This window comes from Centruroides vittatus, unplaced genomic scaffold (genome assembly GCF_030686945.1).
Source record: "Centruroides vittatus isolate TY-2023 unplaced genomic scaffold, ASM3068694v2 contig_341, whole genome shotgun sequence".
Lineage (NCBI taxonomy): Eukaryota > Metazoa > Arthropoda > Arachnida > Scorpiones > Buthidae > Centruroides > Centruroides vittatus.
Genome location: NW_027122166.1, coordinates 709238 through 781326, shown reverse-complemented (window position 1 = coordinate 781326; position 72089 = coordinate 709238). Strand labels below are relative to the sequence as shown.

General features: G+C 33.8%; 4 protein-coding genes across 5 annotated transcripts; 2 read left to right on the top strand and 2 right to left on the bottom strand.

The window, feature by feature from the left end:
- Positions 1-406: 406 nt before the first annotated feature.
- LOC136974067 (short-chain dehydrogenase/reductase family 16C member 6-like) lies at positions 407-3207 on the bottom strand. The gene is made up of 4 exons (XM_067268834.1): positions 2704-3207; positions 1070-1314; positions 701-817; positions 407-614 (listed from the first exon to the last, which is right to left on the bottom strand). The coding sequence occupies exons 1-4, from the start codon at positions 3157-3159 to the stop codon at positions 515-517; spliced, it is 918 nt and encodes a 305-aa protein (XP_067124935.1). The 5' UTR covers positions 3160-3207; the 3' UTR covers positions 407-514.
- A 19407-nt stretch (positions 3208-22614) lies between these two features.
- On the top strand, positions 22615-23866 carry LOC136974113 (short-chain dehydrogenase/reductase family 16C member 6-like). Its single transcript, XM_067268924.1, has 4 exons — positions 22615-23143; positions 23216-23457; positions 23544-23660; positions 23768-23866. Exons 1-4 carry the CDS (start codon positions 22670-22672, stop codon positions 23850-23852), a joined length of 918 nt encoding a protein of 305 aa, XP_067125025.1. The 5' UTR covers positions 22615-22669; the 3' UTR covers positions 23853-23866.
- Positions 23867-31190: 7324 nt separating this feature from the next.
- LOC136974075 (epidermal retinol dehydrogenase 2-like) lies at positions 31191-41018 on the bottom strand. The gene is made up of 4 exons (XM_067268852.1): positions 40464-41018; positions 31853-32097; positions 31649-31765; positions 31191-31572 (listed from the first exon to the last, which is right to left on the bottom strand). Exons 1-4 carry the CDS (start codon positions 40917-40919, stop codon positions 31476-31478), a joined length of 915 nt encoding a protein of 304 aa, XP_067124953.1. The 5' UTR covers positions 40920-41018; the 3' UTR covers positions 31191-31475.
- A 10610-nt stretch (positions 41019-51628) lies between these two features.
- LOC136974078 (SUMO-specific isopeptidase USPL1-like) lies at positions 51629-68724 on the top strand. Of its 2 annotated transcripts, XM_067268857.1 has the most exons (4): positions 51629-51643; positions 51745-51856; positions 57568-57678; positions 67971-68724. In XM_067268857.1, the coding sequence occupies exons 2-4, from the start codon at positions 51827-51829 to the stop codon at positions 68502-68504; spliced, it is 675 nt and encodes a 224-aa protein (XP_067124958.1). In that variant the 5' UTR covers positions 51629-51643; positions 51745-51826; the 3' UTR covers positions 68505-68724. The 2 variants fall into 2 exon arrangements, with proteins under 2 accessions (XP_067124958.1, XP_067124959.1); XM_067268858.1 differs by lacking the exon at positions 51629-51643 and having other exon boundaries at positions 51730-51856.
- Positions 68725-72089: the final 3365 nt, after the last annotated feature.

The window sequence follows — 72089 nt, the reverse complement described above, 5'->3', positions numbered from 1 at the left end:
TTAAATTATTTACACTCGTAAAATTTATTTTTATATATTAAAACGTTAGAAAATTTTCATATTTCTAGAGTTTAACTAAGTTTAAGAACAAAAACTGTACGAGAGAGAGAAAGCTGGGGATTTTTCTTCGAGCCAATACGAAACAATAGTGGTTCCTAAACATAAATTAATGTCATTTTCACTTTTAAAAAAGGCTTCTACGTACTTCATTTGTTCAAAAATATACGGCAAAAAGACCCCACTAAAAGGTAAAAGGGATCGCTCTAATACAGGCCCCCGACCATGTGATTCTAGAATCTGAATGGGTAATTTTACTTTAAAAGTCGCACTAAATCAATGATTTAAGGCAGTTTTAATTGCAAAACTGCCATAAAAAACAGACAGTGACATAATTAAACAACTGGCAAAACAAATAAAACTTTTATTTTTCATTATAACTGGATTATAAACCATTATTCGGCATATATAAAATAATAACTGAACAAAAAATATATATTATATGACCTGAATATATTCATTTCTCTTTCTTTTCCGTTCTTCCAACGAAACATTTCATGGCATTAAATCCTTTTAATAAGTCATAAAATACGGTGTAGGCTCTTAATGGCATTAAGCTAAATATGTTTAAAAATTAGAGAAAATTTAATTTTATATAGGCTATTAGTAAAAACATAATTAGATTTTGAATCAATAAACTTACGCTTTCATCATTGTAATGGCATTGAAATACGATGGAATTATGGCGACTTCTTGATTAGATCTCACCGACGATATTATGTTATCTGCAACATATTCGGAATCCAACAATGGAAAATACCTGAAATTATAATTTTTATATTGTTTAGAATTGTTCTAAAAATATTTTCGATAAAACATTATAACTGTGAAGTATTTTATGCCAGAATAAATGGCGCGTATAGTGGCATAAAAAGTCAAAAATACAAAAGATAAATAATATTTAGGCTAATAAAATGAGGAAATTGTCTACTAGGCTAACAGAGGGACATAATAAACAAATTATAATAGAAATTTATAGAAAATAAGTGAAAAAGCCAAGGAAAAAGCATACCCTCCATCAGCTCCTTCGAACAACCCTGTATTGATGAAGAACGGGGCAATCAATGTCATCTTAATATTTTCACGATTTTCATCTTTCAATTCCAAGTACAGGGATTCATGAGCCGTGATAGCAGCTGCTTTACTGGCGCAATAATCAGATAAACAGTTTATTCCCGAAAATCCTGCCAAACTAGAAATCGTCACGATGTGACCATAATTGGCACTTATCATATCCGGTAGGAAGGCTTTAAATGTCTGAAAATTTACATGAATTATTTATTAATTTACAAAAGTTATTGAACTATAAAATATATTTTTAACAGATTAGTGTTTGCTGTATGATTTAGAAGAATACAAGAATGATAGCGCCAAATATAAAATGATTACATAATTTTAGTCATTTTTAACATTTATAATAACTTACAATTATGATTCTAAGTTATTCCCCATAAACGTAAATAGCGTGTAAAATTTAGATAGGATATTTATTTTCAAAAATAAATGGTTTAATTGAGGTGCTATGCATTAGCAGAACGAATGATGTGGTTTCTTAACGAGAGAATTTACTTGTGGTTATGCAAAAAATTTACTTGTGGTTATGCAATAAAATTTAAATAAGTTTATTTTTGTTTATTTACTGTATTAAATATAAATTTATAATTTTTCTCGGTGATATAAGGAAAAAAATAGCTTAAATATTAGTAAGTAAAATATTTACGCAATTTCCTATTTTAATTTCTCAGAACATATTTACGTTTCGATTTCTAAACAGGTAAAATTGATTTTGTTCAGAATTTAAACTTAGGGCTCGATATTATTGAACGTAGATGAAGTAATTTTCTAATTTTAAAATATTTTTATGTCGATCATATGCATAGAGCAATTTTTATAGATTTTCAAGTGCTGCAGAGCCTAGTGGTACCCATGGGTACAATTAGGCTCTATATCACTCGGAGCAAATTAAGATCTCCGACTGCCCTTCCTTGTTGACGACACATGATCAGTCCACGCCACTGCTAGTCCGCCTTCCCCCCTTTCCACTCGGTACCCTCTTGCATGGCGCCGATAAATAATCCCCTTACGTGGCACACAAGACATATGCTCGTCCTTGTTGCATCTCCTTTTGTTGCATCACTAATACATTTTATTAAAGGATATAAATTCTCAATGGATCAAATTTTCATAAATAATTAAATATTTTTCACATTTTAAAGCTTTCCCATTTAATTTCTCGTTTAAAAACTGCTAGAAACGATTGCTTAATACAAACCTCTGAACAACGACCACTGACGAGAACGTAAAAAAATAGCTATTGTTCGGAGATTATTTCGTATTTATTTGCGTTTGTTTAAATCTCCTAAAAATTGGCCGCTGTTTAGAAGTGGCCGTTGTCTAGAGGTTCGACTGTATTATATTAATTTTAAGATTTTACAATCCAATTCAGGAACACATTCCTTTTTTCGTCATTAATTACTTCACTAAAGCTATTAAAATTAAATTTTTTAACTTACAGTTTAATATTTTTTTTGTATACAAATAACGTTATGACAGAACAAGCAACCTTTAGATGTAGGCGAACGTGACCTAAATCCAAACCGTTACGCGTTACGATCAATTCGAACGAATAATCCTACTAAAACTCACCCAAAAATGCGCTATTACATTAACTTGAAAGGTCTTCTCGATAAGGTGATCGGGTGTATCTAAAAGCTTCTTCCCCGTTACGATGCCAGCATTGTTGACAAGTATAGTGACTGGACCCACTTCTTCCTTCACTTTACGCGCCACAGCGTAGACTTTCTCTCTATCGGTGACATCACACACATACGAATAACATTCACCTCCTTGGCTCTTCACCTGTTGCTGTGTTTCGCGATTACCTTCCTCGTTAACGTCCCAAATTACCACACGACAACCCAGACGTGAGAGTTTCAACGCTAGTAGACGGCCGATACCGCTTCCACCTCCTGTAATCAATACTACTTCGCCATTTAAGTCTTTATAGAAGAAACGTTTCGGTATGAACACCAGTATCATTCCTTCGATCCATAAATACAACATATACAACACATTCAAAGCAATTCTAACGGCCTCGTTCATTCTGCTTCGTTCTCCAGTTCAACTGCATGGGCTGTGCCGTTAATACGTTAGATAACACGAGGGTCATGTGACGTGGAAAAACAAATGAGACTTGAGGAAATTCTGTGTGACGACACAGTACACGTGTAGCTTAAAAAATTGGTTATTGAACCATTGCAGCAATTAATGCGTACGCTTAGCATACTCTTGGATGTTTTTAATTAATTTAGTTATTTTAAAAAATTAAAACAAATGTATTTTAAGGCTGTATATTTTTAATACACGTACACGCTTGTGTTTATCTGCTAAATAAATTAATCACAATTTAAGGAAAATTTTACTTAAATAAATTATAATTTATTCTGATTTTTCTGGCAATTTTTGAACTTTATAGTTAAGCTTTATTTCCTTAAGTTTAAAATATTTAAAACCTATAATTTAACGTAATAAATTATCAAAATCTCCAGGAAATTTTCTCGTGTTTTTTCACGTTTTCGGTGTCTTTACACATCACATCTTTAAATTTATCTTCTATCAATTTTTCCTGATTTAGATTAATTACATATTTATTTTTATAAAATAATAATTATGAAGAATATATTATTCTCGCGTCTTCGCTGCAGTTTTTAACCATATTTTAATTTAAAAAGTCACGTGACTTCCGGTCCCTACCAAACTTTGCTATATAGTTAATCAGGGCATCTGGCCGATAAGCTTTCTATATTTGATCTCGGTTTTTACCTGTCTCGAGATAGGAAGGACGGACGAATGACCAGACGAACGAGAGTGGGAATTTACAGGTATGTAATTTCTTACTTGTAGGGGTGCTGGATGTATAAACTGTCCTAAAAACAGAGAGATGCCCTAAATGCGAGGCCCCAAGCTATAGCTTGTTTAGCTTATACGTAATACTGTAGCATCAAATTAAAACTACACGCGTCATTACGTCGTCGCGCGTAGTTTATAGCTTAAACAGCGAATAAACTTAAAGAGTAATCCTTATTTAAATGCTATTTTAAAACAGCATTTTGGTAATTAACTTTTTCTACAATTAGCACTACTTAGATTACAGTTTGTTGCAAAAATTCATTTAGAATAGAGCTTTTTAGAAGAGTGACGCGATATCGCTTTTATCGAAGCGTCATTTATTTAAATACAAAATATTATAATTATTTCCGTATATAATTCTTACTTATTTGTTAGTTTTAATTAAAACGTATCTAAATCTTAAGATTTTAATAATTATAAAGCTTCGCAATTTATTTTAATTAAGCTTTTACGAATGACGCGTCGCTTATTGCTTAACGACTTACAAGCTTTGCTTATTTCAGAATATCACTTAAACCCCAAATTATATTCTAGTGAACAGTTTAGCTCTTAAACCAAAATCTTAATAGCAATACTTTCTAATAATAAACGTGTTTTTCCCACAGAGCGTTACAGACAAACGACGACTGTGCGATAACGAGTAGCAGGCATCAAGTACGCGGGCCAATGACATAGTTCGTTACATATAAAAAACGAAGTGCGTCATTGGCTTTCATACTTAGCTGCTTGTAACCTTGATGTCACCAGCAATTCTTGTTTTTATATTTTCCCGTAGAGAATTAATTAAAAATAATAATATTACACTTATCAAAACACTACCTTAACAAGAAAGTAATGTAAACACTCATTAAAACACATCAAGGGGGATAGAAAATAAAAATACTGTACCAAGAAAATTTAATTTAATGACTGGAAACATCAACGAAATTTTATAATAAAATATTTTTGTAATTTCTGAATATTTCAATGTGGAAGGTGTAATGTAAGTCACGTGCTGAGAATGCTTTGTATTGAATTTCATTTCCTTGACAAAATATATTCTATGGCCAATTTTCCTGCATAACTTTATCCATATTTTTTATGTAGCAATGAAGCAACATACGTTAAATTATATAATACAGTAGAGACTCGTTAATCGGAACCCCGGTAATCGGAATCGCCGGTAATCGGAACGATTTTCAGTCGGACTGTGTCGTGCTGAATCGAACGTTTTTGATACTAAATTTACTTCTAAAGTATAATTTTCATGTTTTTATATTCTTCAATATATTTATTTTGTTTGTACAAAATGCAGAAATAATTTTTAACGATACGATAGCCTCGATTATTATTATAAAAATTTTCGTTAGGCTTAAAATCGACGAAAATTCAACACGAAGCGACACGCAACGGAGAAAAATTCAACAGGAAGCGATACGCAACGGAGAAAAATTTGAACATCGGACAGGTTAATATATTTGTTCGTACATAATTGGTAATCGGAACAAATCACTAATCTGAACAATCCCAGTCCCCAATTTATTCCGATTTTCGGTTCTCTACTGTACTAGCAAATAAACCCGGCGATGCCAGGGGAAAAAATAACAACAACAAAGATTAAGATCAGAAGTGCGAAGTAATCTAATAGATTATTTAGTACTTCTAATCTTTCTATTATATTACATTATAGTACTTGATTTACATAACTGCAAAAGTTTACGTAAGAGTTTATCATACCGAGTGACCAATCTAACATATTTTAAAAATTCTTTAAATTGTGTACAGTAGAGAAAGAAACTTTTTAAATGTGTTAGATTGGTCACTTGGTGTGATAAACCCTTACTTAAGATAACCATAGTAGTTGTATAAATCAAATAAAATAATATAATAAACATTAAAACAAAACCATATAAAGGGTTTAGTTATTTCAGCCTACCATTGTCACGTTTATCGCGATACTCGAACGGTATGAAATGGCACAATTCTATGGATCAAGTAGACACCAATTGAAAATAACACATTTTTTTCCTAATGTTAACTCTAAGAAACTGTACCATTCACAGCCGAATATCAAACGGTAATCTGCTAATGAATCAAATTTCGAAAAAAACGGATCAAATATTTAAACTCGACACCCTCGAAAACCACTTAAAACATATTTTGTGCTCACCGGTAACCTTGTATTACGTAATTTTCCTATTCGAATGCCAACATACCTCTTATACCGCTGGCCCCATAGAAAGAAGGGGCTGTTGCGGAAGAGGATTGAAGTTAATTCTACCAAAAGTAGTCGTGGACCATCCTCTCTTCTGGAGGAGAAGATGGTCTACTATTACTACTACTCATTAATACCGGTCTACTATTGATATTTGAAAAGTGATTTGTGTTGAATGGGTTGTGATAGCCCCGCATCTGATCGAAGTTGCTAACCTTAAACAAGTCAAACGAAATCTTTCGGACGTCCGAAATACTTCGTATCACTTGTTTAAAAAATTTTGTAAAAATGCTAGAATAATTGATTTTATATAATAATAAATTTATAAAAATTTGGCAACAGACTGTATAAATTATGCGGGAAGTGTGTTCTCATAAATAATGCGTTCGTGGAAAAATTATTGGGCTGCAATTTGAAAAAGTTGTAGACCTATATATTTTCACTGCCGTCACTTATCTGTCCTTCCTTAATATTGAAAATGGAGGTAGATAAATGAAAGTCGAGTCCAGACATGGAAATCGTAAGAGAAAAGGACCAGATTGCCTATATATGAACTTCCGATTTGTACCGCGAGTCAAGTCATTTCAATACAAAAATTTCCCCCGAACGGAGTTAAATACATAACTGGAACGACTGTATTGCTAACAGAAAGAGTATGATGTACAGGGACAAAACACTACTACACTCCATGCAGGCAAGTGCTACCTGTCGCAGTAATTTAGCGAATACAATACAAGATATAATTTAAAAAACATGTATTTTTTTAAGAATTATATTTAGTTATTTTGTTAAATTTTTCCAATAGATGGCGCTACGTGTAAGCCAGCAATCGAACGTAGACAGAAATTAATCGATATGTAGAAACCTAATCGATAATTTTTGATGAGCTGTACGGCATGATCTACGTTAGAGATATTTGAACATAGCTACAGAGTTTCGTAGCAATTGGTCGATTGGCCTACATGTTTATAGCGAACAAACAAACAAACATCCTTATTTCTATACATAGATTCACTTCTGTGGGCGAATGGATACAAAATAGCATCCAGTTAATGTATCAAAAATGCTAATTTTACTCTAACTTTTAATTTAATTATGATATTAAAAATTGCATATTCTAAAAATAAATCATTTCTAGATTAAAACAAGTAGATAATTATACTCTTTACATCCGACTTCGAGAAATTTACTCGCATAGACAAACGAAAAACAAAGAAATATTAAACCTTTATTCTTATTAACAGTTCCATTCTCAAAAAGTTCCTACAATTCAAATGCATTTCGCCTTTACAATCAGGCCCCATCAGTGGATACAATTAACTGCCGGTTGCTGTTCATTTTTATGTCTGGTGATCTTTTTCCAGCATTCATCTACCTTCATTCCCGTATTCAGATTTATTATATTTGCATGTGCATACGTTATAATACAAAAATGTTCTACAATTCTTCTTTTAAACAGTTTTTTACTTTATATAATATTTTAGCGCATCGTCTCGTTACGCGGAAACCCTCTTGGCCGATCTCAGGACTGAGACTGCCCCTCTACATGATTTTCTCTTCACACGGGGTCTGCGCGATTCGCCGGCTTTCCCCACCATCGGTTAAGTAGTCAGTTTTCTGTGGTTCCGGCCGACTTACATAGGCATTAATGTTAAAAAACTCCGGTTTACTCGACACCGTTAACTCGTCACTACTGGATAAGTCGATATACTTTTGCTGTCCTACACTATGATGAGTCGTTATCCCCTCCTGAAAAAATGAATTCACTCCGCACGTGTGGTGCAAACTCATCTTTTTTTATGAGGGGAGTCGATTTATTTATTAATATATAATTAATATATTTAATAATATAATAATATATTATTATTATTAATATATATACATATATACATATTAATAAAAATGCCTTAACATTTTACGTATTTTTATGTATAAAATAATAACAGATAAACAAAAAGAAAATGTACAATTTACATCAACGTCACACCGGAATCCAATTTTGCATTTTCTCATGCCAGAGGCATTAAGAATCCTTAGACGTTACTTGCCAACAATTGACAATTACGAAGATGATGTTTTAAAGGCGTTCGTGATCGTTGAAAAAGAAAGTCGAGACAGTTAAGTGCTCAAAACAAACAACACTAAACGAATTTTTCAGTTTTTCATCTACAGAATAATTGTAAATGGAGCTTACTGTATACTATACTACTGTATAAGCTTACAATACAATGTAAGATAAGCTTACAATACATTGTAAGCCTATACTACTGTATAACGCACTACTGTATTTTCCTACTGTAGTTTTGTGGTTTTTTTCCAACTTTGCTTTAGTCGTCACACCAGATAACTCGACACATTTCCACTTCCCCTTGGGGTATCGACTTATGCGGACTCGATTGTATGAGTCACTAGCAGTTTTATCAAAAGAAATTGAAGAGTATGCAAATAAGCTAAATAAAAACTTACAATTTATGAGTGAAGAAGAATTAAATCAAGAAATGAATGTTTTGGATGTTACTATTAAAAGAGAAGAAACAAGATTATTGTTCCGTAAGTATGAAAAACAATGTAATACAAGAAAAACTCTTTACTATAATGCTTATTGTCGTATAGAAATAAAGTATTTTTAAACTATTTTTAATGGAATTAAAGAGAACATTAAATAGGAAGACAAAGAAACAGAGATAAGGAAGTTATTCAAAAAATATTTATTAAATGATTACCCAAAGAATAATTTAAGTAAGTGGTGTAACAGTTACATAATAAAGTTAAAAATCAAACAACAGACAATTTATATGTTAAATTTCCATATATAAATAATTTATTCGAGAAATATAAACCAGTTTTTAAAAAATTTTCTACATGTATAGTGGCAAAACAGAAAAAAAAGCTGATGAATATAGCCTAATTAATGTTATAAATAGTGAAGATCAAAATACACTTAAAGGACAACTAGAAACTGCTGGAATCATTTATAGGTTGTCGTGTACATGTCCATGTCCAAAATATTATATTGGAGAAACTGGAAAAAAATTAGAAATACGGTTAAAAGAACATGAAGCCGCTATTAGGTTAAAAAGACAAGAATCTCCGTGGTATTCACATTGTAATAATTATAATTGTAAAATAGATAGAAATAATGTCAAAATATTATATAAAGTAGAAAACTGTTTAAAAAAAATTGTAGAACACTTTTGTATTATAACGTATGCACATGCAAATGTAATAAATCTGAATACGGGAATGAAGGTAGATGCATGCTGGAAAGAGATCGCCAGACAAAAATGAACAGCAACCGGCAGTTAATTGTATCCACTGATGGGGCTGTTAAGAATAAAGGTTTAGTATTTCTTCGTTTTAGCAACTGTCTGTGCGAGTAAATTTCTCGAAGTCGGATGTAAAGAGTATATCTACTTGTTTTAATCTAGAAATGATTTATTTTTAGAGTATGCAATTTTTAATAATATTGTTACCGATCCCATTGGTTTTAATTTCATGAATATTTAAATTATGATAAATTGATGCAAAAATGGCATTAAATTATCTTCCTATTGAAATAATGTTCGCCCCTTTCTATATTCTTTATATTACGTACAACCTTTGTTCTCGATTATATTGTTTTTATTTGCTCAATAATTATTACTTTCCCGGTTGTTATCTATATATATAATCAAGACGAGTTGATGATGATGATGATGATAATAATAATAATAATAATAATAATAATATAATAATAATAATACAAATGGAATTTGGCCTAGATAAATGCAAAACAGTTCACATAGAAAAAGGAATCCTGAAGAAAGAAGATTTTGCACTTGGAAATGGAGACATTATTGAATCCATGGAAGAGGGCGAGTTCTACAAGTATTTAGGATTCCAACAGGCCAAACTAACAGAACATACACAAATAAAGCAAAGATTAATTAAAGAATACCAAAGTAGGCTAAATGCTATTCTCAGAACACAGTTAAATGCAAAACACACAGTTAAAGCAATAAACACATATGTCATCCCAGTACTCACATATTCTTTTGGAGTTATACATTGGACTCACACAGATCTTGAGCAACTCCAAAGGAAAACAAGAACAACACTTACTAAGCATAAACAACATCATCCTAAATCCGCCACAGAAAGATTAACCCTTCCACGTAAAGATGGCGGACGTGGCCTGATTGACATAGTTAACCTTCACTACAAACAAATACAGTCACTGCGAGAGTTTTTCTACAAAAAACAAGAAACATCACAATTACATAAAGCAGTAACTCTAGCAGACTCGAATAACACACCATTAAACTTACACTCACATCATATGGACACAACACAACATATAAAAAGCATAGACACCATTAAGCAATCGTGGGCTCGAAAGGCACTCCATGGCAGGCATCCTTATGATCTGGCCCAGGATTTTGTTGACAAAACTGCGTCAAACAGCTGGTTAGCTCGGGGATGCCTCTTTGGGGAGACGGAAGGATTCATGATTGCCATACAGGATCAGGTCATAAATACTAAAAACTACAGAAAACACATACTCAAAGATGCAACAGTCACAAATGACACATGCAGAAAATGTCACATCATGCCAGAAACTATACAACACATCACCTCTGGTTGCAAGCTCTTGGCACAGACAGATTATTTACACAGACATAATCAAGTAGCAAATATAATACACCAAGAGCTTGCAAAGAAACACAAATTAGCAGACATCCACGAACCATACTACAAATACATTCCACAGACAGTATTGGAAAACAACACGCACAAAATGTACTACGACAGAGCCATAATCACAGATAAAACAATTTACCACAACAGACCAGACATCACACTCATTGACAAACACAATAAAATCACATACATTATAGACATATCCATTCCAAACACTCACAATATACAAAACGCATGCACTGAAAAAATTAGCAAGTACACAGAACTCGCCCAGGAAATAAGGCATCTGTGGAGGATGGATAGGGTGCTTATTGTACCTGTTGTTCTCTCCTCTACAGGTGTCATACCACACACACTACACAAAAGCCTGGGCACATTACAATTGAATAGAAACACATACATCACACTACAGAAGGCCACTATATTGAATACATGTCATATTGTGAGAAAATTCCTGAATACAGACACACACACTGATACACTTCTTTAATTTCTGTTTTGGTTACTATGCCTTGACTTTGGTCCGGCATAGTACACAGCCACCGGTGTTAACCGAGTATATCTCACTTAACCCAACATAATAATATAATAATAATAATCAGCGCAGAGCCCAAACCGTTAGGAGTTGAAAGTTGAAATTTGGTACACAGTTAGGGTACGTCACTAGAACGCACGCTAAGAAGGGATTTTTCGAAATTCTCTCCCCACGGGGGAGTGGACAGGATTAAGTCTTAACACTTCCATCAACAATTGAAGTGTTACGTAACAATGGATGTGTTAAGAGAAAGCGACGTGCAAGACGCAGATGCAGTTTTTTTCGTTTTTGCGGGAAATCGAAATATTTTTAAACCCACCTAAAAATTTTCTAATTAGTCTGGAAACAGGGGAACCCAATTATTGCATTCTGTGAAAAGGTTGACTATAACATAATAATCTTAATCCTCGCTATCGTTACTTTTGCCCGAGCAACGCCGGGCCTATCTGCTAGTATAAGTTATAAAGTAATGGCGATCGGTCAAAAACGACCCGCTAAGATTTTACATTTTTGGATTCAAAACACCTTGAAACATCAAGTGAAAACAATAATAATGAGGATTTTTCGCCATGTGTGAATGTTAGATTGTATGGGTGAGGATTTCGTTCACCCACGTGATGCTTAATAACTTCTGTGTTTTAGTCGAAAATTTCTGAAATTTTGCAGGGAGGTTTGTGTATTAGGAAAATTGGTGATGATAAATTTTGGTGGTTAAAGGTAGAGAGATAGAGGGGGATCACTTGCCATATCTCCAGTAGGGTCGGATTTAATGAAGATTTTACTGGTCATTAGTATTTACAATTTTTTATGAACTTGTCTCTACTCTGAAAATTAAACTTTTTGCCACTTTATAATAATAAATAGTATAAAAAGTTTTTAAATAAAACATCGTAATCACCCGATTACAAATTCATGGAGCCGTTTTGTGGCGTGAGCGAAAAATTTCAAAAAATAAAAATTTTAGACAATTTGAGAGGAATTTTTTTTCATAACATTTTTGTGCGATTTAAAATGTTAGATATTGAAGAGGTCAGTAAATCAGTTACTCATAGTCTAATCAAAACAAAGAAAAGGATATTACGATGCTTAAATTGTTGACTACGGAGGATAATCCTCTTATCAGATGCGGGTTTTATAGGCTTCGACTTAATACCCCATTCGCACCGAATATTTCATTCCAGATTGTGACCAAGGTCGACTACTGTGCCGTGGTGCGACCTCTTTCGACCGTTTCAATCTCGACTGAAACGACGTTCAATCGCGATCGACTCAAAAGAGTTCTTGAAACTAGATCCAGCCATAAGAGAGTTCACACAATCCCACGCACGCAAGAAAATACAAGATGGCTGCAGAACACGTGTCGGGCTATCAACACAGAAATAAAAAAGGTATTTGGAGAGACGATGACGTCTGGCTATTTCAGTAGTGCCTCATACTTAATCTGTTTCAGGTGCACGTCCGTTATACGAAACGTATTTTCCCATAGAAATACATGTTAAAACATCTAATTCGTTCCGCAGCATAAAATAACCGTACTGTACCATAAAAAAAAAATGAAAATGGAGCAGTCACCAATTATGCTGGGTAATCAGATGTTGTGAGGAGGAGGTGGAGGAACACTTTCTTCACTCATTCATACAGACACACACCTTTTACACATTGCAGCAGGTCTCTTTTTATTGTTTTTAATGGAGTCAGATTCAGGAGAGGCTACTGGGGCTTGCAGGGTCAACTCCTCTTGTTCCATTCTTTGTTTTTTGGCAGCTGGCTTCTTAAAAAACATGTCCAAGGTGGTATGCTTCTCTCTCTTCTTCAACACCTGTCAGAAATGACAGGCAAGGATGTCATTGTAGAGATCATTGATCCTGTTGGCCTCAGCTGTGTTTGGATAGTGAGTGTTGGTAAACTCCTGAACCTCTCCTCATTTGACAAGGAAGTCCTTGATGACAGCAGTTGAAATTGGTTGATTTTATTGCTCCTCCTCCTCATCAGATGAAGCTTTCCTTTGAGCTTCATCATGTTCCTGGGCCAGAAATGCTTGGAGCTCTTCAGTTTTCAGCTCTTTTTGGTGTTCTTCAATGAGCTCCTCCACTCCTTCACCTCCACCTCCACCTCCAATTCCAACTCTCGGGCGGTCGAGATGATCTCCTGCACCACTTGTGTATCTCAGCTGGTTCTTCCTGGGTTCATTCAGGAACAAGACTCTTCCAGGCTGAATTGAGGGTCTTCTGCGTGACTTCTCCCCAGGTCTTCTGGACGAGTCTGATTGTCACAAGAACAACAAACTTCTGTAGTGCTACGCAACTATGTATTATTGTTATTATTATTATTATTAATTATTTTCTCGGTTTCCTTTTTGTATGTATCGGGTTTTCTTGGTTTGTACCGTGTCGCGTGGAATTTTCTTATGATGTCACCTTAGGATACGTGAGAAGCTTTCTGATTGGTCCAGAGTGGGACAATAAGTGAAGCGGACTTCCGGAGAGCGGGAAATATAAATTGAGGGACTCTCACGATTGAGGACACTTTTTGGCTGCTTTTGGATTCGTCGAGGAAGGTTGCCGAGGAAGGGTCAGCAAGGACGTCGGAGTTAGACCGGGAGAACAGGAGTCTAGAAAGGGCGACCACTTTCAGTCGGGAAGCACAATCCGTTTCCATCGTAGTGTAATTGAGAAGTATCAACGAGGGACGTACTTCTGGTGACGTAAATTACGTTCAGGTATCGGAAAGAACTATTAGTTTTGTGAATTAACGTAAAGAAAAGGAACGCTTGGAACTCGAGATCGTGTTGCATTTACTTAACATAATACCGTGATTCGTCGAAGGCTAATATATGCAATTATTGTATAGAAGGAAAATGTGTATGTATATATGTATATAGAGTATTGTAAATTTCGTTAGTTTTAAGTCGTGTATCGTGTAAACTTGAGGGTTAGGAAGCATCTCGCGGTTATTGTACTGTTAGAATAAATTACTGTTGTTTCGCCAAATTCGTGCACGTGTAATTGGTCATTACTTGAGTCCTTAACATACATCCTTATTACATCCGTGGACTTAGATCCATCGGATAATCAACATTGGCGTCCGCGACAGGATATTGATCGGGTTGTTTGTTGTAAAAGGACCGACCAAACGTGCATCTTGTATTAACCCCTCATCCTACTGCCGCTTATATCTGTAATTATAGCCATTGGAATTGTAAATTATATTATTGTAAAACCAAAAGGTTTCGGTAAACTATGGATGAACAAATTACCAGCGGATCTTCAGGGGCAGGGGAATTGGGCAATGTGCCTATTGTAACGGGATTTATGGGCATGATCCCATGTTTTTCGAACCTGCCCGGAGATATTTTAGATGTGAGTAGGTTTTTCCAAACCGTCGAGAACGTCGCGTCGTTGGCAAGCTGGGATGAGACTGTGAAGGTCACCGTAGTTCAAGCCCGCCTAAAAGGTGAGCCCTTGTCTTTATTTTTCGATTTAAGGGACCAGGGCGTCATGAGCTATGATGAAATAAGGAGGGCTCTTATAAAGTGCTTTGGTCGTAAAGAAAAAGAACAGGACCCGTTTGATCAGGTATTAAAGATCTCCCAGAGAAGAGGGGAGAGGGTTTGCGAATACGGGATTAGGATTAAGTCGTTGTTTTCACGAGCGGTGACGCGCAATTCTAATTTAGCGACGCTTCGCGACAATGCTGTTAAGGAATGCTTTATAAAAGGACTACTAGCGGAGATTAGGAGGCAGGTGATGCAGAGGCGGCCGGACACCTTGGATGAGGCGATAGTAAAGGCCGAAGAAGAAGAGGAAATCGAATCGGCCTGCAACAAACGAGGTGGGATAAGTGAGGTATGCGCAAATGTTGAGCATGAAAGGGGGTTGGAGAGAAGGGAAGTACAATTGGGTAAGCGTGTAGAGGAGTTGGAGACTCAAATAAGGAGTTTGACCGAGTCCATGGCATCTTTACTCGAGCACATGAAGGGGAACAATAACCGCGAGAGGTGGGGAAAAGAGCGCCGTTGTTACACGTGTGGTGAAATAGGCCATATTTCGAGAAAATGCAACAAGAGAAGAGGTTTAAACTAGTCAGAGGTCATTTGAAAGGTCAGGCGAATGACCGGTTAGTTAAATTAGAACTGACCAGAAAGATCCACTTGTCAGACCGGGGGTTACCGATTGTAAGAGGTGTAATCCTAGGACGTGAAATTGCTGGTCTAGTAGATACAGGTGCAGAAAGGACCGTAATTAAGAATGAATTGACTGAATATATCAGGCGTGAAAATAGGAATTGGGTGGTCCCAAACAATTCATGTATTAGTGGGATGTCGGGAGCACTCATAAACAGTGATGAGGCCGTAGCAATCGAGTGCTGTTTCCACGATGGGAAAAAGGTATGCACGACAACACCAAGTGTTGGGTTTCCTGAAAGGGCAGGTTACGAGATGATCATCGGGATGGACATTATTTGCCAGCACCCTGGGCTGTTGGTGGGGATCGAATCAGTGGTTAAGGCAGATAAGCAAGGTCGTGAAGGGAGATTTTGTATTAATATAAATAGTGAGGTAGGGGTGGCAGAGGTAGAAAGAGAGGTGTGGAGATTGGATCACCTAGATGAACCGGTTAAGAGGAAAATAATAAATATTTTGAGAAAGTATCCGGACGCTATTGCTAGCGAAATTGCCGAGTTATCTGGCACTAGCAGACATATGCACTCTGTTAGCCTGACGTCGGAACGTCCGGTCAACGTTAGACAGTACCGAATTCCGTACAGTTACTTACCTGGCCTTAAGAAGCAAGTTAGTGAGCTGATAAAAGCAGGTATATGTGAGGAGAGCTCATCGGAGTGGAACTCTCCTATACATGTTGTTCCTAAAAGCTCTGGTGAGATTCGTATCACTTTGGACCTGCGAAAAATTAATGATATAACAGAACCCCAAATATTCCCGATGGCTCGAATAGACGACATCTTATCCCAACTTAATGGGAACAGATATTTCTCGGTATTGGACTTAAAAGCAGGGTATTTCCAGATTCCTCTAGATCCCAAGGTAAGACACATATTTGCGTTCTCCACACCATGGGGAAAATACCAACTTTGTAGGATGCCTCAGGGTGGGAAGAATAGTGGGAGGTTTTTCCAATACATTATGACGAAGATCTTAGCAAAATTTGTCGGAAATAGCTGCTTTGTGTTTCAAGATGATATTGTATTATTTTCACAAAGTTTGGAGGATCATCTTGAGCTTGTCGATCGAGTAATTAGTACATTAAGGGATGAGGGCCTAAAATTAAATCCGAGTAAATGCCAAATATTAGCAAAGGAGGTGAGATATTTAGGACATATTATTAATAGCGAGGGTGTGCGACCTGATCCCAACAATGTTGAGTCGATCAAGAAAGTGGAAACACCTCGTAGTGTAAAAGAGGTCCGCAGTTTTCTCGGTGTGGTTGGTTTTTTTCGGAATTTTATCCCGTCGTTTTCCGATATCGCTGCTCCATTAACAGAACTCACCAAGAAAGGGAAGAGATTTTTATGGAGCCCAGAATGTCAGAGAGGTTTTGAAAAGTTAAAAGAGGCAATAGCAAGCCCACCAATTCTAGCTCACCCGGATTTTGATAGACCATTCTATTTGCACACTGACGCATCTGACAACGCGGCAGCTGCGGTGCTCGAACAACGGCACGAAAAGGGACTGGCTCCGATAGGCTATTTTAGTAGGAGATTTCAAGGGGCAGAAATCAATTATTCCACAATTGAGAAAGAATGTCTAGCAATTGTTTTAGCCTTAAGACACTTCAAATTTTTAATTCTAGGCCAAAAAACGATAATACTCTCTGACCATAAACCCCTTGTGTTCCTTAGCAACATTCAAAATGGGAGCAAGCGTCTGACTCGTTGGATAATGGAGATTATGGACTACCATATAGAAGTCCAACATGTGAAAGGCGTTGACAATAAAGTAGCGGACTTCCTTTCGAGGAACGTTAACGGGGTTCATCACTTCGATGTTGAATCTACAAGGGCTGTAATCCCTAATAGATACGAGATTGGTTTATCACAGGATCGCGATGAAACTTTTGGCCCCATAAAAAGGGATTTACTGAGAAGCCCCGGGAATAGAAATATTGGGAGCTATATGCACCAGTATGTAGTAATAAGCGAATGCCTGTATAGAAGAAGCCTCTTGAAGTCCCGTGACAAGTATGTTAGCCAATTATGCGTAGGGGAGGATCTTGCTAGGGAAGTGATTAAGGCTGTTCACGAAAACAATCTGTCGGGGCATTGGGGCGTGCGAAAAACTATAATTAACATTGAGAAACACTATTATATTCGGAATTTGAGAGAGAAGGTCGAAGGTGTCATTAAGACGTGTGAAAGGTGCCAGAGGCATAATGTACACAAAGGAAAGGCTCCTTTCCAAGAAAACGAGACGGCTGAGGCACCTTTCCAAAAGATTGCTGTGGATATAGTAGGACCTATCCGCACATCGAGCAGCGGTAACCGATTCATCCTTGTAATAGTAGATATTTTCACTCGTTTCGTCGAAGCACACCCTTTGAAGGACCAAACTGCATGGTCTGTGAGTAATACAATATTTAATGAAATCGTTTGTAGGTACGGTGCCCCAGAAGTAATTATTTCCGATAGAGGTACCAACTTTCTATCATCTTTATTCTCGGACTGTTGCAAGTGGTTAGGAATTAGGAGGAACATTACTACCGCTTATCGACCTTGTGCGAATGGCACGTGCGAACGGGTGAACAGATCGTTAGTCGAAATGATAACTAAATCCTCTGACGATGGGAGAGTCGAATGGGATGAAATGATACCTTCTGCATGTTTTGCCTATAACAATTCGCACCACACTGCCATAAATGAGTCACCTGCCTTCCTCTTGTATGGTGTTGATCCCCGTACCCCTAATATCGAATACCTGCCTGATGATATGTCTACCGATGAGCGTAGGGCATTCCTGGTCACGAAACTCCGTGCATTACGGGAAAATGCGAGTATCCATGCGCGAAATTACAACAAGAAAGGAAGGGATTATCGAAGCAAAGGGAGAACATTAGTAAGTTTTTCGGAAGGGCAGAGGGTTTGGGTGAGAAAGAAAGGTGTTAAAGGGAATAAGTTTTCTTATAATTATAAAGGACCCTTTCGGATCACCAAGGTGATAAACCCAACTACGTATCGTGTGGAGGGTTGCAATATGAAGGATCAGGAGACTGTCCATGTCGATCGCCTAAAACCTTGCTATGGCTATCCGATTTGTAATAAGAAAAAAAAGAGGGAGGATAGAGGAATTGTACTGGAGGATGATGATGAAGTCCTGGATGATCGGTTGGTGAGGAGACGTGGGGTGGTCACTAACACGCAAGGTGTTGACACAAGTGGTGTGCAGAAGTGCACTGACCTTGAGGTGCGTAAGAAACCTTATAACCTACGTGAACGCAAAATTGATTTCCGTAGTTTGCACTACGGGAAGTGAGTCGCTTGGGGGGGAGATATGTAGTGCTACGCAACTATGTATTATTGTTATTATTATTATTATTAATTATTTTCTCGGTTTCCTTTTTGTATGTATCGGGTTTTCTTGGTTTGTACCGTGTCGCGTGGAATTTTCTTATGATGTCACCTTAGGATACGTGAGAAGCTTTCTGATTGGTCCAGAGTGGGACAATAAGTGAAGCGGACTTCCGGAGAGCGGGAAATATAAATTGAGGGACTCTCACGATTGAGGACACTTTTTGGCTGCTTTTGGATTCGTCGAGGAAGGTTGCCGAGGAAGGGTCAGCAAGGACGTCGGAGTTAGACCGGGAGAACAGGAGTCTAGAAAGGGCGACCACTTTCAGTCGGGAAGCACAATCCGTTTCCATCGTAGTGTAATTGAGAAGTATCAACGAGGGACGTACTTCTGGTGACGTAAATTACGTTCAGGTATCGGAAAGAACTATTAGTTTTGTGAATTAACGTAAAGAAAAGGAACGCTTGGAACTCGAGATCGTGTTGCATTTACTTAACATAATACCGTGATTCGTCGAAGGCTAATATATGCAATTATTGTATAGAAGGAAAATGTGTATGTATATATGTATATAGAGTATTGTAAATTTCGTTAGTTTTAAGTCGTGTATCGTGTAAACTTGAGGGTTAGGAAGCATCTCGCGGTTATTGTACTGTTAGAATAAATTACTGTTGTTTCGCCAAATTCGTGCACGTGTAATTGGTCATTACTTGAGTCCTTAACATACATCCTTATTACATCCGTGGACTTAGATCCATCGGATAATCAACAACTTCTCTTTCTAGAACTTTCGGACAGTCATGTCTCCACAAAGCTGACATTCTTCAAACACCTTCATGAAGAGAGTTCTGGTGTATAGTTTTTTGAAGTTGGCAATGACTTGCTGATCCATTGGCTGAAGGATGGCAGTGGTGTTTGCCGGCAGATACTGCACCTTGATAAAAGGATAGCTTTCTTTCAGGATCTCCACGTCTTTAGGGTGACCAGGGGCATTGTCCAGTATCAGCAGGGCTTTGAGCGGCAGTTATTTGCTAGCAGTGGGAGATATTCGAGACGACTTTCTATGGGAAAATGGCTCCTATTTAGGTGTTACACATTTGAAGAAAACCTAGAAAATTCCACGTGGTTTGTCAGTTGGCTAGGCGCGGTCGTGAATAGTTTTATCCGCTCGATCACTGGTGGACGTGAACAACGTGAACGTATAAGATTAAGATTTCTCCAAGTCCGAGACTAGTGAAAATTTTTCTGCCTATCTGCCTGCATTTTACCTACTAAAGTTTAGGCCCTACTCGTATGACACATCCAGTTTTTTTATAGAAATTCATTTAGTGACAGCTCCTTGGTAGATTGCCCTAATGCTACAATGTCTTCTATCATCAAATTTTCTTCGTTGATGCAGAAAATCAAGCTGAGGCACTAGCAAAAAAAAAGCCTGTATGATACAACACATTTTCAGGGGTGGCATTCAGCACTCCATACGTCCTTGAACATGATAAATTGGAAACATAACATAAATTGTTGGTTTCATCACAACTCATAAATCATTTTATTCTATTAAAAAAATAAACCGTTTATTTTTTTCCTGTGTAAAGATTTATCTCCAGATTCGTATCAAAAATTTTACCGTAGACCCGAAATTTCCTTAATTAATCTGGCATTTATTTGAAATATTTTATTCTGCTGCAATTTGAAAAAATTGTAGACTTATAAATTCCTTCTGTCCTTCGTCCGTCTATCCGTCTGTCTTTCCTTAATCTCGAGAAAAGAGTTACTTAGATGAAAAACAAGTCAAATACGGAAAGCGTAGGAGCAACAAGCCTCGATTAACTATACAGGAATTTCTGACGCAAACAGTAAGTCATGTTATTCCAACTTAAAACTTTTCCCCCGAAAAATGTTAGATGGATATCTGGCACGGCTCCATTACTAATGGAAAAGTATGAGTGTACAGGGGCAAGATACTATAGTACTTGAAGTGAAAAGCATATAATTTGATGAAATTAATTAAAAATATGATTAGAAATTGCAGCCCGGCATTGTGACGATGTCATAACAAATTATTGTTCGTTATTATTAATTTTTCCATAAAATTTGTATTTAAAAAGACAAATCAAAGCAATATGAAATAAACCAGCAACGAGTTGCTCAACTTTCCAGGCAAAATTTAAAATTTTGGCGGCGCCATCTGTTATCATATTTTACTAAAACAAATTTTATATTTTTAACTATTATAAAACGGCAAAAAGCTTAATTTTGAGGGTAGGAATAAGTTTTATTTAAAAAAAAAAAATGTAAATGCTAATAACGAGTAAAATCGTCATTACATCCGACCCTACTGGAGATACACACGACTTCCATTGTCTCTCCACCCCTCGACTTTTTTACCACCAAACTTTAATAGCATCAATCCCCTAATAATAAAATCTCCCTGCAAAATTTCAGAAATTTTCGACAAAAAACACAATAGTCATAAAGCTTCAAAGAGGAGAAACAAAATCATGTCCCCCCACACACACTCCATCCATAAATCCATACATGCGAGAATTGCCTCCAAATTTTTTTACATTTCTCGACATTTCTAGGTGTCTTAAGTCCAAAAATGAAAAGTGTAAAAATATTGGAATGGGTCAATTCTTGACCAATCGCCATACTTTCCATGTGTTATATATGTTACCGGCAAAACCCGATTTTACGCTAAACTAATTTTGCCTAGGCCAAACTAGTTTGGCGTAAGCGTGTCAGGCCAAACTAGTTTAGAATTATTATTCAAGTATATTAATGGTTAAATATATTAATAGTCGAAATAAAATTAAAAAACAATCAATTAGATGAACAATATTTATTCAAGCATAATTTACTTAATTATAAAAAACGGGGTTAACGTTACCCTAGGTATCGAAGTGGCGGCTCGTCTCCGATTTCAGCAATCGGAAGACAGGGAACAGTGGGGACGCGCGTTCTAACCTAACCTATTCTAATAAACTACCATAATTATTAGCAACCAAATTATTAGAATAGGTTAGGTTAGAACGCGCGTCCCCACTGTTCCCTGTCTTCCGATTGCTGGAATCGGAGACGAGCCGCCATCTTTGATACGTAAGGTAACATTAACCAAAAACAGTATTGATTAGAAGTGACATAACACTTGTACAAAACTATAAAATAAAAATAAGCTAATCAGTACTTATCAATTTGTATTTTTTTATTAAGCCATGCACTTTTAAAGGTAATTAACTTTCGAAAATATTTTCAAACATTCAAACGAAATAATAAAAATAACTTTTAAAATCAAACTAAAATTAAAAATGAACTTGTGTTTTATGATGAACTTAAATTAACTATTAATATACTTGAATAATAATTCTAAACTAGTTTGGCGTAAAATCGGGTTTTGCCGGTAACATATATATAACAGCCGGGAAATTAAAAAGTTCTTAGACTTAATATTAACGAATAGAGATGTCACGAACAACGAACAATGTCACACATATCGATGTGTGACATTGTTGGCCTTGTATGTTTAGAAAAACGAATGTCAAAAACTCGAGTTTCTTCCATATATAAATTTTTAAAATGTGATTAGTAATTACATTTTATACATATTTTGTCCCTCTAAACAGAAATTATCTTGAAGAAGAAATGAAGTACAACTTCAGCAGCGTAGAGCGAAATCAAGATTATTATTACTAACCTCAATAATAACACATATATAAAATTCCATACATAAATTCCAGACTGAAGAATTTTTTTGTTAGAAGTGTTATTATTGAATATGGTTTTGTCCAGTTTAATAAAATTAGGTCTTCATTTACTCGGAATTTTAAAAGAAATTTCTGAACTGATCATCAAAATTCTTCTTATTTTCTTCCCCAAAAAATGTTGCTACAAAAATTTAGACAAAGAAATAGTTTTGATCACGGGAGGAGGCGACGGTCTCGGACGTTGTTTGGCTATAAAATTTGCATCGTTAGGCTGTAAAGTTGTCATTTGGGACATAAACGAAAACGGAAATCGCCAAACCGAACAATTAGTGAAGAGTAGCGGAGGAGGCGAATGTTATTCCTATGTCTGTGACGTCACCGATAGAACGAAGGTATACGAAACGGCTGGACGAGTGAAAGATGACGTGGGCCCGGTGACCATACTGATCAACAACGCAGGATTTGTCAGTTGTAAGAAATTACTCGACGATCCCGATCACCTGATAGAGAAGAATTTTCAAGTTAATGCGATTTCCCACTTTTGGGTAAGTTCTTCAATTATTTATTGCACACTTTTAGAAATATAAACAAAAATTTCGAAATTGTTCTGATTTCAGACGTGCAAAGCATTCTTGCCTGATATGATTTCTATGCAACATGGACACGTAGTTAGCATTACGAGTTTAGCAGCATATGGAATAGTTGAAAAATTAAGCGCTTATTGCGCTAGTAAGGCCGCTGCTACCAATTTATTCGAAGCATTAACGTTAGAGCTGAACATGGAAGGCCGTTCGTACATTCACACTAGTCTTGTTTTAACGTTTATGCTGACTACGCCGCTGTTTAAAGGTGTAAAGCCGTAAGTTGTTGCAAAAGCCATAAAGAACTGAGAAGTTTGGAAGTTATTAATAATTGTATTTATTGTTATTTATTTTTCGTGTTTAGTATAATTCCTGCAATTCGGACTGATATTGCTGCTGAGAGGATTGCGAATGGTGTATTGCAAAAGAAATCCCTCATAATTGTTCCAGAATGGTTTCCTTATTTGCCTTTAGTTAAATGGTTGGTATATATCATTTCGAAACAATTGGGATCGGCATATTTCTCAATTTTTCAAATATGCGAGATATGGTATCAATGGCATTTACATTATTTTAAATATATTTCAGTGTGCTTCCTTGGAAACTTTATTATATATTCTACAAACTGCTGAAAGTGAATTCTGCAATGGAAACCTTTAAAGGAAGAGTATAAGAATTGTATTTGGTAGATTTGTTTAAAATACAGAATTTCTCTGAAACGTGGTTTGGCTATACAAAAATATTTGATTTATCCTTATATGGAAACGCAACATATGGGCGATCTGCCCGGGGGCCTCCCGGGAAGCCTTTAATGTGAATCCTCACCAAGTTTAGTCATTACTAACGTGAATAAAACCCGGACAACTCCACTCGAAGGTGCGAACCCACACCGACTACCAGTGCTCGATAGTTTTATCAATTCCATCACCGGTGGGCTTCTACATAAAAATGAATAAAAAGTTTTGTGTTATAAAGAATAAATATTAAATTATTTTTACAAAAACTGCATCTTCAAAACGTGTCAACTGTTGTGAACTTCCCACTCTATTTTTCCAGATTAACAAGAATGCGAATAAAAAAATTTGAATAATCAACAATATTGTCAACTAAATCAGGTAATACCTGATAGCTAATCAAATAGAATTTTATGGCCTCTACGACAATTCTCTGCTGAAATTCGCAAAGTCTCATTCCTATATGCATTGCCTTTTCAATCCAATAAAAATCATATTCTTGAGTAGTTCAGTTTTTGCCTTGTAACGGGTGTTGACTACCGATTAATGTTTTTTTCGTTGTGTTTGGTATATCTGTGGGGTTAGCCGATTTGGGTGAGAAAATTTTGTCACGACAGTCGAACGGTCAAAACAGTCGGGTGGGCGTAGTCAGACTCACCGAGACAGGTTTACCATTTAAAAACCGTTTAATGGAAACATAAAGATCCTTACAACTCGTTCTTGTGTGAAGAGATTCACAATCCGAATCGCGGGGAATAAAGTTCGAGAATTCCGTGTCTTCGTCGCTAGCAGTTCGATGTGTCGGTGGACAATCTGTAGGCCCCAGGGCGTAGAACACGGCTCCATGGCGTTTCCTGGATGAATCGACAAATCTGGAGATTGCTAGGAGACACCACAGTTGACGATGCTTCCACAAAGTCCGAAAGGTCTTTATCCCAAATATTTCGGGAGCACACTCGGCCAAGAGGGGGAACTACGCTCCAAGAACCAAAAACGTCCTTGAAACAACGGTTTTATACCGTTTTTACCTAAAGTCGCCTCTCCATTGGTCTCTCATAGTCACCTGGTGACAATTCGAAACCATATGGAGGGCGCGGGAGAGGTCAACGTCGCGACTGAATATGATTCCTCTTCAGTCGCGTTTTCCTCGACTTTATTCCTTCCCATTGTCTAGAATAATTTACACAAAAAATCTATTGTTCGATCGAGGGAAAGGATCTCTCCCGTTCGTGTCGGGAAAGGAGCTCTTTAAATTCTTTGTTGATATCCCCCATTTGGGTCCTCACATATCCAACTAATATTTGAGCACTTTATAAACTTTGTAATTTGTATTTATTTTATATATTTTTAAAAGTACATATACATTAAAATATATTTATTCTGATATGACTCTACCGTTCTTCTCACGTGATAAATAACTGTATTGTAAAGAAGAGAAATAACATTTTGTTGATATCAAAAGATAGTCTCTGGATCTGCAAAGTGCATTCGTTTCTCGGCCTCTATTTCATTTAATATTTCAAGATGGGGCAAAGGTTAATTAAGGAACGAAATTTAACATGGTAGCTTGTGTATGTGTATTGATGCTATTAAATTTTAGTGGTTAAAGATCCAGGGGTATGTAGAGAGGAAGGGTGACGTGTCATATCTGGAATGGGATTGAATTTAATTCACATATTACTCCTTATTAGCATTTTCAATTTTAATGAAACTCATTACTGTCTTCGAAATTAAGCTTTTTACTACTTTATAATAATTAATAATGTAAAAAGTCTTTTATAACAAAATCTCATAAGAGATGGCGCCACACATAATTTCATTTATTATTATTAATAATATATAAGTTATATTTTTAAATAAAATCTCATAATAGCCGGTAAAGTTACGCAATTTGCTGCTGGATTTTTTTTTCATTTGGAACTCTATTTTTTGTTTAAATTTTTGATAAATTTTTGATAAAAATACATCTAACCCCTGGATGTAGGGATTAATCCCAGATCTGGAAGTACTAAAGAGATAATCGGAAACAATATAAATGTTTTTTTTTTCCCTTCTTTCCATATTACAAGTGTAATAAGTCTTTATTTAAAAAAAAAAAAAACCCGAATATTTTAAAACAAATTTAGGGAAAGAAGCTAACTTTAGAAACCAATTTATTATTACAGTATTTCATAATTTTGTCAAAACTATCTGTTACCAAATTATTTAATTTTATGAAAAACATTTTAAATGTTTACTAGAATAAATATGTAACTTTCTGTTTTCGTTTTTATTAAGATATGATAAAACAGAAAAAATACTTATTTGTAATCATTTCTAATAAAATCGCGAAACACTTTCTAAATTTCTCTTAAAAAGTTATCATTTTCAAATCGCCAATTTGTTCAAAAAAAATATCAATTCTGGCGATTAATTGTTAGAGCTGGCAACATGCGCGTACGTTGTCGGTCCATTGCTAAAAACCAAGATGTGCAGAAGGCGAAATCTTTTCTAGCCAACTTGCTGGCGCCATCTTACGATACATTTTATTATTAATTCGAGTAGATAACAGAGGATGTCACTCGTTAAGACATATTTTATGTTTGCGCATTTTTTTTTTTTTTTGTTTTCCGTTTCCGGTTTCGGGTTATGAATTATATATACTATATATAAATTGTCATTACATAATGCAAGACGTACAAAAATCTAGATAATTCATTTTATTTAATTTCACAAAAATTCCACTCTTCTAGGGATTAAAATGAAAAAAACATGGTCCAAATACAGATAAACGGTCTGAGAAACAGCTATGAGATATTATCCCATTAGTTCATTAGTCATTATGGTTATAATTTGTGTGGTATTTTATTTGATTTTACTTTGTTATCACTCACTTCCTGATTATTATTTTGTAAATTCTCAGTAGACAGATACTACATGTTCTGTAAATTAGGAAGCCATGGAAAATGTTTGAATGCCCTTATTTAAACCTCAAGGAAAATTTATGGATTTGCTGACGTGTTTTATCTGGAAATTTTTAAAATTTAAATAAAGTCATTCAAACACCCAGTGTGACTCAATGGCGAATTACCAATAGATGCACTAGGTGCGTGCTTAGAACCTGGTCGTCTCGAATGGCCTCAAAAATTATATAGCAAAAAGATAATATACCTCTAAAAATTTAGTGAACGTTTAAACAATGTATATTACAAAACGTTGTTATCATTTAAAGATTTTATTGTCTTTTTAATATAAAAAATATTTACTTAAGGGGCTTTATAACAAACTTGAGCCTAGGACTTCAAAGGAACATAATGTGACTTCCTAATTTACAGAATGTATGGGACTCGTCAAATGAGAATTTATCCAACATGAAATTTCACTAATACCAACTGAAATGCTCTTTAATTCTGTTTATAGTCGAAGTATCAAACACAAATCCGTGTTAATAACAACCACTTGGCTTTTTTCCACCTTTATTTAGTTGATACGGTACACGTTTCGGGCCTTATGCCCCTCATCAGTCAACAGTTCCTCCCCCAGTATGGCACTTGTACACGGTAAGTTTGGACATTACAAACTCGAGGATAAAAGTTATAAAATTCTTTTACATTTTGTTGTTCTCTTGGACTTCTTAGTAGATGGTTAATACACAGTACATTTTCAAAGGTCGTTCGAGCACTTTTGGCTCGTTTATGTTGAGACAGAATCCAGAAAAATTTTTTTAAAAGACAAATTTGTAGACCAACTTTGGGTATAAGTTTTAGTCTGAACTTATAAAGGTGGAAAAAAGCCAAGTGGTTGTTATTAACACGGATTTGTGTTTGATACTTCGAAGAATAATACAACACGGTTTCACAAAAATCTGTTTATAGTGTTAAACCTCGTCTAACAGCTGTGCTCATGAATGATGGGCATTACATTGAACATTTGTAAACTTGTTAAAATAAGAATAAAAAATAAAAATGTTTTTTACAAACAAGAGACAAGTCGCTCCAAAATTTATTAGACGATCACCATTTACTCTGATGTTCCAGAACAATTTTATAGACAGCTGGACCTTCCTTTTTAGGCTACTCAACTGCCTACTCTTTAAAAAGTTCCTTTAAAAAACACAGAAAAACCAATAAAGTTAAAAAATCTTTAAAATTGGTATGGTAATCTTACGACATCTTCTTTAAGTCACCAGAGGGATATATCGGTGTAATCTACATTAAACAGCGCTAATTCTCAGTGGATAAAAGGAGCCGAGATCCTGACAGGATAAGGATGACTTAAAGATGTCGTAAGATTACCATACCAATTTTAAAGATTTTTTAACTTTATTGGTTTTTCTGTGTTTTTTAAAGGAACTTTTTAAAGAGTAGGCAGTTGAGTAGCCTAAAAAGGAAGGTCCAGCTGTCTATAAAATTGTTCTGGAACATCAGAGTAAATGGTGATCGTCTAATAAATTTTGGAACGACTTGTCTCTTGTTTGTAAAAAATATATTTATCCATCCGACGGAAATTAAAAAAAATAAAAATGTTCTTAGTGTAAGCTCTAGTAACTACACAAATTATGTATTCTTATCAAGCGCCATCTAATGGCAAAAAATGTAAGTATTTTGGCCATTTTGGTACTAAAATTTTTATTACGCCTAAAAAATCTCCCGCTTCTTTTTAAGCATTTCTGAGAAAACCGTATCATCTTACTGTAAATCGTTTGTGAGTTATTAATTTTTTAAAAATTTTTGTGACTTTTGAATCACTATATAAAAGTGTATAACAAATTTCACTAATACAAACAAAATTGTAAATATCATTCACAGTTCATTATTTTTTTCTTTACGTTTTCGAGAGGATCAACCAAAAGAGTCATGCTGGTCATCTATGTAACACCGTTCAATGAAAAATTTTTGAATTAAAATAAGGTGGCTTCCGATTTGCATCGGATGTTCTTATACTGTATAGTTAATCGGGGCCTCCTGCCTAAGGTTTTCATATCTAGTCTCGACCTTAAGGAAGAGCGTCTGAAAGACAAACGGACGACAGTGGGAATTTATAGGTCTACACTTCTTTCAAATTGCAGCCCAATAAACAGTAAGGACTGACAGAGTACTGTATATCGGTATCACAAGTAGAAACGTTGTTGTAAGTCTTAAAGAACACTGGTACAACGTGGAAAAAACACAGAATTGCACGGTATAATCTAAGATGACACATACTGAAGACTCGTGGTAAGATAGGAGGATGCGTAACATCACCAAACCAGTACACTCGCCATCTTAAACACGGAGAAGATGGAAGTTTACAAAAGCAGTTTAATGGAAAAATGACTAAACGCTAGAGATGCTGAAGGCTTGCCAACGGCTTGGTGGAAAATAAAAAATAGGATGACTTAATTTTTTAAGGCCTTTGCAGCCAAGAGTGAACTTTTATTTTTTATTTTTGTGATTCGAATATATATTTTTCGACACTAATTCATTCAGTTAACTTGTTTGGGTTTTTCTTATACAGTGGTTCTTCAAAATTTTCTCTCGGAGTTCGAACTGCGCGCGGAGTGGAAAAAAGCGCACGAACTGTAAATGCAATCAGTTGTGAGTTCAAGTCATTCGCTCTCGATCAAGCATTAATTACGCTCGCATGTTTTAAGTGCTTTTTTGTTTATTTTTGATGTGTTATACTGTATATACAGTAGAGAGTCGTTAATCGGGACCCCGGTAATCGGAATCGCCGGTAATCGGAACGATTTTCAGTCGGACTGTGTCGTGCTGAATCGAATGTTTTTGATACTAGATTTACTTCTAAAGTATAATTTTTATGTTTTTATACTCTTCAATATATTTATTTTGTTTGTACAAAATGAAGAAATAATTTTTAACAATACGATAGCCTCGATTATTATTATTATAAAAATTTTCGTTAGGCTTAAAATCGACGAAAATTCAACACGAAGCGACACGCAACGGAGAAAAATTTGAACATCGGACAGGTTAATATATTTTTTCGTACATAATCGGTAATCGGAACAAATCACTAATCTGAACAACCCTAGTCCCCAATTGATTCCGATTTTCGACTCTCTACTGTACTTCGTTCTGTGTTGTTCGTCGATTTTAACAACTTCTTGCAATTTCTCTTGATTTCTCGTGATAGTGATACCCTGGGCCATACCAGTGGTCGAATGATTAAACCACTGAACACTATGAGTTAGTCGTGGGTTGACGCCTCGCCAACGGGAGCCACATAGAGTTTTCCGGATTTTTCACGTTAATGATATCTAAATAGGGCCAGTTTCCCGTAAAAGACCTCACGGGAGGCTTTTCTCTTGGGCAGATTGCCTTCTGTCGCGTTGCCATATACGAGTAAATCCGAAACCGATACTCTCGGGAGTACTTTCTATTGGTTCCTGTTCAGGCATTAGACACGTGAAGAAAAATCGGAAAACTACACGTGAACAACGCATCGGTTAGGTACGAACGGGAGACCAGAGTTCAGTAGTTTCATATCAGTGATATGAAGTTATGTTATCAGATATAAACGATATCAGAAATATAGTTTTGCTACATTTTTCCCCTCTCAAACACGCTATACAGAAGCGGATCCAGAAAACAAATGATAGAAGAGGCACTATATTATATTATAATTACCTTGCTACCTTATACGTAGTACTTCATATCATTTTAGAAAAGTTCATGTCTCTATATGATTCAATTGGTATCTATCCACCGAAAAATTATACGTAAGTGGCCCTACCTTTAAATCTGGGCTTGCGTTAGACTACATAAAATTATATACATATATACTTTGTATACGTTTAAGTATATTACAGAATAAAAATAATAATATGGTTGTGAGAGATATACATAGTGAGACTGTACTTCTGATAGCTGAATATCACTTAGCCTATTGCTAATTTTAACATATCTTCGTGTCAATGACATCTGTTAGGTTTCATGTTGATTGTTGAGATCTGATAACTCAGATTTTGCCAAAATATAAAGGTTTGATTTTATTTGTTTACGGCAAGTGCAAGACGTACAGTACGCGATCTGCCGAAGTGGGAATCTTCCCGGAAGGACTTTCTATGGGGAAACTGGCCTCTATTTAGGTGTTAAAGAGTTGAAGAAAATTCAGAAAATTCAGCCCGTTGATGAGGCGCGAACCAGATTCTGTAGCTTTATCCACTATGCATACACTAGAAAGTGTCAATTTAAATTATTTCCAATTTTATCATATAGATTGATTTTGATGAGCAAATTAACTTTTACATAAATGGTTCGCATTTCAAACAAATAATTGTGAAGTGAACGAATATATTGATAGTTTACAAATACCTTTAATAACACTAAAACTTCGTAGATACAAAATAGGGAATGAGCATAGCTTTTGACATAAAATTTTACACCTAAGATTTTGATTAAAAGCGCATATTCAGGTAAAGCAAAGACATTTTAGATATTGTTTTGCTTGCAAATTCAAATGTTAAAACTTCACATTACAATCCAATAATTAAAATGACTTTCCATGACGATACTAAATACTCGCTTCATCCATAAAATTCTACTGAATAACTCGAAGTAATGTTTCTTGGTGACGAAAACTTATCTTTTTTTACTATCTCTTCCGATGAAATTATCCATGATACATTGAGATTTCAAAAGGTCGTGTATTGTTAGACCCACACTTACAGGAAAAAGACTGAAATTTAAAAAAATATATTAAGTTAAACGAATTTTACAAGCATTTTAACATGTAGACATAAATATAGACTTACCTTTTAAATAGGAAAAGCCAAGAAAGTGAAGTTGGCAAGATTAACATGTCTTTGTTGCATCTAACTGCCGAAACGATTTCGTCAGCAACATAATCAGGTTCTAGTAGGCCGATAACTCTAAAACAGATTACTTATTCTAAATCATTAAATATGCTATAAAAGTAAAGGTACATGTACTGTACATGTACATGGATTCAAATTTACCCGGTATTAATTCCAGTAAACATCCCTGTATTGATAAAGAAAGGGCATATCAGTGTCAACTTAATACCATCCACGTTCTGTTTTCTTAGTTCGCAACATAAGCCTTCGTGAAGACCTACAGCAGCAAATTTACTAGAAGAGTAATCGACGAGTTTTGCACATCCGGATATACCAGCCATACTAGAAATAGTAACGACGTGACCATAATTTGCAGCTATCATATCGGGAAGGAAAGCTTTCAACATCTGAAAATACCATGAATTTTCTTGTTATTATCATTATTCATTTAAACGTATCATAATACATGGTGCTTTGAAGTAATGTTAACACTTATTGAAGAAAGTGTGCAATACTGAGGCAGGAATTTCTGTTTTCTGGTTTTCAATCACTGATGGACGATCCGCCAATGGGGAATGCCTCCCGAGAGGACTTTCTGTGGAAAACTGATATCTATTTAGGTGTTAGACACATGAAATACCACGTGACCAGATCAAGCACGAACCCGCGACCAATTACTGCATCCAGTGGTTTTATCCGCTCGACTACTTGTGGGCCTTTCATGCACATTTTGGAAAACTACACAGAGCCGAATAAGTTACTTTCATATCAGTGTTAGCATTTTTGAAGCACCCTATACAGATCCGTATTAATGCATTGGCAATAATGAGGGGCAAGTGTCAAGGGTACGAGGAGTGTGAAACGCCTGGCGCCCCTCATGCCACGCAAACATTAATTATACAGGATGAGCATAAAGTCTGAAAACATAATATTATTTCATTTATTATCATTAATGCCTTCACACTCATTACAATTTTTTATAGAACTGTAAATTCCCGAGGAGAAACATATTGAACGTATCATATATCATAGCGTATCAATATATCATTAATTATATATTTTCTCCTATGTTTGATGACTTTGTATCAACTGTGTAGAATTTAAAAATTATTTTTACATGGGCTAATTCGTATAAAATCAGCGTAAACTGTTTCTAGAGTGGTCCTTTGCAAACTAGCTGCTCGAACTCGGCAATATCTCTGTATATTTTACTTTGTTTGATTATTTTTAAATTGATTTAGTAGTCTTTTCGGTATATTGTTTTATTTTTTGTTGTAAATATTTAATTAATATAAAGATTATTTTATAAAATTATACAGAGAAGAAGCAGAATATATACAAAATAATGAACAGAACCTTTCGTTACTCTTCTCTATATCAAAGCAATCTGAAGAAAAATTATTTTTAATATAAATTCCTGAAAAAATTTTCTTTGCTATAGTTTAGAATGCCACCACTGGGAGTGAATAAAACCTCTGAACAGTTGATTACGTGTTCCCTCCTGACCAATGGGTTTTCTTTCATACAGTTTCTCGGGTTTTCTTTACACGTATAATCACCTAAAACCTAAATAGACGCCAGTTCCTCATAACAAGTCCTCCTAGGAAGCATCTTCCATTTTTTCATCAATCCACTCGTCTGGAGTACTCGCCTTTGACCTCATACTCGAATAACTTACTACGGAAAAACTGGTCCCTGCTAATGTGTTAAACAAGTGAAGGAAATCCGGAAAACTCCATGTGACCAATCCTTGATAAGGCGCGAATCCGTGACCTCTCCACAGTGATTTTATCCACACCTGTTTTTATTGTTATAAATATCACAATTATCTTACCTAATAATATAATTAATGAGAAGTACATGTCTGTATAGTATATGAAATTATAAGTTTAATATAATGAGCTCAATCTTGCGTGTTTGACAATAAAATAGAAGCTAAATTTTCCTTCATTACTGTCATAATTATTATTTAATGTTGTATAATTTTAACTTATAGTATTTTCTAAATGTTCAAAGTACAAATTTAAGCACGAAGTCAAAATAAAAAGTATTAATTATGTTCAAATATTTCCCGTAAGATAATTATGTCAAATTATTAATTTTATGCGTAAATTTTTTGTGTTTTATATACCCTAATTATAGGAGGATTGTAGAATTGATGGTTTAAGGCAATGCAATATATAGACGATGTGACGATGGTGTACCTCTCTAGAGGACTTCCTGTAAGAAACTGATCTTCTATATATGTGTTAGACACGTGGAAAAAACTCGGAATAATCCACGCAGCCAACCCGTTGGTGAGGCGTGAACCTGTCACTAACTACCAGCGTTCAATGATTATATCCACGGACCTCTGGTGTGTCCATTAATTACGATTAAGAATTTACAGATGTTAATTCCACTTTATTCAGTTATGACCCCCATAAACTTTGTTGACAAATTAGTAACTTTTCCAAAAACACATCTTTACGTCCGCATTAGACAGGTTCGGACTTATAATAAAATCTTACATAGAGGATCCATGTTTTTCAAGTTTTAATATATTAGAATTTTGTTTCTTTAAGTACTATATTACTTTTGATACACTCAAATGCAATGATTGACATTGAGTATAATTCAATGAAGTCTCGCAAATAAATGAATTAAAATTATTATTTTTTTTCCTCATTCCATTAAAAAAAGCATGAATTCATAGACGAATGTAGAAAGCAGAGGAATTCGTGTATCATTTTCATTTTTCCGTCTTTTATAGGCTTATAACATACAGAACGTATGGCGGTCGGTCAAAAAGTGACCCTCGTTCCAGATTTTTACATTTTTGGAATCGGGGGGGGCTTGAAATATCGATAAATGCGAAAAGTTGAGTTTTTTTTCTATATGTGTGTGTGGGGAGCGCGATTTTCTTCACTCACTTTAAAGCGTAATAACTCTTGCGCTTTTTGTCGAAAATTTCTGAATTTTGCAGGAAAGTTTGTGTAGGCATATTAGAGATATTGATTCTATTACATTTTGGTAGTTAAAGGTCGAGCGGGTGGAGAGATAAAGGGAACACGCGCCATATCTCGAGTGGGGTCGGACTTAAAGATTTACCCGTTATCATTTACATTTTTTTTTATAAAACTCAGCTCTAATTTCAAAATTAAGCCTTTTGCCATTTTATAATAATTAATTATGTAAAAAGTTTTTCATAAAATATCCTAACAGATGGCGCCATACGCAATTTTAAACGTTGTTGCCAGGAAAGTTAAGCAGCTCCTTGCTGGATTTTTCTATATTGGAAATGTTCGTTTTTAATGGAGTATCTATTTGTCTATTTCAACCAATGCCATATAGAGTACATTCATATTATAGCAGTACCAATAATATCAATTGCACAAATTCCACAGATGCCGACAAAAAATTAAAACAGGGCTTCTAGATTAGTTTCTCACAAATTCAGAGGAAATCATAAATTTGCTTATATTCCTATGCTTCAAAGATAACAAAATAATTACTTCCTAAAAGATAAAGTTGTAATATAAACTGAATAAACACTAGGCCTTAAATCATTCTTTTTAATTTATTTTTATTTGTCTACTTGGACATTACTCATTACTAGGACAGGAAAAATTACTACAGATGATATATTATTATATCACCGGTAGTAATTTTTCTTGTCCTTGTAATGAGTAATGTTCATGTAGACAATTAAAAATAAATTAGAAGTAAGGACTGTAAGGCAATTCTTTTTTAATCTTTACGTAGTAACACGTTATCCTATGGGCAAAAAAGGGCAATTGACTGAGAACCTCATCAACAAGAGGCTTCAAACCAATCATTCATAAGAAAATATTTTCCTTCAAAAAATTCCACCCGAAGTAAAATGTCTGAAGTCAACAATGTACTGTACATGGGACTCCTAATTCACATTTACCTGGGCCCCATAAAGGTATAATGCCCACTGTCTTTACCTTCAGAAAACCGAATACACTATGTAAAACTCTGCTTATGCACAATAAAACCTGTGTAAACGGGAATCTCATGATACCGAATTATTTTTCCCCATTTTTTCAGCTTTCCGGTTTGTTCAAGTTTGTTGTAGACGGGTATTAAGGTATTAAGCACGTGTATAACATATTACTTGAAAATTATTGACCTAGGAAATTTGACATTATCTGAAATACGATCGTTTCTTTAACATTTTAAGTGTCAGAAAGATATAAATTAAACGACAATAATTATTTTCTGTTGTGTTTTAAAAATATATTAAGGAAAAGTGTTTTTTATTGTTCTTTTTACAGGTGAAAAGAATAGAAAGGAAATGTCACACCATTTAAATGTGATCGTTTAATTATTATTATTCTCATTATGTATGTATATGTCATCTTAATTGTTATACTGTACTAAAACGATAAATTACTTAATAAAATAAATAAAATATGAAAAAGATTGTTATTATTATTTTTTCTTAAATTAATTTTATCAGATTTATAAGAATTTTTCTCATAATTTATAAAAACAGAAAATGTTTTTCACCTTACTCAGAAGCGCATCTGTAAATTCTATAGAAATTTTTTTAAGACAATTAAACATTTATTGTACTTTTAAATACCGAAAATTCAATCAATTACTGTATCAAAAATATAAACTATAAAGTACTTAACTGGATTGGCGTAATATCTTTACAGATAATCATAACAAAAATACTTTATTTCATGCAATCACAATAGAAAATTTATACGAATCATAAATTAAACGGTCATATAACGAGTTATAGGACAGATTGAGTGAATTAATATGATAAAGCAACGCAGCACACAGCACGGACGATCAGCTAAAGAAGGAGTACCTCCCGAAAAAACTTTCTATAAAAAGTGATCCCTATTTTGATGTTAGACACATGAAGAGAATCCGGAAAATACGCGACCAGTCCCGTGATCAGGTGCGAACCCGCGACAAACTATCAGCGTTTAATGATTTTTATTCACGTAGAGACTGGTGGACTATTAAAATAATATATAATAAATTATTTAAAATTTCTATAAATGGCTATTTAAAAAGTCAATAAAACTGAGAAACTACAAATATTAATTGTTCAAGAACATTATATTGCGTGCTATTGATCTAAGGATCTAGTTAAGTACTTTGTCTATACAATGAAACCTGTGTAAAACTGATTCGTACGATAGCGAATATTTGTTCCGATTTTGCAGGTTTCCATTTTATTAAGGTTTCGTTTTGGATAGGTTTCACAGTATATACTTATATGTATGTTGTCTTAAAAGTAACTTCTACTAAAACATAAAATATTGAAAAAATATGAAATATACTTTCATTGTTTTAAAATATTGTTCCTTAATTAAATCAAATTTTTTACATAAATTTATTTTTTAGAAATATAAACAAGCTTCTAATTGTATTATTATATATATGTCCTTTTTGGTGTTGATAGCCATTTATATAAAAAACGTTCTCGCTTTACGACTCATCTCTTAACATGACTCCAATAACAAGCCCTCGTAAAACAAGTCGTTTACTATGAACCAATTAGGTCGTATAAGCAGCATAAGAGACATAATTAAAAACATATATGAACGAAACAGTACCCTTTGAAGTAGCACTACAAGCACCAATAAATACTCGTGAACGGATCTTCCCAAATAGTAAACAGAGAACCATTTAGGATCTGTAAATTACAAATATTTGCATTATCATCAAATCACGTGGTATCCAAACTTCCAAATTTAATTAATTAAACATATACGAATGCAAATTCGTATTGTTTAAAATTCCTCAGTTTAGAGCCACACGAGCCTCCATTTAGGGTCTTGAAAATGATAGTAAATCGAGTATAGTGTAAAAAATAACTTCAAAGATGTGTATATTCAAAGTTACCGCTCCAAGGCAAAAGTACTTTTTACAAAATCAGTTCTAGTTTTTAGTTAATAATTACTGCGTTTATTACGTTTATTCTCTATAACTGATGAAATACAATAAAAGGACAATTTTGGAAGAAAGTGAAGAGTGTTTCATGGGATAAGACAAAGCACACATGGAAGATCTGCTAAGAGGGAGTGTGTGTGAAATTATGCTCCGTTTAGGTATTCACATGTAAAAACATGGAAAATTCCACGTGGCCAATCCGTTGTTCAGACGCGAACCCGCGACAAATTGCAAGAGTTCGGTGGTTTTATCCACTCGGTCACTGGTGGGAAATTCACAATTCAACTCAGAAACTAACAGCTACTGTAAGATCGGAATGGTCAAGGTTTCAATTTTATTACAGTTTCTAGAACCATTTGACCAAATTTATTCTACTTTAATTAACCCAATACAAACGAAATGAAGCGGTTTTGTTTCAGTTAACTGATATTAATTTGACATTTAATTCCATTTGTAATTTTTATTCCGACGATGGAAAAGAGTTTGTCAATTCTGTAATAGAACTGCCTACTTTTTAGCCACGGTTAAAACGACGCAGTCGAAACCAGGGTTCAGTAGAAGGAGTCGATCAGGATATAAAAAATATATCGGTTTCATACAGTGGCGTAGCGTGGGTGTCAGCCGCCCGGGGCGGAGGAAAATTTCGCCGCCCCCTTATTTAGGTATCTCAATTTAAAAGACTAAAATATACAGTAATTCTAAAGAACTTTTCGGCAAGAACAATCATCATTATTGTGTATTGTACAGGTTACAAATAAAAAAGTCATGTATATATGTTTTACAATATAATAATCACATTTATTACAAAAATTTTTACAAGATATTATTATTATTTATTGCGAAATTTTGCCGCCCCCTAAAAGTGCCGCCCGGGGCGGACCGCTCCTGCCGCCTCCACTACGCTACGCCACTGGTTTCATAGATGAGAGACAAACACATCACGAATCGATCAAAATTGTTTTTGCCTTATGCAAGTTATGAATAATAGAACCCTTCAGATATTAATTCGTCGTACAAAGTCACATTCGGCATTGAGTTAGAGGTAGAACATCAGTGAGTGAATATATCCAAGAAAAATCGACGATTGCAGTACAAAAAGATTAAATTGATTGAAAAAGTTAACTCAATACGCTACTTGGCGATCTGGCAAAGGGGAAATTCCTCCCGGAACGACCTCCTGTAGGAAAATGTACTCTATTTAGGTGTTAGATACATCAAGAAAACAGAAATTTCCACCTGGCTGCACTGGACGTTTCTGAAGTAAGAAAAGTTTGAAAATCCAAATCATTGTTCCTATTACTGCGACAGCGTCTTAATCATTTTCCGACTTACAGAAGTTTAAAAAGTATTTTAGAAATTCCTAGTCGGAAAGACAAACCTCGACTGAATAGCCTTGCTTTGTTAAAACTCCAAATAGAAAATTTTCTTAATTGAGGAAGTTGTCAATTCAAACTGCCAATTCAAACTGAAAAATGTACAGTATAATATATTTATTATGTACTGTACCTGCTCAGTCCGTCCTTAGTCTACTGTATTATATTACTCTATGTAAGTTACTTAATATTAAGCATTAATAAATTACATTACGAAATAATAATGCGTGTTTTGAAACGTCATCATTTTAAAATTTCTGTACATGTGTCTGTATTTTCTGCATTTTAGATCTAAAAATATCCGGAGAAATTGTTTCTCATCACGTAATACGCCTACTCACATTAATAATAACGTGTATTTCGTAAGTCCAATGTTCCCTCTAATTTTTTTGTAGTTGAGCGGAACATGTACTACTCTGAGCAAAAAAGTTTTTCTGAGCATATGTATATATAATGTTATTTTTTCTTATAAAAATTAAAATAATTAATTATAAAGTAGAGATTAAAATTCATTTTAAAACATACTTCTATACAAAATATTATCTTTTGTCAATGATTTAATGTATTTAATCGAAATATACGTAGCAATAATCATGTTGCAGACAGAGTGAGAAATAAGTAGACAACAATTCAAATCAGTGTGCATGCTCGCTTGCGCGGCACATAAATTCTCGTGCGCGGCAACAATTTGAGCAGTGCGCGGCCGCGCAGCTGCGCAGCTTAGAGGGAACATTGATTGTAACACACTCAAACCTCTTAACGCGGCCACTGAAAAGAAACATTTTTAAAAAATGGCCTCTGTAAATTATTTTGTTTGCATTTATGTTGAACATACCTGAATAACGGCCGTCGTTAGGAGGTTGTCGTTATTGGAAGTTCGACTGTATTATAATAATAAAGGATATAATCACAAATTAATAATTTAATTTTAAATATATGAAGAATTCTGATGCTTGCATTATTTAATTTGAATTAATTTTGTCCTCATTTTAATTTTTATAAGAAAGGTCATTAGTGCAATCGGTATATACTTTTTTAAAGCAGGTTTACAGAAGCATATCAGCGATCAGCATCTCAGAATGTATACAAAAAAATATTTAAAAGATATGGTTCAATTACACAATTTTTACGGTTCAAGAACCTTAATTATTTATTTAAAATATAATTTTATATAAATCAATTACTCTGGAACTATTTTTAAAATGCATTTATCTTGTTGTGCTTATTCACTGTTGATAAGAATGATAATTTATTCTGTAATGACAAGCTAAAATCTAGAATAAAATAAAAGAATTTGATTAATTTTTGTGATTTTTTGCCTTTGACCTTACTTATTAAACATCATTAGAGATGTTTGTAACGTTTATCCCACGCTAATTTGACCTTTAGCCCTGCGAACGTGTAGTGTTACACTACTTTACGTCATAGTGTAGTGTAAAATTTATCAGAGATATAAATATATTCTAGACTTAACTTACCCAAAAATGTGAAAGGGCATTTATCTGGAAAGTTTTTTCGATCATGTCATCGGGACAATCTAACAGCAAGTTTCCAGTCACGATGCCCGCATTGTTGACTAGAATAGTAACAGGACCCACCTGCTCCTTGACAGTTTTAGCCAACTCGTACACTTTTTCTCTGTTCGTAATGTCACAGACGTACGAGTAGCACTCTCCTCCAAAATTCTTCACTAACGCTGAGGTTTCTAAATTACCTTTATCGTTTATGTCCCAAATAACAATTCGGCATCCCAAGAGTGAGAATCTGAGTGCAAGTAAACGGCCGATTCCACTTCCTCCACCAGTGATCAAAACCACTTCCCCTTCTAAATTTTTATATAACAAACTCCTGGGTATTAACTTCATTACCAGAGCTTCTATGCATAAATATATTATATAGGGTATAATCAGTAGACTTTTCAAAACTTGATTCATGTCGGCTTGTGTTAGAGTTTAAAGGAGTAGCACTTATGTCGTCTCTCTCCCTTGACGATCGCGCTTAGTATGACGATAAGATATAACTTAGTATCACTGACCTTCGGATTTGTACAAGTTTCCTCCGTTTGTTTTATGTTTCAGTCGATTTATTATCGTACAATAATAAATAATTTAACCAAATTGATTATTATGCCTTTGTGTCCTTTTTAACAATAAAATAAATTTTATAAATAAATTTTAAATAAAATTTAACCAAATCTCTCAAAGTTACATATAATATTGTTTTAAAAGATGATCAAAGTGCTTAAGAACCCTACCGTTCTGGGGATCCAGAATCGAATCTACGAGAACAATCTCAGAAATGCTTATGGAATCTTCCCGGATAAATCAGGCTCCATTCCCATTGTGAGTTTGGCAAAACCTTCATGAATATGATTAAAAAGACCCTCTTAGTTCCGACAAGGTGACCTGAAATAAAAACTTTGTTGATGCTAATTCAGGCCACACGTTTTTCTAATGTTTGAATTCGTTTGTTCATATACGGCAACATGACACCTGGGCAATATGCCAAGAGGGATGCTTCCCAGGAGGACTTTTATGAGAAATTGATCCTAATTATATGTTACTAATGCGAAGAAACCCAGAAAACTTCACTGACCAGCCCATTTGCGAGGCGCGAACCCACGAGCAGTTTTATCCATTCTGCCACTGATGGACATTTCCCAGTGTTGTACAGGGTGGCCCATTTTAATCAATTCACTGGAATTACTCGAAAAATACGCATCCTACAAAAAATCATTGAAGAGAAAATGTTTGACTTCAAGGGATCCACAAGATGAGGTTTCCAGTTTCATCATAAATGGCGTTACAGTCGGTACAAACGGAGTCAACTATATTTTCTTAACTGAGGAAACTACTATATTTTATTACAAATTTGAAAAAAAGAATAATTCCAACAAATAATGATAATTTTTTAATGAATTTTTAGCATTTTTTTTCCTGGTTCATTGAAATTCGCTGATTCACCCACGCAAATTAGATGCTGCATAAAACTTCAAATGTTTATAATTTCTGATAAGTTCATCTTTTAAAAATTGTTTTAAAATAAAATTTTGTTTATTTTGACGTAAAAACAATATCCAATTAAAAATGTGGGTTTCTATCAACGAGCCAGAATATACTACATAGAGTGGCTGTAGTGACGCCATGTTAAAGAAAATTGAATACACGTCCGCCATTTTCCTTTTAGTCAAGGGTGTGCCATTTATGTTGTGTAAAGGCAACTGATGGAATATTCTAACTCGTAAAAATGTGGAAAGGAAAGGAAGAGTTTTAACCCTCGACTGACATGCGGCTAGTCCAAATAACCCTTAGTATTTGTTTTTTTTTTTTTTTTTTTTTAATTTTGAAAGTAAATAACAAGACATTTCTTATTTTAACCCTTTATTTTGGCGTTTCTAGACAGAACAAAATATTCGATAGCAATAGGTTATATGCATTTGTAAACATTCTTAATTTTACTTTCCCGGCTGCTATGTATAAGGGAAAGCATTGGAATCGTGTCAAATTTGGCTCTCGGCGTTTTTTGCAAATCTCCATCTGAACCCAAAAAAAGTCTAAAAAAAAATAGAAAAAAATATTCCGTATATGTGTATGTTGGCGTCTATAAGAAACGAAATTTGGCATGGTAGCTTGTGTATAAGAGCGTTGATGATATTAAATTTTGGTGGTTAAAGGTTAAAGGGGAGATGAAATAGAGGTGCCATAACTCGAGAGAGGTCGGACTTAATGAAGACGTTAATCGTTATTAACATTTACAATTTGTTTTTATAAAACTCATCACTACTCTCAAAATTAAGCTTTTTGCCATTCGATAGTAATTAAAAATATAAAAAGTTATAAGTAAAGGTTTTTTTCCAATAGTGAGATTTGTGATATTTATTACGTCATTCTTAATTATCTGCAATAGGGGAAAAAAGTGAAATCTACTCCGTACGCGGCGCTAGTATCGACGAGGTTGTAAACAGACTAAGCGATACGTTGTCGGTTCTAAAGTACGATTTGTTAATTCTTTAAACGAAAATCCAATAATTATTTTAAGACTGGGTAATGGCTGATAGAGGTTTTAACATTCAGGAATAACTAATTACTAAAGAAGTTGTGGTAAATATACCCACTTTTATGAGAGGAAAAGCACAGCTGAGCAGCAGTTTGTCATCTCGAGACAGAAAAACATCTAGTAAAAGAATACATATTGAACGTATTATAGGAATGGCTCGTACTCACGTACTGTACATATAAAATTTTGAGGCAACACATGCATCCGGCAGTAACGAAACTTGGCAGTGAAATTATATTTATATGTTTTATGTTATGCAATTTTAGACCATGCATTGTTGGCAGAGATTCTTAATTTGTTTCACTGTTAGTCTAGCTCTCTATTAATACCGTATATAATTTTTTTTTCCATTCTAGACCCTAGCCTAATTTAAGTTTTCCATCTATAGTATTTTTAAATTTTTGTCTGTTTATAAATTCTAAGATTAAGAATGTATACTATCATACACAGTAAGGTCTTCATTGTGGAACTTCAATTCAAAGTAATATAGTGGTTTTAAAATTTGTACTATAGTTGAATAAATACTTGTAAGCTAATAAAAGAATTTTAATCTTTAAAACAAAATCTCTTTTTATTATTTAAAAAAATTCACACTATACACCATCTAGAAAAATTTTACATAAACTCAAATTGTAAAATAACAATTAGCTCAATTATTTTATAAACTTAATGTTTATAAAACATTTTTTTTAAAAAAGAACTGGCTTAATATGCTCATGGAAAAACATAATTAGTGTTTCAATCATGTCTGCAATGAATTTATTATCTCTTGGAATGATACAAACTTTGAAGTCACTTTTTGTGTAAATAAACAGATGAGCAACTTGTCTATTTGTCACTGCTAATTGTCCTTGGATTTGATGAAAATAATCATGATTCCGTTTTAAAGTAATTTTGTCATCAGTACATTCCAAATATGGTATCTTTAGCACATTCACAGGAAGTTTAAAATTGGAGTAAGGACATTTAACTTCTAATATTTTATCATCATCCACTAGCCCATCTGGACTTGCAGCTAAGAATGGGTATTTTGAATGAAGAAACATGCCACATTCTTTCACAGGAGTATTTACAAAAGAATATGTTTCAATTGCTTCTTTTTCATACCTTAAGCCGTGAGAAATTGCCTTACTTTTTATTGGCCTACTTGACAGTAATGAGCCACACAATTTTACTCTGTCTGTTGATTTTAATTTACAAACTTTTCCAAAGTTTGAAGATGTCAAATGCAACAAATGTTCCTTCTTCCAAACTGCACTTTTTCATTGTAATCTGGTCTCTTTTTCCAAATGTTTTATGTACTCCCTACTTGCTTCAGTTACATGTAAAGCACTTAAAAAACATTTCAGACATTGTGCTTTTGCAATAATCATGATCTGATTCTAAAGCCCTCATGTTTGCTGGTTGCCTTAATTGCAATATCGGTATTGCACAACCACTTTGCATGTTCATTGCCAAATTAATAACAAAGTTTGTATAATCAGGGATTGTACTGCCAGATGGTCTGGGGTCAAATTTTATGTCTTCCAATAATTTTCTTTTCATTCCTCTCTTCTTAAATAAATGAAATGGAAGCTCACTAGCCTTAACTGGGGAACCTTTATGTTGGCGGGTAGGCTGATGGAATGTTTGCAGAACCTGTGTGCATGTTTTGTGACACTTATATGTGCCTGTTCTTCCATATTCTTCTATTGCCAATAGTGTTACACATACATGTTTGCAATACGCTTTAGGCCCTTTACCTGCTGTACATTCACATATTACATTTTCTATAACCCCATCATCTGTAATTACTAAATCTGTGTAAATCTGTTCCCCTTGATTAATTCAGATTTTACATTACCTTTAAAATATAAAAAAATGTTTCTCTTTTGTTCCTCTTATTATTAATAAGAATTCATTAAAATACATCTGCACAGCAGACAGTGGCATTCTTTGATCTGACATCTCCATGTAGGCATCAATTGTCTCTATAGTCAAAACTGGTATTTGTAAACTTGGAGAGAGATCCTTATATTCAGATGAATCAGGAAGTTTGAGTTCAGGAGAGCTATCACAGGATATAGAAAAATTATGAGTTTCCTGATTCCTCTCATATGCCAGTAACCTGAAAATTATTGTAAACAAGTTTAATAACTAGTTAAGATATGATCACCAATATTTTATTTAGTTTTTTCTGTCTCATTGACAGGAAAGGCAAAAATTATTATTATATATTATATTCTTACCTTAATATATTACATATAATATAAAAATAAACAGTATAAGGTAACTGAACAGTATTGACAAGCACCTAAATATGGCATATATATAGTGTATGCCAGATTTAGTAAAAGAAAATGGGCAAAAATTCACTTGTACAAAAAGTTTATTGGTGAAGAAATTAGTCTTATTGCATTAAATTATTGAAACAAGATGACTTGTGACCAATAAAAAAGACATTTTGATTATATTTATTTTAAATACTCCAAATATTGTTTTCTCTTGGTAAAAGATTAAGATATATATCTCTTATATTGTCTTAGAACTTCATAGAAAGTAGTTTTGTTTGTATTGATTGTTGTTCTAAATTACAGTGATAACCTATTGGTACAGTTAACATTTCAGATACTGATATAAATTGGTTATAATATATCAGGCTCAGTACATGACCATATTCCAAAGGAAAAAAAATTTATTTTAATTAAAGTTTTGACCTTATGTATTGGTTAGACAAATGTGAAAGGAATCAATGAGAACTTTACTGATCTTTAAATGTTTTTATAGACGAAAAATGTGCATTTTGTGAAATCTTATTCTTAAAACTTTCATCTACTGGTAAGTTACCTTATCATGTAATAGTTATAATGACTTGAAATTATAAATGTAATAATTAACGATAAAAATATAGATGTAGATTATTTTAACTTACCTTTCTATTAAATCGGCTTTTCTACCAGCTAACTTGGCATTGTACTTTTTTAATTCTTCCTTTAATTGTACCGTTGTTAACCTTCCTAAAAAATATTTTCGTTCTTCCTTTATTATAAAGTAAGCTATCCTTCGAACGGAACAGCTTGTTTACAACCGTATCGATATGCGCGACACCTATGTCACGTGATCACTTTTTTCCCCTATTAACAGAGAACAAGATTAAAATAGTTCACTTTATTTTGTCTATTTAACAATGCATTTCGGATTGGTAATTTTCCAATTCCTCTTCAATGTCTAAGGTTGTTGTTTACAATATAACGAACAAAAGATTAGGTGATGTTAATATACTTTTGTTATCCAGAATGATGTGTATAGTGAACAATTTGTACACATCCTAATAGTGCAGTTTCCACATATCAGTCTGTTTCATTTACTGGAATATTTTCTTTATCTATTTTTGACGGCCAAATGCAACCCTTCTTCCATTTTCCACAATTATTAGCTCCTTATTACCTCTTAGAAGGATTTTAACTTCAACAATGTGGTTCATAACATTAAAATGGTCATAATGTGGTTTTTCATTGTAAATATTTTACCACTTTAAACTCTGATCTTACCTTCTTTATAATAATTAAATAAAATCTAGAAAATAATTAAATTTGAGATAAAACAATCTAGATTTATATCACTTATCTAATTGCCTAAATCTCAAATCTAGGGAAAAACAAAACAATCTAGATTTAGATAACAAAAATAGATTTTTAAAATGACAATCCTGTACAACACATGGTATAGACTTCAATGTTTTGACTTAAGTAAAATGAAGGTCGATAGTACCCTTCGTTGCCACCAAGAGCGCTGTGTCTAAGGTCACAGCCACTCTATGTAGTACATACATGTTGCCTCTTATCGGATTGGTAATAAAATTAATATCTGAGATAAAATATTCAATTTAAAATAATTTCGAGCAAAATAAAAGAAAGATTATTTACAAAATACTAAAGAAATTTTATCTGTTGAATCAATAAAATAAAATATTATCTATATTGACGTCGACGATATTTCCTAGTTCCTCGTAAATGTTCACAACAATAAGAGATTTTAAAATTTATAACATACAGATATCTCTATATAACAAGGTAGTTAGGTTCCAAAAAAGTGCCGTGTTATGCGAATATGTGCTACACGAAACAAAGAACTAGTACAAAACATAGGGTTATCTTCCAAAAGTTAGGAAACGTATACTAGTCTTTTTCGTAATTAAAGAAAATGTGTTTATTACAGTAATTCACTAACAATCACAATCAATAGTATTGCACGTCAACATTTTTCTTGACTGATAAACACCGTTAAACGAGGGCATTTTCTTTTTGGCGAAATATCGTCATCTTGTACGCTTTCCTGTTGACCTTAATCTGAAGTATCGATAACATCTTGATTTTTCTCTATTTTTTCATAAAACCTGATATTTTCATTTGCTTGCTTTTCCTAAGAGATCTTAAAAGTTTAAAACAATTAAACTTTTAATTTATTCCGTAAAAATACAACACGGCGACATTCTTTCGGTCTTCGTGTAGATTACTATCATCAATGATAACGGCAATTGATTTATAGGAAAGCTGGAATTGGAAGCTAGAACAATGAAAAAGAAAAATTCTACTGTACAATCAACTCTCATTAAAGAAAGCCGGACGAAAGGCGAGAAACGACATTGAAATTTTAAATATTTTAAGTCTATGGGAAAATATAGGGCAAAACCATGTTTACTTGAATAAAAAATATATCGAATGACGGTGTTTGCACTTAAAAAATATGATGTTTTGTAAGGAAATGTCTCCAATTCTCAAACTGTGTTAGAGAGAAACCGTGTTGTAAGAATGCTATGTTTTACGAGGATACTTATATATCAAATTAACAGGATATCTATTCTAATATTCGTGGGTTCAGTAACGATCATTTCTAAGATGGCTTTTTTAATCACACTCATCATGGCCCGGTCTGTTAATTGATGATCTTAGAGATTAGCAATACTGAAATACGAGCGAGATTTGTGCGCAGATAATTTCTTACCATAATAAATTTACAGAGGTTTAACAGAAAAATTCATCACAAAGCGATTATCAATATCAATATCAATATCTTTATTCACAAAAAGGGGATTATCCCTGTTGCAGGGGGTTGTACAAAATTGACTTATAAATTTTCGAATCACAAAGCGATTATTGATGCGAATGGGCGCGTTTTTTTATGCAGCGAAAGTGTAGCGAAATGACGTCACGAGCAGCGCTGGCCATTTAGAAACGGGTTTCAGAGGATTAGCTGTAAAGCGCTTCTCGAGCGCTGCATAAAAAAACGCGCCCAATGTGTAAAATTCCATTTATACCATGCAAGTTGTGATTACCAGAGCCCCTTCGGCCGCCGCCAATTTAAAGCGTTTTAATCTTTAAAATTGGCGTTTCCACTTCCCGGGACGAGGACCGAGGGGTTGGATTTGTGGGAAGCGAGTGTTCGGGTTGTTTCATTGTGTCGAATTACAGAAAACTTACACTTACACGCAATTGTGCGACAATTCCAGTAAAGGTTAAACGGTGTATATTTTCGTGTACAGTGATGTTGTGTCCGTGTGTATGTGTGTGATCGAAGAACATCTTTCGGCGTGTCTAAAAACAGAAAAACAGTAAATTACGATGCAAGAATAAGATATGTAGAGAAAGAAAATGAAAGAGTTCTTACCATCGGTGATTTCGGCAAATATTCGCTTGTACGATAAACGGCTGCTTCGTCCTCTTCGTGGTAAAGTTGGAGAGGGAAATTCTTATCCTCTCCCAAATGTTCCTAGAAAACACAAAGACATTGAGAAAGCGAGAAGTTCATTTATTACCTAAGCTCAACATTATTACCTTTATCAAACAGTGTTATGAGAAGAGCGAAGGACCTGACCTAGCCTAGCCTAACCTCACCCTAACAGGAAGCTCAATCCTCATAACAACTGTTCGGGAAGAAAGGTCGGCCGAATGTCGCGTTCGGTGAGTAAACGTGTCACGTCCGGGTGGTCACAATCGAGAGTCAAATCCGTTGTCGTCGACTGAGTGTCACGTTTGGGAGACAAGTCCGTGGGTCAAGTCCGGGTAGGAGACAGTCACTTCCGGGAAAAAGTGTCGAGTCCGGGTAAAAAGTGTCTAATCCGGTAAGGATTAAATAGGAAAACGAATTTAAAAAAAACCTCTTGCATCAGAAGTTAGTACTGTACATTAAATTTAAGGTTTTAGTTTAAACGTTAGTATGACAAGAGGAAAAAAATTTAAAAACATCTTGTCTTCTTATCCTACGTTAGTAAATTGAAACTAAAACCTTAAATTTAAATGTTACTTCAGAAATAGCAAAGGAAAAAGTCGTTTACATCTCTTGCCAAGCGACGCTTTTTCCTTTGCATCCTTGCCCACACCGAACGAGAGGATCCCACTCGTTGGAAAAGGGAGGAATGATCGAAACATTCCTCCCCTCCCAGTGCGCAAAGATGATGTCGTCAACATGGAGACATTTCACTTTTCTGAACAAGTCCGAACAGCGAAATACCTCCTCTCCGTTCAACGCGGAACAGAGAATGCTGTTGACACCTGCCATTCCTGAAGTCGATCCCGTGAAGGAAGAATCCCTTCCGCAATCGATGGAACAGAGTTCCTCTCCTCGCTCAAAGGGGTGAAAGGCCCTCTCTTCATCGATTGCGGAAGGATTCTTCCTTCACGGGATCGACTTCAGGAATGGCAAATACAGCTTTTCACATTTCATCTTCTTGGGCCGCGCCACCGCCAAAACCGCCAGCTCTTCACTCTGCAAAGAAACAATATATATATATTAATGGGATTTAGATATACTTAACGCAGAAAAAGTTCAAGATTATACCCGCGACGAATCGGAATTCGGATAGCTCGCGTTAGATCCTACCGGAAATTGCTAGAACGTTCCAACTGTATTTGCAGTAGAGACGACAGACCCGAAACGAAGAAACTCTCTTACGTGTAATTTGTATTTGTACGACAGAAAAATAAAGACACGCCGCACGTAGCCATACGGAAAAGGCACTCGAGCCCAAGTCGTAACAAGTGTTTCGTTATACAGCAAATTACCCTAACGTGTACTCACATAAACGCAACGACGGCATTTAAAAAAGTTTCGTGCAAAGAAATTGCGAACGAGTCGTCCAAAACACAAGACAAACGTCCGAAGATGCGAAACGTGCCCAAATCCGAACTCGCCATTCGGGACACGAACGTTTAAGTGGCACAAAGCATTGACAGAGGGTTACGTAAGTGTGGAAGATCGATTGCACTCAGAAAAGACCACGGGTATACTATAGATTACTCCCTATGGAATTTCGTGTGTTTGGGTATATATCTGAACTCAGGGGACCGACACGAGTTCAACGATACTCTACTTTTGGACCGGAGACGAAAAATAAAAAAGTTATCATACTTTTTCCGGCGATCGCGCGATGATAGGGAGTCGCGTCGCTCTCCGCTAAGTCGGCCTCGCTATCGCGATCGGGAGTCCCGTCGCTTGCCGTTAAAATTGCCTTTAGTAGACGTTTCCCCCTTTTTTTACTTTCTTCAAGAACTACCGTGAATCGATCACTAGTTTAGCACATGACGGCGTGTGGTGGCGCCCATACGAGAGGTCAGTCGGGCCGCCATGTTCGCTGCCATAAGTAACATTAACCGAAATGGCGATCGCGCGATGATCGGAAGTCGCGTCGCGCTCTCCGCTCTCATATCGCGTGTTTAACGCTCCGGGAGACGACCGTAGTCCGACGTTACGGTTTGCAGACTTTACCGCAAGATGGCAATACTAGCAACTACGGTGCCGTCTGCATGAGAGCATTAAAAAAGTATGGTAACTTAAAAAGTGATGATAACTTTTTTATTTTTCGTCTCCGGTCCAAAAGTAGGGTACCGTTGAACTCGTCTCGGTCCCCTGAGTTCAAATATATAATCAAAGTCCTGAAATTCCATAGAGAGTAATCTATAGTACACCCAAGACGACCTCGTAGAAAGAGACAAAGAGCCTAAGGAAAAGAATTCTTTCTGTCCAGCCTGTATAGATAATTGTTAAGTGTATTAGTATTAGATGTGTTTACAGACAATTTAATTCTGGCAAAATAAGCCATTGAAAAGCGTTGTAACTAATACATAAATTGCACGGAGAAGTCGGAGGTCAAAGGGCGAAATTTTTGACCTGTCGAAGGAACATCCCATGCTTCAGAATGCCCTCTCCGTCCATCAATGTTACCAGAGTATATTTTAGTTAAAATTACCTTGAAATTCGTATTTAAGAACTAAATTAAAAATAATCGATTATCTTTAGATCCTCTCGAAATACAACATATCTTAAATTTCAAAGTAAAAAAAAAAAAAAAAAAAAAAAAAAAAAAAAAAAAAAAAGCCAATATTTTGTAAAAGCGCTTTTTGATATTAATATTATTTTTCTAAAAATCATAAAATATTTTTATAATAAACTGTAAATTGAAGAAAGCAAATAAAAGTTATTTTAAAATTATAATTCCACAAATATATTTTTTCTCACTTTACTATTGTTAATTAAAAAAAAAAATTAACCTGATCTTCTAGGAGGCAGCACTATTAGGATTAATTTTCTGCGTAATTAACAATAAAGTTTAACAAAGTTTTAAAATGTAACGTTATGATAAATTTTTAAAATGATAAAATTTGCAATTTTATTAATTAAAATAATTTAAGCTAATAAAAATTTCTTTTGAAACATCAACATGAAAAGAATAGGACCGCATTGCCGATCGTCATGATGTCGATTTGCACACCGGTGTTTTGTCACATGGTCGCCGTAGTAAAATCGCGCAATGAATGAAACTTCGAGTGTAAAGAGAAAAGTATATATTTTACTGTATTTTAATTTAATATATGATATATATTTTAAGATTGCAAGGTCTTTTACGATTAATTAAAGAGTATAAATTATTATTATTTAATTCATGAGTGTTGGTAGATAACTTATAAGAAAATTATAAATTTTAATGAACTTTTTAAGTTAATTGATTTGATATTTATTAATATCATGTTGTGATAGTAAATTTTGTAATTTTGTTTATAAAAACCACTAAGATCATCATTGTTAACTGTCATTTATCAAAGTTATCATTTATCAAATTCTCTTCATTTTTAATCACAAACACTTAATTTTTAATTAATTGAATAATTTATACTATTTCCATAAACTTAATATTGGTGCTATCATTTATAATTAATACTACATACATTTATAATAGGTTACAAAAATTAAACTCTAGAAATGATCATGTTTAAAGTAGTATTTTTTTGTTTTATGTATGAAATGTAAACCATGTTAAGTTAATCTTTTTTGTAAACATTTTGTATTGATGCATTATATTTCTTAAAGTAAGGTAGCTTAAAATGCAAGAGAAATTTCATTTTTTTTTTTTGTGAATTTATATGCAAATATTCATCATAAAATTATGTAAAAGTTGAGTTAAACATTTAACAGAGACTGTGTAATTGGTGACGTGTTGTATTTTGAATTTTATTCATTCCCAGAGACTGTTCAAACTCTGAATTGTTTAAAGTTAAAATCAATTTTTTTTCATTAGAAATAATGGAAAGTGAATTAATCCATTCCCAGACCTTAAACAATACACATTTTGATAAACTTAAACAGCAAAATGAACAGGAAAAGATGCAAATAAACATTACTCAGTTTTACCCTTTTTTTTTTTTTTTACTTCATTCGTAAACGTATTCCGAAAAGTTATCATTTTATCTTAGAAAATAATTCTTAATTTGAGAAAAGAAATTTTTTGAAAAAAAAAGCTAGTTTCAATTTTATTGGGGAAGTTTTACAATTCTTTGCTAAATTTCTTTTCATATCCTCCTCATACACACCGGGATGTATATTAGATAAATACAACACTTACTTGAGCCTGTGACCGGTGTGAAAATAAACAAAATCAAATCAACAAATGTTTTCCGAACACCTTCCGTGTCCTTCCTCAGGTTAAAACGGCCGGATTCTTTTTTATAACACCGTTCCGAACTTTTAAAAATGAATTTGAACGATGATAGTTCAATTGCGTAATGTCCATCGCGCAAGCGCTGTATCCGTCGTGTTCCCTACTGTTCTGAATCGTCTTTCTCCTGCGTGTTTAGATATTCTTGCGTTGCATTCTTTTTTAATCTTAGGGTCACATGACCCCATGTGTCATCGGATCTCAATCAAACCTCAGGCATCCTCTTGTAATAAAGCTTGCCGAGCAAGCGAAAGAGCCATCTCCTCACGTGAATTAATGCATGTCGTTTTAGTTTGCGCTTTATGAATCTCTATCGCTTCTAGCCATTTGAGGTGGTCTATCTGGGGTGTTTTGATTATTAGCATGGCTCCCGCAAAGTTCACATTAATGCCCAGTTCAGAAGCATACACCGTGAGTGACATGGTAGCTCTGTTATATCATATATCTGCCTTGTGCTCTGTTATATCGTATATCTGCTTTGTGCACCAGCACGTCCTAATAGAGAGACCTTGACATCCTCGATACCAGATTTAGAGCTATTGATAAGAGGCCTCACTGACATTCAGAAAGAATACTATAAATGGGATAGATGGGTAGCCACCCTCAAAATTAAAAACAACAGGGACTCCAAGGAAGTTCTAGATCTGAGAGAAAACTTCAAACACACAGTTAGATGGGCACGTCTAAACAATGTCACGATCATCAGAGCTGACAAAACCAGGAACATGGTAATCATGAAAAGGGAAACAAACAAGAAAGGGCTGCTAGAATACATAGACGCAACACAATGCAATGAAGTTGGAAGTAGCTGGGTAGAGAAACTACATTCACGAGTTAAGCGCTTATCTTGTTCGAAATTGGCCAAGAAGCTAGAACTAAAGAACATCACAATGGATACCCCAGACGTACCCAAATTATTTGCGTTCACGAAAACGCACAAAGAAGGCCAACAATTTCGTCCGGTTGTAGATAAAGCCAAGGCTCCCACCCGTAAGTTGGAGAAAACGATCCACAACATAATTGTGCCACACCTAAGTGGTTATCAGTTTACCATCTCTAATCCTGAAGAATTAATCAATCAGTTAAAACAGTCACCTCCCCAGCTTACATAATGGTGTTAGATTTTAAATCGTTGTAGCCTTCCATCAAGATACCACCATGGTTTTGCACACTTAGAGACTACCTGTTTACGAAAGTAAATGACACAGCCCTCCACCAGACTGTGTCGGATTTAGAGCACCTGATATGTTACGGGTCGGTGTTTCAATTCAAAGGTATAACATACAGACAATCGAGGGGTGTCCTGGTGGGCAGTTCGATGTCCAGGGACTTGTGTGTTAGTGGTGAGACAACTCGAATCCAAAACACTCCTGGGATTCATGAACGATATTCTACTATACAGACATTATGTGGATGACATTATTATTATATGGAAGACAACACCGAACTTAGCACGATTCGTAGGAAGGATGAATGATAACCCATATGGTCTGTCAATCGAAGTGGAGCAACACAGTGACTCCAATGTACATTTTTTGGATGTGGATATCAGGATCGACACACACAGCATCCATACCTCGGTATATTGCAAACAATGTGCAAGCCACACATACATTTCAAGTGACTCGTGCGACCCGATCCAATACAAAATAGCAGCCTTTAGATCATTGGTCAGATGGGCATACACGCACTCATCTACTCAACAAGCATTTAGGAACGAGTTGAACCACATTGAGAAGATTGCGGATATACACAGCTACCACATTATTATTCCAAGAATATCAGAGCGCCGAAAAACACGAATGAACCAAAACACACCTACAATGGCACAGGGTAACAACCAGGGTACGGAGGTGGAGAGAATATCCCTCACATACAACCTGACCTTGAAATCCATATACACATCTATCGCCAAAAGACGTAAGGTCACCATTGCTTACAGGAGATGCCCAACTATACGTTGTAACAACTACAGTTTGTTACATAATGGAAAGGACCCATCTGACCTGAGTAGAATGCCGGGCGTCTACCGAATCCCGATGAGAGATGAGAGGTTTAATAGGGATCTGATCTATATAGGATCGATGAAACACTCGATGGAAATCAGAGTTAAAGAGCACAAGGCAGATATACGATATAACAGAGCTACCATGTCACTGTCATGGTGTATGCTTCTGAACTGGGCGTTAATGTGGACTTCGCAGAAGCCACGCTAATAATCAAAACACCCCAGATAGACCACCTCAAATGGCTAGAAGCGATAGAGATTCATAAAGCGCAAACTAAAACGACATGCATTAATTCACGTGAGGAGATGGCTCTTTCGCTTGCTCGGCAAGCTTTATTACAAGAGGATGCCTGAGGTTTGATTGAGATCCGATGACACATGGGGTCATGTGACCCTAAGATTAAAAAAGAATGCAACGCAAGAATATCTAAACACGCAGGAGAAAGACGATTCAGAACAGTAGGGAACACGACGGATACAGCGCTTGCGCGATGGACATTACGCAATTGAACTATCATCGTTCAAATTCATTTTTAAAAGTTCGGAACGGTGTTATAAAAAAGAATCCGGCCGTTTTAACCTGAGGAAGGACACGGAAGGTGTTCGGAAAACATTTGTTGATTTGATTTTGTTTATTTTCACACCGGTCACAGGCTCAAGTAAGTGTTGTATTTATCTAAAATTTCTTTTCAATAAATCATTTAAACTAAGATAATTATATTTGTTTTTTATCATCATAATTGAATTTAGTATTCTTAATTCATATATAACTAGCTGCTTATGCCCAGCATTGCTCAAGCTTTTGAGTTTTTTTTTTTAATTCTTTCTGCCCTGTGGGCATTAAGAGGGCCTTTTTAAGCAAGCCCATCCATTATGGGTTTGGCCAGGCCCACAATGGGGCAGCCAGGTGGTGAGGGACAGTCCTGACATATCCGAACAGACCACTCCTCGAAAAATGTTTGGGGATTATTTGATCCTGGTCTCCCAGAGTGGTAGGCTGCCACCTTGACCGCTTGGCTATCTGGCTGTCCAGGCTTTTGAGTGGGTGAGGTTGGGTTGAGAGAGGTGATAAAAACAATGGTTTTAGTAACTAAAATGTACATTTTGTTACCTCAATATTTACAATAATGAAACTGCAAAACACTAAAAAAAAATTTCTCAGGCTAAAGTTAACAAGGGTTGGACCCTGACACATTCATTCCCATAAACTTATGATTGTACATTTGCCACTTTGCCATGCCTGAACCATTGCACTTCTCTCAGATCTCATCAGCATCATCTACAGGGTAAGAGCTTTAATATGATTCTTAAACTGTATTTTTTAGCCTCAGCTGTTTACTCAAGCTAAGTCGGACAAACAGAAACCTTCTGTCAATTGATACAGGGAATCTCGTTAATTCGAACTTGGATGATTTGAAATTCCATTACTTTGTAATAATGCGATCAGCAAAGAAGTTTTCCAAAAATAGTCCAAAAACCAGAACAACTGTGTGCAAGCCATAACTCCATCTACTGCAAAGAGGAAACATGGACATACAGCTTATGGGTCTCATATTCAATGCCATATATATAACTTTAATGTCATTACAAATTTTTCACTGCACAGTAACTTTTAAGATAACCTCTATATGTATATAATTTATTTACTTATATATATTTATATATAATAAACATTATAAACTATGACAAAATATTTAAAATGATCAAGAAATAATGGTGCTATAGCTTGTAATTTTTGTTATCTGGCATTGGATTGTCTTTGTACTATTAACAAATAACATAATATGTAGTGTCTTATAATTAAAAAAATATGAAAGCAAGAAATAGGAAGGAAAAACAATGAACCACATTGGACAAGGCTTTTATTGTACAGAACATAGAATAAGATTTTCATCTGCCACTACATAACTGTCATTAATCATGCCAATAATACCACTAGACAAGTTATCTGTTGTATCATAGAGATGACACTAATTTCTTCAGGAGGTTGGTTAATGAATTGTGTCTTTTACAGTATATATGGAATTCACATATAATAGAGCATTGATAAATGTACCTTTTTAAAAGTGGATCATTTTCAAATGATATTTTTTCTATAGCTTCAATGTTAATTTTCTTAATTGGTGACAGTTCTGGTTCCTTGGTCTTTGTTTTCATTATGAAATAATCTTTAAATATTGCTCTTTTGTAAGAACTTTTAGTGATGTGGCATCACATTTGTATATAGTAGTAACAATTTCATATGTTTTATTTTTGTAAATATTGTTTAATAACCAAAGTTTGAATTAAAATTTTATTTTAGTTTGGTTTCTTTGTCTACCACGACAATAAATGTGATGATCAAGGATGAGAAAAGCATGGGGTCTTTTATGTGACTCTATCCCTTAATGAAATGCATAACTTTTTCAGTATAATTCTGGAAATGAATACTCTGTAATATAATGTTATTTAAATAATTATTTCATGAATACAGAATTAATAGAAATAATATTATATTCAAATATAGAAAAATAAAAGAGTCTAAAATAATTAGTTGTTTTTTCTATTTCAGAGAGAGACTCCAAAATTTTGTAAATACTGTTCAAGTGAAAATAATAAGAGGAGACTGAGACTATATCAGATAAATTTTGAAGAAGCTATTTATTTATGTACAAATAAACAGGTATTATTATTATTATTATTATTATTATTATTATAAAATATGTTAAAAACTGTCATAAAAATTGATTGATTCATTTATTCACCAAGTTATAACAATTGAAAACAAATTTAGAAAATTGCAAGAAATAGTTTCTAATTAAGCAATTATGATTTGACAGGTAGTATATGATTGACATCTGAATTTAAGGGCTGTGAGTTGGATAAAGTTTCACATTCTTAAACTACTACATTCTATAATTAAATTAAATTTTATAAAGAATTTATTTTAGGAAATTTTTTTTTTTAAATGTTTCTATGTTTCCTTGAAACATTTTTTAAAAAATAATGAAAAATAATTTAAAACATAATGAATATGTTGGCCCAAATTAGAAAGGATGATTTCTTAAAACACAACAAAGTGTATTGACAGATTTAGAAAAACAAAACTAAATAAATTTGTTGAACAATAAAACAAGAATGGAGTTTACTTTTTAGTAAGTTCTACAACAGAATTGTGCCATTACCATTACTATATATATATATATATATATATAAATATATAATACATACATACATACATACATACATACAGGTAACCCCTGTATAACACGGGAGTTACGTTCCAAAAAATTGCCGTGTTATGCGAATCCGTGTTATACGAAACAAAGAACTAGTGCGAAAAGGGGAGTTAGGTTCCAAGAATTAAAAAACATGCTGTTAAATCCTTTTTTAAATCGGATTTATTATTCACAAGTGGAAAGGCAAATACAAAATTACAAATAAAAATAACAATATACTGAATATTATACTGTAAGAATATAAAATAATTTATATTGTTAATTTAAATTAATTTAAATGCTTGCTAGGGGCGCCTCTAGTGGCCAATTTTGGCATACATTGATAGAATCTGGTTTTTCAGCTTTATATAGTAGACTTTTTTCATGGGTAAAATGCTTATTTATTATTTTACCAGAGGATTATTCAACCTATATGATGATCTCAGCATGAGTATCATCAACTAGTAACAGTTTTTATTACATTTCATGTTGTACGAGGGTTTTATTTAATTCCCAAACCGTGTTAGAATAAACCCGTGCTATAAAAGCACCGTGTTATACGGGGGATATTCCCAATTCTCAAACCGTGTTAGAGCAAATCGTGCTATAGAAGTACCGTGTTATACGGGAGTTACTGTAATATATTATATATATATATATATATATATATATATAGTATATATATATATATATATACGTATATATATATGTTATGGACCAAATGATTAATAGTCATTATGAATAATGATTAAAATGGACACGCAGTCTGATATATATTGATTAATTTATCAAATTGACTGGTCATTATGAATACTGCTATCACCTAGTTGGGCAAAGTGGTGATAAAACATTGAGGAATGATCATCCAATATATGCTAGCCAATTGGCACTTGCTTCTGAGTTGCGCGTGTGTATTGTGTTTAGTACCAAATTTTTAATTTATGCGACCAATAGTTAATCTTCTGTGACATTTTAATTTGATTAAAAAAAACTCCATCTTATTTCATTTAGAAATATTTATTTTTTGTGAATTATTTCAAAGTATTTTAAAAAGAACATGTAATCTTTTAAAACTAAGTACTATTAACTATATTAATTAAATGGTAAAATTTTACCTATGGGCACCATCATGGTGGTGGTTGCGACTGTTCGTGCTCCTGACGGACTCCTCCGGAGGGGAGCTGCCGGCAGGTTGTCAATTGTTTAACATTACTAGTTATTGATATGTGTGTTCAAGAACTATTGTGAATCAATAACTAGTGATGTTAAACAATCAGCCGCCTGCCGGCAGCTCCCCTCCAGGAGGAGTCCGTTGGGAGCATGAACAGTCGTGACCACATCTGTGATGGTGCACAGAGGTAAAATTCTACCAATTAAACTAATATTGACGAAAAATCAACTTACAGGAAACTTCTGGAATTTCATTTTTGGTATAAATTATATAAAAAATTAAATGTTTTTTAGTTTATTTATTTCGAGCAATTAAGATTTTGATGACATTTGAAATTACATAATTTTCTTTGTAGCATTTGCATCTATTAGATTTGCAACCAATGTTGCAGCAGCATTGACTATAGCCTTGGCCTCCAGTAAAATTAAAATGTTGCATGAGATTAACTACTGGTTGCATAAATTTAAAATTCTGGTACTAAAGCAATACGCATGCGCAACTCAGATGTGAGTGCTGATTGGCTAGCATATGTTGGATGATCACTCCTCAACATATTATTATCACTTTGCCCAGCTAGGTGATAGCCGTATTCATAATGATTGGTCGTCAATTCGATAAATTATGTTAAAACACTTAAAATTTATTTCAATGCTCAGTTTTGTTTGTCATTATTCATAAATGACCAGGCATCATGAATAATGCCTATATTAATCAATTGGGTCATAACATATGTATACATAAATGAGTACATTCCAAGTGATAGTAAATACCTCTATTCAGTGCTGTCTAAAGAGATATTTAGTAGTCTAAATGCAACCAAATCTGGTACAGTATTGTATTGTGTATTTGCTATTTCTGGACATGAAGAAAGTATTAGTATAAAAGAAATTACTACCAAAACTCACTATGTTTACAGTCTTGGCACTGTAAGCAATAAGCATTTTATTTTTATGAGATGCTCATGCTGTACTAAGTCCTTAGCAGTGGATACTGTTCAATGTCATGTTCATTCTGAAGATGATGGATAAACAATTTCTTTAATGGTTAACTGAAATTGATCGTTGATGCTTCACTTGTAGGCATAGTATGATAGTGTCTTTCAAGGCTGCCAAATTTGCAACATGTCCTTGATAAACCATATTTTTTAAGCATTCCTACAATCAAAAATCACACTGGTTAAGATTTGGAGAACAAGGTGGTCAAGTGATAGGAAATTGTTAGAAAAATTTGTGTGTATATGCAACAGATACACACATCACAGCTGCACAGTTTTGATGTAGTGATGAGTAGTGATGACAAACCAATCCCACATGACAATTTCAAAGCATTATGTTTTTATAAATTATACATAAATTAAAAAATATTTGACAAATTTCAAAACTTTGCAAATATAATTTGAAAGCAAGATACTGTAGTGAAAGTCTTAAAAGCCACTAATTATGTACTTCAGATAGAAAAGCAATCAACAAATAATCACATTATCATCATCTTTTTACTTATATAGGGTTTATGATAATTTCTGATATAGATTAAAATGTTAAATAAAGTAAAATTTGTAAGCATTTATTTTATTCTTTTACAATTGTTCAAATTAAATAGTTGATATGTGATTTAGAGTTAATAAATTTCAAATTCATTTTGACCTAATAGAGAAACAATTTACTATCACTTGTCTAGATCATGACTAATTTTAATGACAAAGAAATTTAATTAACTTTTAACTATATGAGAAACAAAAATATAAATGGGATACCAGACAGAGGAATTAAAAAGAAAAAAACACAATTAGAATGAAAGTATGTACGGCCACTTGGGCAATCTCAACTCTCCTAGAAACAAGTTGTAATAATGATGTTTCTAATGAGTTGTAAAGTTATTTGGGATATTTGGATGTGTGAAACTTTATTCCAGATTATAATATATCATTTTTCAAATATATTCATAATAGCAAAATAATGTTTCTAAGTGATTCTAAAAGAATACAGTTCTACAGTTCTAGATTCTAAAAGAATATCTCTGACTGTAACTAGAAGCTATTAGCTATGCTGGAATCTGGTAACTATAGTTTCAGCTTGCAAGATGTGAACAAAATTTCTCAAGAAAGCAGAAGGAATCCTACAGTTCTGAAGTCTTTTTCATTATTGACCAGAACAGCCAAAGATGTGTTATTTTCTTCTTGTTCTGTATTTACTGTGGAAATGCTGACTTTTTTATCTGACACTAGATATCTCTGATTGTTTATCTGAATTGATTCACAATGATTATGTAGGTTTGAAGGCTTTGGTTATGTTGCACTTTAGGCTTTGCTATTCCTGCAGTGTAGTGATTTAAGACGATGAAGAGAATCTGTTTGAGATAGATGGAAGAACTTCAGTAGTTTCTTGGGTGAGACTATTTCCTCACAATGGGCTTTCATTGATCAACTAAGATGGGCTTTCGTTGTCATCTTTTGTACGTAAAAGTGACATCATATTAATTTACTTGAAGTTTCAAAAAGTCATAAAATTTTATAATTTACAAGTAATTTAATAATAATAATAATTAACATATATTAATAAAATTATTATAGTAGAGCATCGATTATCTGACCCCCGATTAACCGACTTATTGATTATCTGACCGTGTTCTAGTCGGCAAATTCAAATGTCCGCTAGTGATGTGGCGCTACAATATTTGGTTATATCTTGGCTACTTTAATATTATTTTTGTTAAATTTTTGCATGTTTTAGCTGCAGCACTGGCTCGACCATGAAAGGGAGGCTAGTATTTAAACCAGGCCTAATACACTATACTAATAATGTATTTTTTCATACTTTTCAGTTATCCGACCCACCCCAGTCCTCAATTAAGTCAGATAATCGATGCTCTACTGTACTTATAATTTTGACATTTTATGAAATGCAGTTTCAATACTACATCAATATTATTATGTAAATTTGCTAATAAAAGTGGCATTTGTTGAGATTTGATAACAAAAAGAAACCGCTTCCTAAAAAATTTAATAAAATGCCTTTAAATTTAAAGTAATGGAATAAAAGTCAAGTAACATGAGCAACTAAATATAACTATAAATAAATAATTTTCATGTTATCAGAAACTTGAATCATAGCTTATAACTCAAACTGAAGTTATAGATATATGATTCTAATAACTAAGATCCATATAGGATGCACTAAAAATATCTGAAATATGCAGTATGCACTAATAAAAGAACAAACATGCAACAAAATTACTTACTTTCATCAAAAATTACTGGATTTGACTAATACAGTAAACAATTTTTGCATAGCTAGTTTGGCTCCCAACATTTTCTCATTGGAGTAATTGACAAAACAAGCTTAAATTAGAAAATTCAAAGCTATGGCAGTTCTGTAGAAAACTTTCATAAAGGGAAAAATTCATTTTCAGATTACAGGAAGGACTGGGGCAATTCCAGCAATGTCATATCTGTTTCAATATGTGTACATTACAGTAATACTTTGACTTATGCAAACCCAGAGTTATGCGATTTTTAAATCTCGTCGATTCGTCTTTTGTTTGAGCGCCATGCAACTCTTGATTCCTCCATCTTCCACACTATTGTTCAGCTTACATGTTCGGACGTGTCACGCGGAATCAACGCATAGCTACAATTTATTTTGTGTTATTTATTTCTGTGTTTGTTATATCTACGGAGACTTGAGAGACTTTACTATATCATCCAAACGAAGTAGAACTGATTCTTCTGCATCAAACAAGAAAAGAAAAACTTTATCTTTGGAATGTAAAGTTAACATTACTAAAGATTTTGATACAAAAATGAAAAGGGGTTACAAATTTTAGAAAATATAGACTCCAATGCAGAGCACATTTCTTCTACAAAACAAGAAATAAAAAAATTATTAGCATGCTATTAGGAAATTTTGCGGGAGAAAAAATCTTTGAGCTGTCAGACGAATTTGTTAGATTTTATGAAGCATTCTGCTTCAAAATAACTTTGGTTTATGATTTTTATAATATAATTTGTTATACATATGTACAGTGGTGATATTCGAAATATTTAACAAAGGGTTCGCTAGCAGAAAATTTTTCCCTGACAATCTCCGACAAACAAAATGGAAGTTTTGGATAGAAATAAATACAATACCTTTTCTTGCGATATATCTAACAATCAGTGGCGTATTTGGAACGTAAGGGGCCCTGGGCGAAGACCAAGTAACAATAGTATATTAACTCTGTCAACTTTTTTTTTTTTTTTTTTTTTTTTTTTTTTTAGGCTGAGAAATTTTTCATCCCAAATGGCACTGCTCATAATAGACAGATGTCATCATCTCTCGAAATACAATATCCTTTTTATTTCGCTGTCCATAGCCCGACACGTGTTCCACAGCCATCTTGTATTATCTCGCGCGCGTGAGATTGTGGGATCTCTCTTATGACTGGATCTAGTTTCGAGAACTCTCTTGAATCAATCGCGATTAAACCTCGTTTCGGTTGAGAGAGATCGCACCAAGACATAGTCCCCGACCTTGCTCACAATCTAGATTGAAATGCTCGGTGCGAACGGGGTACAAGGCTCTAGTTTAGTAGTGTTACAGAGTATATATAATACGTATATTTTAATGTTTTTTTTTTTTTTTAAAAAACAAAACCACTGAGAAATGTTCCGTGTTTTTAACAAGGTTTGGAAAAACTGAAAATTTTAACAACGGGTTCGGGCGAACCTGTGCGAACCCGCTGAATATCACCACTGCATATGTATTATCTAAGATTTTATTAAACATTTTTTTCTAAATTATTGTTTTCTTTAGTCTCCGGCCCCAATTAAAAAGCATTTGTATGTATTTATATGTGAAATTATACCCCAACTTACGCGAATTCGACTTACGTGGTTGTCACTTGGTCCCACCTATTATGTAAGTTTGGGGTATTACTGTATCTGATCAGTCATACGTTTGAAATATTTTGTATAGTTTAGAATCCTGGATTTCTTTGAAGTATTTCTGATAACTTGTGTTTTGTTATTATGGCTATTTTTGCATTTACCAGTTTTACAGAAACTTGGAATATTCATTTATTTATTAGTATTAGAACATTGAACATTAGAGCTGTTTAAATAAATTTTTTTGTAATCCCAAAAAGACAGTTTTGTTGTTAATTCTGTACCATTGGCCAACAGTCATTTTACAGATTTCAAAAAACAAGACAGAACAAATTAACAACAAATACATACATTATGTACTATACCTTTAATAGTAATCTTTGTTTTTTAACTTTACATATGGTAATTTTCTAAGAGAACAAGTAATTACTACCTCTCAAACAATATCCCAGATAAAATCATGACTTACATAAAAATAAAAGAAATACAATACAGTAAGTATTTTACAGAAACTAAAATATTTAGAAGTATTTTACAGTTTTATTTACACTAAATATAGTTTTTTAGTTTTCAAGTAAAACTTCATATTTTTTTGTTTTTAATCTCTGGGAATGATTTTCCAGAGTGTAACATTTGGTATTTTTGTTTTTTGGATTTTTATTTTTGTATTTGGTGTACAGTACCTAGAGAGATTACAACACTTTTTAGAAAACAGATTTGATTATTTTTGTGTGTAATTATGCTTGAAATAAAATTGAATTAATTTTTTTGTATACATTATTTCTTTCGTGTCAATCTGTTCAGTTCTGTAATAAATTCTTATAGAATTTTTATAACCTTTATTCAAAATAATTCTCAAAAAATGATTTTTAAAAAAAAAACCACAATTGGCATCTGTTTCCTTTGCAATCAGACACAAAGGTTTACTTTCAAGTCTATAAATGTGTGTACAGAAGGTGGGTTGTTTCATTTGACAATCTATTTTGTGTTTTAGTCAACTTGATTTTTGAACTTAATTTAATTAAACTTATCCTTAATATTTTTAACATTATTATTGATATTCTACATGAAATCAGTTGCTAATTTAAGTACATTTGGGATAAATATGCCATAACAATATAGCGTATTAATATAATTATATAAAATCTAAATTATAAACTAGTTTTTGTAACACACTTCTTTATTTTATTAATTTGAAATAAAAATAAGACAAATCTTTGTCTTAATATAGTATAAATATTGTTTTTTTGTAGAATTTATTTTAGGAAAATCTTTTACTGCAAAGTTTTAGATCATTCCTTGCTATTCTAGAATGGTTATTGTATCAACAAGGAAATGAAAACTGTATTGAGCTTCTGCTAAGAAGTTTTTGAAAATGCTTAATTGCAGCAATATTGTTAGGTTCAAAGATATTCACATTTATTTCATTGAAATTGTCGTGTGTTCATACTGAAACACTGCCTACAGTCGTGTCTTCCAATGTATGACAATAGATTGGAAAAGTAGAGGATAAGCATGTGAAAGATTTCATGCCTGAAGGTGGTCTGTTAGGCTGAATTAATCAATACATTATTAAAATAGGGGCTAATGTTTAAAGAACACTAATGATTTTGGCCTGGTTAATAGACCTTCTTTATGTGTGGACAGTTGAAAGTGGAATTGACATTTTCAACTGTCCATGTCTAAAAATGGCTTGTAACCTGGTCAAAAACATTAGCATTCTTTAAACTTTACCCACTATTTTAATGCTGCATTGATTAATTTGGCTAAGTAATGATAGTTGCTAGTTCATTCTTATTAAGATGGTCTGTTAACAAGATCTAGATTAGTATTTTTCTAGCCTTACTTATTGTTAAAGGTGTATTGCTTACTTCATTAAATTAACTACACTGACTATTTGATTTAAAATGCAATTCATTTTCTTTTAAGATTTTGATATTTTGAAATCAAAAATTTATTTATAAGATACCCATTTGTTTCATTTTAAAGATTAATTTTAATATGAGAAGCCTGTTTATAAGTTTATTCAAATTTGGAAATATGATTTATTTTTGTTATATTTTAATACAAATGATGGTTTTCCTCCATTTTCAGAGATATTTTGGTGTAAGATATATTTGGATAAATATTATATAATTGTAAGAGTGATAATAAATATCAAATAACAAAAATATTAGCTGAAACAAGTGAATATAAATTTGTATAATTGTAATTTAAGAACTGTCCATTAATTACATGTACTGTACAATCTATGGGAGGGAGAGGGTTGTGAAAAGTACATAATTGTACACAAATGGGTAGGGATGGGTTGAGACAATGTCTACATGGACTTTTTGTAATGGTATTAGTGGCATACAGTTTGTTCTTGTAGGCCTACTCGCTAATCATACCCTTAGAAAATATTTACAGAACTTTTTAAAGTCATTTTTTCAATAATGGGTAGGTCAGTGAACTATTGGACTGTACATATAATGAAAGGGGGGGAGATGATTTGCCAAAAGTACCCCATTGTGCACACACGGAGAGAGAAGGTCAAAAGTGACTCAAAAATTGTACTTGTAATTAATAGACAGCCTCTTAATATTTTTTATTTAAACAAAATTTCTATATTATGTACAGCATTTATAAAACAAATATCTAGTTAGTCTAATATCTATTATTTTAGACTAATATGGGCTGTTTTGAAAAAATGTTAACATTTATATGACACTGTCATTTTTAATGGAAACAATGGATATACTCTAACATGATGATAAATATTTTTTCACAATTTTAAAGTCATTTTCAGAAACAAGATTTAGTCAAAATCCATAACTTTGAAGTTATATCTTGTCAACTTATCAGTTCCTGTAGACAAATGATTATTGTCAATTGTCTATTTTCTCTTACATACAATGAAGTGGCATAATAAGGCAACAGAGTATCAATACATCCAATTTATTAATTGCCAAGACTTGTTTTGGCTACAAACTCTCTTTGGTTGGCTAAAAATACAATTGTGAATACTACAATGTTCTTAAAATTTTTTACAGCATAAGTTGATGTATATTCTTTCTTTCTTTTAAAATTACATTAAAATTAAACTTTACAATCTTGTATAAATATTAATTATTAACTTAACTATTTTAACAACAGTTTTTACATTTAATATTAGAATTTTGTTTTTTTTTACCTTTTTTGCAGTTTAGTAAATTATAACAAACACAACTATTACATTCCCTTGAATCGACACTTCTACACTACAAATTATAAGAAAAAAAATTGTTGTCTATATCAAAAGCTTGGCTTGAACATAAGCTGTACTTTACATATCTTTTTACCTAAGTCTGGATTTTGTTTCTGAAATTGGCCTGAAGAGTCATATTTTTATTCTTGTCAATATGTTCATGATTTGTCTTTAAATGGTCTTCAGAACTGGTGGCATATTACTTCTGTTTACCATATCCATGGCTGAATTAGCAAACTCATAAATGTGATAATTAATGTTGAAATTTGAAAATTCTTTTGATATTTGCTGCAAATCACCATATATCATTGCAAGAGCTCAGTTCATGCAGCAATAATCTGTCTTGCAACTTCAGTTAGTTGCAAATAAAAGAAAAATGTCTATAATAGCTATAAGTAATCACTACAGAAACATTTTATCAGTCTATAATGTTAACAATTTTTTGAAACACTTGATATATATAAAAAATTTATATATACATATATATTCATTGTTCCAGTGTACGTATCCATTGAAAGATGAAAACGTGATGGATTTCATAGTGAAACGCAACAATGACGAAATAACTTTAGTGAACAAAGTGATGAAGTCACCAAAGAAAAAAACTGCAAGGAAAAATAAAATATCATCATCCGAAAATTCATTGTCTTCCAGTCTATCCGACAGCAATAAAATGAACAATTTGAATGAAAGTTTATCATCTTTAGACGACAATTTTAGTGATTTGAGTTTTAATTTAAATTTATTTAATAACTCAGCAAATGCTTTAAATTTTGAAGATAATCAAGATTTATCTTTAGGAAGAACAAATAATATGCCCGAAACAAAATTTGATGATTGTATTAACAACATAGAAAGTATTTGGAACGGTATTTTTCACGAGGATTCAGTTTCGCCGTTAGACAATGGTAATGTGCCGAATCAAACGGAACAAAATACGACGAGAAAGGAAGAGACGTTCATAACTTTCGACGATTTAATAAATGAATGCGACATTACATACGACGACTATGTATCGAGGCCTAGCAATTGACCACGTAACCAAACATGGCTGGATTTCTTCCAGGCTATTTGCAGGATAGAAATTAATTTATTAAGTAGTTTAGAAGAAATCCTGCAATGTTTGGTTACTTAATTTAGTTCAATTGAATTTTATCAGTTTGTCCCTTAAAATGGGTTGTTTATTCTGTAAATATTCATGAAATCATTAAAATATGTTTTTTATTTGTGTGTTTTTGTTTGTGCTGTCGGAATATATTGCCAATTGCAATAAACGTACAGTACATTCTTCCTTTATGACTCCTCACATTATAATCGTCATGTTTATTACTGACAAACCATTTAATACAATAGTAATTTTAAATTATAATATAGTATCTTAGTTTTTCTTCGAATTTAGATGTATTCATCCAATTATCATTACTTTTCATTATACATGTATCGTCTTTTTCTGTTATACTGTATTATAATGAGAAATTACTTAATAAAATAAAATATTGAAAAATTGTATTTTTTTTCTAAATTTTATCAAATTTAAGACAATAAAAACTATCTTCTCAGATGCATATCTGTAAATTCTACAGAAAATTCTTTTTTTTTTTTAATTTTTAATTAAGCGTTTACTGTACTCGTAAATACTGAAAATTCTAGTAGTAACTGTATGAAAATATAAATTATATGTTTAATTGGTATGAGGCCATGCAACACGGGCGATCTGTCAATGGGTCGGTCTCTGGAGGACTTTCTGTGAGAAACTACAATATTTTCAGAAAGTCGAACCTCCGATAACGGCCATTTCTGAACGGCGATCTTTTTCCCGGGAATGTTCCTTATTTAAGTGCTTACTAGGGTTTGGGTCCCGGAACGTCTCGTGTCTCGAAGTCCCGGGACTTTTTCTAAATTGTCTCGGGTTCCGGGACTTTCGGGTCTAGACTCGAGACACGCTTGTCGAAATTGTATTGTAATAATTTTATTTTCAAAAGGTCATGATAAAGTTTATTAGCTTTATTAAATTAATTAGCTTAATTAAATTATAAATTTTTGAAGCTCAAAAATTGCGTAAAGAAAGCGTTGATTGATTTAAACATGTCAGACAAATGGAATGAAGACAATCTTTTGCAGTCAATCGTTACTTTATTGCAGCCAGTCAAGGTAGCTGTAGAAGCCTTAAGCCAGCGGTCGGGGAACCGGGGTAAATTACCCCAAATGGGATAAAAATGAAATTATTGGGGATAATAAGGAATTTCTCCAAAACCTAAAGAGTAAAAGTTTTCAATGAAATTATTGTGTTCCAAAATGATAATTTTATTTGGTTTGTCTATTATTTATTATCATCAGTGTAAAATGATTCAATAAATAGATACAAATTTAAACTAAACGCTATTTTCTCCTTTTCAAAATGAGGGGGATAATGTCGACTTACACAAATATATTTGAGGTAATGGCTAAAAAAGTTCCCCCGATCCTGCCTTAAGCAGACAAAACTCTTCGTTACTCACAGCCGAAGCAATAATTGACGTTTTACTGAAAAAAATTCAATCGACAACGACAAATGATAATCTGGCGGTACGGTTCTTTGAAACATTGAATGCCTGTCTAGAAGAAAGAAGATCACAACGGGTTATATGTTTGTTAAAATATTTGCACACTGACCACCACAGCTCAGTCTCAAAATACGGATTTTTTTCCTTCGAATTTGAATAAAACTGCACTTATTGCTTTTGCGGAAGATCTGTATTGCAGACTGAAAATATCCCTCGTATCCAAACGCCAGATTTGGAAATAATGGACGCCGAACCCACAGTAGCTCTACAGTACACAACGAACCCGATGAGTCGTTTCAAAGTCAAATGAAACAGGCAATCAAAAAAATCGAAGAAAACGTACCCGAAATTCTTGCAAAAAGATCAAGAGCAACATTTAAAAAGAGTTCTAGTTATTTGAAGCAACCGGAAAACGTACTGAAAGTTTGGAACTACTTTATAAAACCGACATCAGTTGAAAACGAGTGTGTTTTCGTTGTCTGGAGGCATTATTACAAAAATCAGAAACAGATTGTCGGACAAAGCTGTAAATGCTCTGATTTTTTTAAATGCCTATTTTATTAAATTAGAAAAGAAATCTAATTGACAGTTTATTATATTATTTGTATGACTAATGAATAGAGACTAGGTGATGATTATTAATGGTTAGTATGATTACTAAGTTGGTTTTATAATTATAAGATTTTACTATCAAAAAATGAATCTATGATTATAAGAATTAAACATACGAATTGTTTAGACTTTAATTAACGTTATAAATGTAAGGATTTGATTTTATGTTCAATAAATGTTGGTTTTTACTAAAATTGCTTTTTTATTGATACATTTCGCCAAAAATGAACTCAATTCTAATTTTATTCTGAGAAGTCTCGAAGTCCCGGGATTTTAATCGTGGGTTGTCTCGTGTCCCGGGACTTTGAGAATGTCGAGACTTACCAAACCCTAGTGCTTACAAGTTACGACTCCAGGCAATGGCCAGTTTTTGTTTCCATCATTGGCCGTTATTCAGAAGTTTCAGGATAGTACCCAATTTAAGTTTTGAGCTGTCACCTTTATTTTCAGGAAGTATGCAAAAAGAAGAAGAAAATAAATAAAATCCGAAACGGTACAATTCGGTCTTCACTTATTAATGAAAATTGCCATAACTTCCAAATTTTTGCAGTAAATTGTTTTATCATATACGTTTCATTAAATTTACTTTTGAATTCTTTAATCTACCGCTCTGGGACCCGGAATTGAAAAACAGCAGACTGTGTTCAGTAATGAAAACCCCTTCCGTACATAATAAGTTTCCTTTTTCTTTGTCGTTCTTCTGTCCACGTCGTTTTTTGATGAATTAATAATTAATCAATGTACGAGTATATTTTTACTGTCGAAAATAATAATATACAGTATATATACCCTTATTTTAATTATATATGCTACGTTTACGGTCTCCGATAGAATAATATGTACTGATATTGGGGACATCAATATTAAAAGACTTCTATTTTGTGATATGTAGATATATACAGCCTGCATTTAAATACTTTAATATTTTTCTCACAGCTGCTGTCGTCTTTTATGTGTTTGCTTGTTACGCCTGTTTAAACTTTGTTTATGACTATATTTTAACCCACACTCATTACATTCCATTTTATTTAACGTAAAACGAGTTCCTCCACGTTGTCAGTAGGAAAAACAATGATCAACGCGCTAGTTTTACTAGAGTCTAGCTGCCTAGTAAGTACTAGTTCTTAATTATGCCGCTACGGCGAACAGCGTCAATCGCGACAACTGGATTTGTTCTCTGGATCAGGAAAAAGCTGACGTTACATATGCGCCACGGTGGGGAAGAAATTGACATTAATGTTCGCTCAAGGTCTAGAGCTCTAGACCAGTGTTTTTCAACCTTTTTTTTTATTTCCTGGCACACTTGAACCTATAATTAAATTTCCGCGAAAAAATTCACGTGATTCAAAGTTATTTTTGTAAACATTATCGCCATATTACTTGCCACTTAACCTAATTCTTTTTGTCTATATTTTTTGAGAATTAAATAAAACAGTATTGTTGTTCCTTAAAATACAGTAATA

What these genes read in the sequence shown, in the direction of transcription:
- LOC136974075 (XM_067268852.1), bottom strand. Translation starts at nt 40,919, where the DNA reads ATGAATCAAGTTTTGAAAAGTCTACTGATTATACCCTATATAATATAT. An exon ending in ATGCCCTTTCACATTTTTGG is followed by an intron (nt 32,098 to 40,463) that starts GTAAGTTAAGTC and finishes TGGTATTTTCAG; the next exon opens with ATGTTGAAAGCTTTCCTTCC. An exon ending in TGGCTTTTCCTATTTAAAAG is followed by an intron (nt 31,573 to 31,648) that starts GTAAGTCTATAT and finishes TTTAAATTTCAG; the next exon opens with TCTTTTTCCTGTAAGTGTGG.
- LOC136974078 (XM_067268857.1), top strand. Translation starts at nt 51,827, where the DNA reads ATGAATGAAACTTCGAGTGTAAAGAGAAAA. An exon ending in CTTCGAGTGTAAAGAGAAAA is followed by an intron (nt 51,857 to 57,567) that starts GTATATATTTTA and finishes TTTCTATTTCAG; the next exon opens with AGAGAGACTCCAAAATTTTG. An exon ending in ATTTATGTACAAATAAACAG is followed by an intron (nt 57,679 to 67,970) that starts GTATTATTATTA and finishes TCATTGTTCCAG; the next exon opens with TGTACGTATCCATTGAAAGA.
- LOC136974067 (XM_067268834.1), bottom strand. Translation starts at nt 3,159, where the DNA reads ATGAACGAGGCCGTTAGAATTGCTTTGAATGTGTTGTATATGTTGTAT. An exon ending in ATGTAATAGCGCATTTTTGG is followed by an intron (nt 1,315 to 2,703) that starts GTGAGTTTTAGT and finishes GTAAATTTTCAG; the next exon opens with ACATTTAAAGCCTTCCTACC. An exon ending in TTCGAAGGAGCTGATGGAGG is followed by an intron (nt 818 to 1,069) that starts GTATGCTTTTTC and finishes TTATAATTTCAG; the next exon opens with GTATTTTCCATTGTTGGATT.
- LOC136974113 (XM_067268924.1), top strand. Translation starts at nt 22,670, where the DNA reads ATGGTTTTGTCCAGTTTAATAAAATTAGGTCTTCATTTACTCGGAATT. An exon ending in ATGCGATTTCCCACTTTTGG is followed by an intron (nt 23,144 to 23,215) that starts GTAAGTTCTTCA and finishes TTCTGATTTCAG; the next exon opens with ACGTGCAAAGCATTCTTGCC. An exon ending in TATTTGCCTTTAGTTAAATG is followed by an intron (nt 23,661 to 23,767) that starts GTTGGTATATAT and finishes AATATATTTCAG; the next exon opens with TGTGCTTCCTTGGAAACTTT.